The 72089-nt window shown below is 41.6% G+C and overlaps 1 protein-coding gene across 1 annotated transcript; it reads right to left on the bottom strand.

Annotated features, from left to right (window-relative positions):
* Window positions 1–18024: 18024 nt before the first annotated feature.
* Window positions 18025–47471, bottom strand: LOC309366172 (uncharacterized protein). Its single transcript, XM_081904687.1, has 6 exons — window positions 47442–47471; window positions 44521–44592; window positions 43522–43586; window positions 38163–38249; window positions 28256–28332; window positions 18025–18256 (listed from the first exon to the last, which is right to left on the bottom strand). The coding sequence occupies exons 2-6, from the start codon at window positions 44589–44591 to the stop codon at window positions 18200–18202; spliced, it is 357 nt and encodes a 118-aa protein (XP_081760813.1). The 5' UTR covers window position 44592; window positions 47442–47471; the 3' UTR covers window positions 18025–18199.
* Between the last annotated feature and the right edge of the window lie 24618 nt (window positions 47472–72089).

Here is a 72089-nt window from a genome sequence, read left to right as displayed (position 1 = left end):
TTAAAGCAGAGAAGGCCCCAGTTTCTTGAAGCTAGGTCTGGCCAGTGCCTGAATGTTTGACCACTGGGAAACCACAGGAACGCCATCTTGGGTTTGTTGATGAAAGAAAGCCAGGACATGATTGTATAAATGTAAGTAAATAAATTACGGTACTCTCCTTCAGCCCATTAAATATCAACTTAAGCAGATACTTTAAGCTTAAGGTCTATTTACATAATTTTGATCTTACACAGTAGAATAAAAAACTCCATAATGTTATACACTTCTTCTTCAGCTTTTTATGTTTCAGATCAGAGGTGGTGGGTGCTGCATACTGAGTACAGGTCTTTTCACAAAATCCTGAAGAAAGCCCTAACTCTCATTGAAGGAGCATATGATGCCAATAATTCTTATTTTGATCTCCTTGACCTATACTCAAAATGCATTTGGAATGCATGTTTCCCAGTAACAAGCTAATATATGGCGTCTTGCTACTTTGCAGTAAATTAATTTGAATTATTGTCAACATTACCTGCTTTCTCTAGATGCAAAGATAAGTCAATAGGCTTCAAGTACACACTTCAACTGTGTTGATTAAACCAGGCTTACACGGTGTGAGATGAACTTAATAATGAAGTCACATAGAATATTTCATTTCAATATGGGGAAAAGAATTTGACCATACAGCTGCTGTTGGTTGACACATAACCTATGCCCATTACGCAGAAGATAATTCAGGTATTTGGTAGGCTCAGAAACTTTTACTTTTCCCTTTGTTAAGCAAAAGCGCCATTTTGCTTACAGGTATTATTTACTCATGTAAATTCTTTAATATTAAGTACATTACATTATCAAGTCTACAGGGATCTTTAAGAGAATGAACACACCAAGCAATTTCTAGCAGTGCCATGGTAATATGTACATTCTGCACAATATTTTAAAATTTAATTTAGGTCTACTGGAGTTGTTCAAAATGTGTATTAATGGTCTCTGGAGAATTTTCTATTTGCAGCCCAAACAATGTAAGTTAAATGTTGAGTAGTCAAAGCAATCTGTAAACTTCATGCAGGGCATTTGTCAAGCAAATCCAGATATTTGAAATAACACACGCAAAGGCAATATTTGAGAAAGTCACATTATCAAGTAGGAGACTGTGGTGCTGTAGATCTGGCATTGTGCAGAGAGCTGGACCAGAGAACCCTTCTAGGGTACCTTCCACTCTATGGTTTGACTCTATGGCTCTATGTACTGGTATTTACTTCATCAGGGCAAATCATACACTGAAAATGTTTCTCCACTGACTTAGCTCTTGTGGACCCCTTTTCCAAGACTCACTATGGTTCACACAAAATGTGTTCCCCTGTTGCTAAATGTGGGAACAGGGATCTCTTGTCCAAAGATGGCAGACAGTTTTAACTAGTATCACACAATTAATTTGACAGGGTTGGAGATATTTTCAGTCAGCTTTTGTGCCTTCTGGTGGCAAAGTAACCTGTACTAGTTGACTTTTGGAATCTCCCATCATTTCCGTGCAAAATCTAATTCCATGACAGTTTTATGTGCTGTGGCTCCGCTTCATAGCAAGTGAAGGCCAAGTCCTATGCTAATTTGTGCTACTGTATTTGGTAGGTTCCACCATGGAATTTTGTGAGGGCCTGGCCCCCGCTTTCAATATTGTTTTGGGGAATGCTCCCCCCAGATGGCACCCCTGTCTCTCCCATATTGGTCTGCACCAATAGCAGGTGTTCTAACTCTCCAACAGTTTAACTTTAGCCCTGATAGCACACTCTTCTATTGTCTCTCAAGACAGATAGATGCCAAGAATAAGTAGAGATCACCATGAAACTCATTTAAGTCTGCAGTGTATGCTCTCGGTTAGTGCCAATTCCTACCTACACATTCCCACCCACTCCTGTTGGTAGAAATGGGAGTCCTGCTTACGAAGCAGAGAAGTATGCTGTGCAAATGAATTTGTATCACTGGAGAAGAAGGTGCTGTTGGAAACGGCATTTCTCTGACCAAAAGCTATCAAAACAATAGCCACAATCTCAAGACTGAGTGCTGGAAATCCAGCTTTTAAGACTGGGTGGTGAACTATCTATCAGGAATACAATGGTACCTCCGATTGTGAACGTGAAAATGTGAAAAGCTCACAACCTGAAGCGCAATATCTGCGCATGTGCGTGGTGTGATTTGGTGCTTGTGCACATGCGTGAAGTGCGATTTAATGCTACAGCACATGCGGCGAAACCCGGAAGTAACCCTTTCCAGTACTTCCGTGTCGCCGCGGGACGCAACCTGAAAAAATGTAACATGAAGCAGATGTAACATGAGGTATGACTGTAACTTTATCTGAAGTGAGGGGAAGCCAAGAACAACCAGGACTGTACAAGATCTAGTTCTTTAATTTTGACATTTACAGTGTTGTTGTTGTTGTTGTTGTTGTTTAAAAAATAATAGCAACAACAACAACAATGTACATTGAAGGACAGAAGACACATGGAGAGCACAAGGCAGAAATCCAACAGAAAAAACAAACTGCAATACTCTGCAGTCATTGTGCAGTTCAATTCTCTGGTTGTTAATTTTGTTACTTTGAAATATAGTGCTTTGGGGGAATAAGTGGGGAGGCTAAAAATGCTTTTAGGAGCTTTCACCATTCTCTCTAGAGCCTTCTTGATGTCTTCATGGTAATAAAATGACTGTTTCCTTGGCAAGTGAAGGTTCACACCACAGAACAAGCCTTCCGGCTATATCAGCTGTGGATAAATTCTTTGGTTGGAAAGAGAAATGCATCCAAGTGTAACTAGGATACAGAGAAATCCTGTCTTGAGAGATGCTTTCTTGATTATGGCTGTGCCTATAGCTCCAAAAGTAATTCCAATCTTAGGAAGTTTAAGTTAATTGAAAGTGGCTTGTTTTCAGAATTTCTGAAGGACTGTTTTGTGATCCAGTTAAGTGCAAAAAATTACTTTTGAAGAAAAGTAACTAAACTAACTTAAACTCTCTTCAACTTTTTAAAAGAGAAACTGAGTTTCTGCAGTAGGGTTACGCACAAGACCCATGATTCCTCTTATATTTCTATCAGTGTTGTTGGTTTCTTTTAGCAGTTCGAAAGCACGTCAAAGTGCAAGTAGATAAACAGGTACCACTCCGGCAGGAAGGTAAACAGCGTTTCCGTGCGCTGCTCTGGTTCGCCAGAAGCGGCTTAGTCATGCTGGCCACATGACCACTGAAGCACCCCGGCCAGTGGTCAGGCATGTTCGGTGCAGTAGTCCAACAAAATCTGGAAGGACAACGGTTCCCTACCTTCAGCCTAGTGCATTTCTGCAATGTTTCTGTTTGGTAGTTAGCTTTTCATTTTTGCTGATTTTTTAGTTACATATGTATATTGAAATGATGATATTGCAACGTTGATGTATATCTTCATGATACTCAAGGCCACAGAGCGTCCTAGCAAGAAATGGGGTGGTGGGACAGACATCCCAAAATAAAGCAATGAGATTTTTATTTTTATTTAAATGGCTTCTAGTCCTGAAAATATACATAAAATTGTAGTTTAATTCTTCAGCTCCTGTTGATAGTCACGTGCATTTAAAGCTATTAGTTATTACTGGTGTGGGGAATGTTCTTTTTTTTTCTTTTAACAGCCAGACATAAAGCAGGCTGGGGGACCAGTCTAATTGGGGGCAACAGGCAAGGTACGAAGGACTAATTTCAAAGGTGGAGTGGGCCAGAGGTCCCCATCTCCATTTAAAAGAGAAGTAATAAATGTACTTAACTATATGCCCTTCAAGTATGTCTTTTAAAAAGTCTCTTATCCGGTGGAATTTTATATCTAAAACTCAGGCTTTTGGCATTTCTGAGGATGGGCTTTCCTCTGTATTGATTCCACAATATAAAAGACTTTTTTGAAGCATATTAAGCAGTCGACTGATATCAGTTGGGATGTTGGCAGCGAGCGTGAAGAGTGATTATCATGTTAATTAAACAGAATGAGATTTGTTTATGTTTTGACTTGCCAAGTTAATGGAATGGGCTAAAGGTGATAGTGAGGAAACAGAGACTGAAGAGGAGAGGGCAGGGAGGGGAGAGAAACCAAAATAATTGCCCATCAGTTTGAATGGCAGTGGCCTGTATTTCCTTTTAAATGGGTACGGGATGGAAATTCACAAAAGCCTATTTATTTATTTAAAATAGTTAGCACCTGTCCTTCATCAATAGAGGTATCAGGGAAGGCTGCAGAACGTAAAATAAAAACAACTGATCGTATCATAAAATAACAACGGTGCATACTAAAATACAACATCAAACAAATAAAGCAGCAAAAAACAACACAACAGATTAAACGCTAATCAGCTTACCCAAGTTAAAATGCCTGGGCGAAGAAATAAATCTTCACTTGGCACCAGCGCCAGGGCTAATTGTACCTGTAAGGCAGCAAAACCAGACTTGGCCTTCCAGATTTTGTTGGACACCAGTTTTCAGAAACGCCAATGGTATGGGATAGTGGGAGCTAGGAACATAGGAAGCTGCCTTATACCAGATTAAACCAATGGCCCATTTAGCTCAGTTTTGTCCACATTGACTTGCAAAAGCTCTTCAAAGTTTTGCACAGAGGTCTCACCCAGCCCTACTGGAAATTGCTGGGGGTTAAATCTGGGGCATCCTGCATGCAAAGTAGCTGCTCTTCCACTTAGTTGCAACCTAATCCATAGGGCCACAGGTTAGTCATCCCTGCTGTACAAAAAGATGCCACTGCAGAGAAGTCTCTATCCCACATCAACACAATGCAAGCTTATCACTATGGTGGAATATGGGGAAAAGCCTTCTCTAAAGATCTCAGGATATGGGCAGGAAGTGTTGCTTTGGATGTGTGATGGTTTACTACTCTTGTGCTTTTTAAACAGTTGATATACGAAAATTTTGGGATTACCTACGCTTTAAGGCAAGATGGGCAAGCCGGTCCTTTTTCTGCCCAATGTGACACATCATGAAGGATCAATGCCTCTGCTCTACAGTTCTTCAGCAGAGGCGTATATTCTGGAGCATGTGGGAGCTGCTTTGGCTGAAAAGCTGTTCAGCAGGTGGCACTGTAGTCTAAACTACTGGGCCTCTTGGGCTTGCCAATTGGAGGGTCGGTGGTTCAAATCCCCATGACAGAGTGAGCTCCTGTTGCTCTGTCCCAGCTCCTGCCAACCTAGCAATTCGAAAGCACACTAGTGCAAGTAGATAAATAAGTACCGCTGTGGTGGGAAGGTAAACGGTGTTTCCATGCACTGATTTCTGTCACAATGTTCCATTGCGCCAGAAGTGGTTTAGTCATGCTGGCCACGTGACCCGGAAAGCTGTCTGTGGACAAACGCCGGCTCCCTCGGCCTGAAAGCGAGATGAGCACTTCAACCCCATAGTTGCCTTTGATTGGACTTAAACATCCAGGGGTCCTTTACCTTTACCTCAGCGGGAGGATCAGATCCTGCATGTAAGCAAAATCACTTGTGTAGGAGCAGCAGGCAGTCTTCAAGGAAAGGAACTGTGCAGAATCAGATCCCCCCTTTCTGCTTTCCACTCCATCTTCAGGGTCAACTTTCCTTGCATGCATGGAAGCCTCTCAGAAAGGAGAAGTGGCCTGCCAACCTCATGCAGCTGGATCTGCTGGCATGCAAGCCTCCTCAGTGCTGTGAACCCACAAAATGTCTACTTGGTTTTTAAAGTCTTAAACTCCACAAAAAAACAAAAACAAAAACCTTTACCCTTCCCTCTCCCTTGAATGGTTTTAGAGAAATATCTGGAGCAGGGTGGGCAGCCCCTGAGCAGCACAGACCAAAGTGACCTAATCTAGGGGCCACAGATTGGAATCACAGGGTTGATGTGGTGGGTCCTTGCACAGCCCTAGTGAGAAAACAAGAGGTGGCTATACCCTTTTGGCCTGTGGGCTGCATTTCTCTTGGGGCATCAATCCAAGGGTTGCTTGCCATTGGTAGGATTCACCACTCCATACACTTGCATGCACAGTAACACGGAGGACAGGCACACACAGAGATCAGCTGCAAAAGGAAATTATTTCCCCCTTGTCAGGATTCAGGGACTCCCCCCCCCCCCTGCTCGCTTTGGCCATAGATAAGCAGAACAAAGCGAAAGGGAGTGTCTTACCAGTTTGAAATTTTAATGATCACAGCAAGAGAACAAAGAATCCATTCCTCGGAATGAAGGCGCTCCCAATTAAGGGTTCCACCCACTTCCTCCCTGGTTTCCGTCCCCATCACTTCCACATCTTGCAACCTGATCTCGCAACCACTGTGCTCTTTCTGTGCTGCCACCTTATCTGCTCTCCTTGACCTTGGGCTAAGTGGCTAGATGCTTTCCAGAGACAGTGAGTCTGTTTAACTCTCTCCCCCCCCCCACTTCTCCTCCTCCTAGCTGTTCTCCACCCAGTACTTCCCAGCTTCTGCCTTCTGAACTATGTCCCTCTGCAAACCACTGTTCCAAGTCTATACTACTTCCCTTCTTCTGTGAAGATTCAGGATCCTGATCAGGAGCAGTTGGAAGGTTCCCACCATTCCTCCTCAGTGCAGCCCTCCTCAGCACGGTCCCTGACATCAAATGATAGATTTGATTGCTGAACCCTGTTTGCCACTGCTGCTAGTGGAGTCATGGTGGGCTACAAACACTGTCTTTTTCAGGGAGTTCAGATTAGACCCCATGCTGGGTTAGCTATCCCCAGTGTATAGGATAGGATTTCAGCCTTAGAAACATGTTCTCTTCTCCAAGGTATCTAGAAAACAACAGCAGCAGCAACAACAACAGTACAGTGGTACCTCAGGTTAAGTACTTAATTCGTTCTGGAGGTCTGTTCTTAACCTGAAACTGTTCTTAACCTGAAGCACCACTTTAACTAATGGGGCCTCCCGCCACCACCGTGCCGCCGGAGCATGATTTCTGTTCTCAACCTGAAGCAAAGTTCTTAACCTGAAGCATTATTTCTGGGTTAGCAGAGTCTGTAACCTGAAGTGTATGTAACCCGAGCTACCACTGTATTCATCTGATTTCAATTTCTGATTGATTTCAATCAGAAAAAGTTCCTGTTAATGTATATTAATGTGAAGTCTTTAGTGAAAATGCACATCATTTAAAAATAAATATGCTACAGGTACAACTTAAAATTCAGCTGTAACATTTTGCTGCAATGACTGCATCAAAGGCTTTGAACAGTAATAACGAAAGGTGAATTAATTCCTTGGTTTCTCACTCACATGGCCAAAGGAATAGATCCAGTTGTCTCATTACATGGTGAAGGTTGTCTCTTAAAGTAATTTCATTTAAACCTCTGGTCAGATTGCATTCTCTTCACAGAATCTTTCTCCTTTGAATTCTCAATTCCTTTGCATGAATTCATAACCATATGATCTGTTTGTTTGTTTTTAAAGTCTTGTTCAGATGTAAAAACGTTTAGTAGTTTCAAGATGGAAGATAACTTCTATGTATCTCTGCTTAATTAAAACTCAGAATATTTTTCTGTCAGGTGCTGACTTACCATTTAGAATTAATTATTGGCACTAAAATAGCAGAAAATGTTAAGTGTAGAAAATAGGCTCCCCATCAGGACTCAGTAGAAATCTCAATAATTATATCATGTATGTTGCCTTGTTTCATGATTATTTTTCTACCCTAAACAAAAACACCCCCCACAATCACTGGTGTCTGACTTTCCCCCCCTTTTATTTTCATAAATATTTATACATAATTGCATTTTCCTTGTAAACAGGATTTTTCCTGCCCAAAGGGAGGAAAAACAATTTGTGTGTTAATTTTTATCTCACTGGTTTTGTTCAGCTTCAGTAGCTTTGTATATAAAAGAAGAGATTAGATAAAAAAAAGGAATACATGGAACCTGAGTTTGCTAATATGGAGAATTTTAATTAGGAAATGTTAATTTTGCAGCAATCCAGGCCCATCACAATCTACCTACATGCAGGGAAGATACACAGTTCGGTGATTCCATTTCCCCCATATTGGACAACTTGCCTCTTTGTTTAGTTTAGCTTCTGCTGCCCCCTACAGATAGCTGAAAAAATGAAAACATGAGACTACTATTGTCCATTTCGTCTGTGATATTATCCAGGTCTATGAAAAGCATCACTTGTGCTCAAACTGGGGGGATCTTGAGCTATGCTTTTGACTGCCTGCAACTGACATCACTTGGATGAGCTGGGGAGTCTTAAAACTGTACACTCAGGGAAATTTATATGCTTCAAGTAGGGGAACTGCATGCATTTTTTTCAAAAAATGAAGGCACCATATTCAATTAAACCATTGAAATAGGAAATCTTCATGCAGAGCTGATGTTCTCTCCCAACAGATGGGCACCGAGATTGTCCCAAGGGAAGGAGCAAGCATGCACCGAGATTTCCTGAAGAAGCCTATCCTATGGCTGATGAGCATGGCAACCTCAGGAGCATCATCGTTGCCCACAAAGTGCTACCCATTCCCTGACTCACCTTGGCAAGCAAAAGAGCAGAGCACCAGAAGGCCAGTGCTCTATTCAGGCAATGAGAATGTGGCCTACCTAAAAGCCACAAGGAGAGTGTGCAGAACCACACTGCCTTAACTCATCATTTCCATCCCTTCACCCTCCACACAAGTGACTGCCGGTGGAGTTCCAGAACATGCAAAGATTTCACTGACTACAAGAAGCTTTTCTGCTGCACCAGCCAAGGACAAGGAAGCTGGGAATGGATGCTCATGAACCCTTCCCCTCTCTCACATCTTTTGAAAGGTATGTGATTACATTCTGACTGCCAGAATAGGGCTACTATAACTACTTATTTCTGTAGAATGCCTGGCTATTGTTCTGGGCCAGCAGGAAGCAAAAGAGGATCATGACCCCAATTTTAATTCCGGGAGGAAAACGAACTATGCCTAGTTTGGGAAATGCTGGCATAATCTGTAGTTAATAGCAAGGATCCATTTTAACAACGGAAAAATATGTCACCCCAGTCTCTGAGCAAAGAAAGATTCCAGAGGTTCCAGGCACTTATACAGGGTTGGTGTTTCCTTTCGGAAATAAGGCACAGCAGAGACTAGCGCAGGGGGGGGGGCAGCAGTGATGGGACCCCACCGGGATCACGCTGCCAGGGGCTCTGTGCTCCCCACACACTCCTCTTCCTTCGCCACTGCCTAAACTATAGCTAGATCAGATTTTCTCATTGTTTTCTCCGCAAATGTTGCCTCCCTATAAACCAGCCACAATCTAATAGTTTGTGTTGCTTTCTGAAGGAGACAGTGTGAAAGAAACGAAGACTAACAACCTGCCATTATCTTACAGAGCAATCTTTACACAAAAGTAAATTCCAGTATGCTTAATAGGATTTTCTCTGCAGGAAGTGTATTAAGGATTGAAGCTTTATCATCCCCCCCAACATATTTCCAGAAAAGAAACAAAAGATTGCTAGAGACAGAACAAAACATTCATGTACATATCACATGTCTCATTTTATTTTCTCCTTTTTAAAAACACTCAAGCCTTTATCTAAGAGCTGCCCACTCACTTAAATCACACATTTATCTCCGGTGCACAACAGCTGCATGCGTGTTCAGTACATCACAAAAAACAATAATTTAACATACAGCACACAGCTATTAAAGCTAAAAGCTTTGGGAATAAATCACAAGCCTGGCATTCTCCTACACAGTATTCACCTGTCTAGGGACAAAGGAGGATCTGAGCAAGAGAATTACATTGGTAAGGGAAATAAAATGTGTCAAACAAAGACATGCGCAGAGATCTCAGATTTAAATGTGAAAGTTGCAGAAATATCTGTCCTGCCCTTCCGAAACAGTGCCAAAGGACTGTTATTTTCTTCCTATTTGTGTATAAGATCATCTGACAATTGGTTAACCCAGGTGTGGAGATCCTTTTTGCCCTTCAGATGGTCATCTCTGCCCACTGACCATGCTTGCTGGACCTGATGGGAGTTTTAGTTCAAATGCATCTGGAGGGCCTAAGGCAGGCATCCCCAAACGTGGCCCTCCAGCTGTTTTGGGACTACAACTCTCATCATCCCTAGCTAACAGGCCCAGTGGTCAGGGGTGATGGGAATTGTAATCCCAAATCTGCTGGAGGGCCAAGTTTGGGGATGCCTGGCCTAAGGTTTCTCATACTAGAGTTCAATAAAGGAAGCATGTTGCAGGCTCCATTGTTCCTTAAATGGTATTGGGAGGATGTAGCAGCCTTGACCAATCCCAGTGGTGCCTGTACCCCAAAATTGTTGAGCGTTTTTAAGGAAACCCCAAAAGTTATTGAGCTCCCCCCACCCCCAATTTTTCAATTGACTTGCCTAAGATCCAGGTCAAAGCGCCGCCTTTCAGAAATTCCCTGCAGACGTGAATTCCAGTAATATCTGGGAAAATCTAGATCTATGGCAGCCCTAAGTTTTGTCTTCATTCTCCTCCCTCTTGAGTTCCACAAAGGTAACCCTAAGGCACGATCTACACTATACAGTGGTACCTCTGGTTCCGTACTTAATTCGTTCCGGAGGTCCGTTCTTAACCTGAAACTGTTCTTAACCTGAAGTACCACTTTAGCTAATGGGGCCTCCTGCTGCTGCCACGCCGCCGGAGCACAATTTCTGTTCTCATCCTGAAGCAAATTTCTTAACCTGAAGCACTATTTCTGGGTTAGCGGAGTCTGTAACCTGAAGTGTATGTAACCTGAAGCATATGTAACCCGAAATACCACTGTAAAGGGAATTGTATTCCACATCCAGGCACTGACGCATTCAGGTTGTACTGACCCATGAAGGATTCCCTTTTGAAATAAATCTCATCCTCCTCTTGGCATCACACCAATACTAAGAAGCAGGACATCCTTTTATAATAAGAATGTGATAAAAGGCCATAGACAAGTTTGTTGTTGATGTTGCATTCAGGTATAGTAATCAGCTAATTATGCACACGAAGTTGGCTGAACTCGTAAAGAGAGCTTCATTTGCCATTCAGTGTTACAGAAAGGGATATTTTAATCTTTCATAGCATTCGCATAAACGACATTACAGCATGCCAGTTTGACATACAGTAATGCATCTGTAATGAAAACGTTTTAGTGGTACCCTAAATATTGAAGCAGAGGGTTTGTTTTAATATCTCTTTGGTTGAAAACATTTCATACATGTGGTGGGGGACATGCTTCAAGGAGAAGTTTCTAAGCTGCAACAATAATCAATACAAAAAAGCTTCAGGGAATCACCATACGGGCAACAGGTAGGACAACTTACGATATAGTTAAATGTATTGTAGCACTAGGTTGTTGCCTCTAGCTTCTTGAATCTTTATTTCCTCTGTGAAAGTTGCTTCTAGTTTTCTGCCTCATTCTCAGGGCCCCTTTACTCAAAGGATTTCAGACAGTGTGTGTTTTTGGAGTTTGCCTTCCATTGTGAGCTGGCCAAGTTGCGTGTGTGCTTTTGGTTTCCAGTAAACATTTCTCCAGCACTCTGGAGCCTCCCTCGTTGCTTTAACTTCCTAATTTGAAGAAAAAGCCATGACTATTTAAAGTGGTATGGTACTGGTTTAAATGTACGGTGGTACCTTGGGTTACATACGCTTCAGGTTACATATGCTTCAGGTGCTCCGGCTGCGTGGCAGCAGCAGGAGGTCCCATTAGCTAAAGTGGTGCTTCAGGTTAAGAACAGTTTCAGGTTAAGTACGGACCTCCAGAACGAATTAAGTACTTAATCCGAGGTACCACTGTATTCCTTTCCCCCCTTTTTAGGACAAGATCTTTGTCTATGGGATCTCCACTTCCCTGGCTCTGTGAAGTTTCCTGTATTTCAGTATCCACAGTGTATCTTGTTTGCATTTCCTTTCCTTTGCTGCCTCATCATTCCTCTTCACTTTCAAGTGCAATGTCACCCCGAAATGCAAAACAAGAATGATTCCCTCTGATGTGAAACAAATGTGGCAAAACCATAGGCGTCTGTGCCTCTGAACTTAGAGCTATGTCATATAATATTGTACTGAAAAAAGAAAAGCCCTGTCTGGCTGAGACACTGCCAAATAAATCCTTTTACCTAAACAAACAAATAACCCAAAGGAAAGAAACAAAAGGGAAAAAGCATAAAGAATCAAACAGGTAAAAAGAAAAAATGTTTATTAACAATGGGCAGAGTTTCATATGACCATAGAGCTATGGAAAGAAGAAGCCTCTACATTGAAGCAAATATGCTCCAAGAAAGGGTAGAAGAGCAAATGAGATGGGTAAGGCTCTGCACTCAACTTCCAGTTAAGACCCAACTAATTGAAGCCCATATATTTCAGTGAAGCTCCTCTGAATATGACTTAGGTAAAGGTAAAGGGGAAAGGGACCCCTGACAGTTATGTCCAGTCACAGATGACTCTGGGGTTGCGGTGCTCATCTCGCTTTACTGGCCAAGGGAGCCGGAGTTTTGTCCACAGACAGCTTCCAGGTCATGTGGCCAGCATGTCTAAGCTGCTTCTGGTGAACCAGAGCAGCGCACGGAAATGCCGTTTACCTTCCCAACGGAGCGGTACCTATTTATCTACTTGCACTTTGACGTGCTTTCGAACTTCTAGGTTGGCAGGAGCAGGGACCGAGCAACAAGAGCTCATCCCATCGCGGGGATTCAAACTGCCAACCTTCTGATCGGCAAACCATAGGCTCTGCGGTTTAGACCACAGCGCCACCTGCGTCCCTCGAGTATGACTTAGTTGGATACAATTCACATAGGCCTAAGAGATAATGCCTCCATTATCTTCCCTGTCCTTGAGAGTACTTCAGCCATAATTTTGTCACCACCATTTTCAATGCTGGTACCATTTTATAACATTGAGCAGGTAAAGGATTTATTCTCAAAATGGCTGCAATATCTAGCACTCTCTTTAAGAAATGGACTGTGAGACATATGGGTTAGGAGATCTGGAAGACCTTTGCACCCTTGAGGAGATAAGAAATGGTGTGTGGCAATTGCCCTTTTTGATGTCCTCAGTGGTGTCCAGGCAGAAGCCTGGACTTAGCATTGGCCTGTTGTCATTATAATAGCATAAGCTTGCGCTTTGAAAGTGTTAATTATATTTTGCTAGACTTACTTATTATGGGAATGCATAGCAGACAAAACAGAAAGTTCATGAGCCCTGATTAACAGGTGTCTCCTAGACTCAAACTGGATGATGTCACATGCTGTGACTTTGAGAGGCACGGATGAGTCATCCCTTTGATCCTTATGGCAGGGACCTAGGACCCCTGGCATGTGATTCACATGGGCATGAGTAATGAACCAGTTATCTGACTCAGCAGGATATGGGCTACAAATGTGAGCTTTGGAGATGCTGTCTCCAGCTGTCTCTAGCATAGTCTAGGAGATCCTGAGAGAGCTCTATGAGTCTGTCAGCTGCCAGGGGGATCATTTGCTACTGTGTCTAAGCATTCTCCAGCAGCAGATGGAACATAAGATTGAAGCACTCTGGGATGGTGTGTGTTGGTAGTTTGCCTTGTCTAATCTAAGTAGGCTCTGTGTATGTGTACTGAGCATGTTAATGTCTAATGATTGTGGTGTAACCAATAAAACCCATAGCCTTCACTCATAAGTGTGCCCATTCCTCTCGAATCCAAATGAACAACTGACTTTGGCAGAACACTTAGGTGCCCTGTCCCATAGAAGTGAATGATAAGTAAAACCCTTGTTTCCTACACATCCTTCTATTTTCTTGGGCATTTAATTTGAGACCATACCCACCATAGTCCACCAGATATATGCAGCAGCTTACCCAGTGTCATAAACCCATTTGCTTTGCTGCCTTACTGGGAGACTGGCATGCTGCTGGCATACCACAATGCACACAACTGATGTCAGGCTATTGCCACCACCAATTCAATTTTACCACCCTTTTTAACATCAGCATTATCTTAATTGCCAACTGTCCCAGTTTGCCTGGGACAACTCCGGTTATATCACCAATGTAAGGAAATCCCATTTTGATGTTGTTGTTTTGCAGCTCCCTGTCAGTTGACGCCTGCGCAACAGAGGAGCATTAAAAGCATTTTGTGCTGTTTGTCTAACATGGTGGCAGCAACAACTGTCTGGTGTAGAGCAAAAAGAGCCCTGAGCTTTTTGCGGGTCAAGTGGAATTATCCTTGCCTAAAGGCATCTGAGTTATGTCTGTAGAAGATGGTAGTCAAGAGAGCAAATGAGGACAACAAAATAAGGCTTCATTCTGTCGTCTGATAGGCAGGCAGATATTTTAACTCCTTTAAATATATAAGAGGAGGATTTAATTGTGAAATTCCTGATGCTGAATATGTCCCAAACCTCTTGAGGCTGTTATTATTTTATTTACTTTTTGAGGTGATTGTTACTATTTTTTCCCAGTGTGCAGAAGAAAACACTTTATATAGAGAGTGTTCTAAAAAGCTACCAATTTGTGGAAGAAGCAGGAAGGAGAATTGTGTGTATGGGGGGGGGTTCCCTTGTCTTTCATTTCTGCCTACCTTGTGTGGCAGAGGTAGCAAACATGGCACCCCTCCCCCTTGTTGTTGGAACTCCCACCAGTCCCAGCTTGCATGGCCAGTGATCAAGAATGATAGAACTTGCAATCCAGAAACCGTTGGAGGGCACCATGTTGGCTATCCCTGATATATGACACAGAACTTAACAATGCATTCCTTTTCATGCCTACTCCAAAGTAATTCCAGCTGAGTTCCAGCTGAGTTCATCCACAAAAAGATACTTTTGATACGATCTGGTCTCCGTTTTTCTCTTTTATTGAGGAAGAACAGGGTATTTTAATGCCACCATCATCACAGAAGTGTCTGTGGAGGGGATATATTGATTGAAAATACATTGTATTGTAACTGTATTGTAACTTTTGAATAAATGGGTTTGTTTGTTTGTTTTTAAAGTAAATTGCAGCTTTAAAATGTAATCCTGTCCGTCTCTAATGCGTAAGTCTCACTGGGTTCAATGAAACTTACTCCCTTAAATAGTAACGCTGCACCCATTTACCTGGGTGTGAGGCCTATTGAGTTCAATTGGGCTTTCTCAGTGGCTCCTTCCAGTATTGAGAGAACCCTTCCTAGAGAAATTAGGCTGGTTTTCTCCTTGTTGTATTTCTATCAGGAGGTAGAAACTTTCCTGTTCCAAAAGGCTTTAGGGAACCGTTTTGTTTTTAAGGGCTGGTGCTATGATGCTTTCATTGTAATGGTCTATAAAACCGGACAGCAGGAACGGGGCAAAGAGGGCGGTCCCCGGGCGTGCCAGCCTTAAATGGGCTAGGCCACGCCTCCCCTGCCCGCCGATTGGCGGGTCGGGTTGCAGACACGCCCAGGGATTCCCTCTTCTTGCGGGGGCTAAAACCAGCCCCCACGTGTGTGGGGAGAGGGTGGTGGCCCACAACCCCCCTCCTCTCGAGCTCGGAAGTGACTTTATTGTAATGATCTATATTCTATATGTTTCAATAGGATATAGATATAGATATAAAATATTAATGTTTAATTGATTTTTTTAATTATTGCTTTGCCTCCTATGTTTTAGCTGTTTCTATTTGATCTATAAGGCACCTTGAGACTGTGTCAGGGGGAAAAGGTGAGATATATGGTAAATAATATAAATATAATCATAATTGAACTAAAATGCATATATAGAGGATTGCTGTATAAATCTACGATGACTTTTCTTAAGAGCCCCTCAAGTATTGAGAAACCCCAGTTTGCTTCCAACTGATAAGGGTGTTAACCATCTGAGTTCGCTAGTAGAGTAACTGATAATGATTTCCTATTTTCCCAAATGCTTTGCTTTATGTCTATGTGGGAGCATCACTCTTGGTAATTTCCATAATCGGGCACTTTTTCCATGAGTGCAGGTCTCTTCCTGCATATACAGCAGCTTCTTTGATTTGTGTCCATTAGCCTTGTGGCCCATTAGTTTTCATTGCTTTCCTACCCATCAGCAAACAAGTGTAGATTACCTCATTACTGTTCAGACTTTATCTATATCTGCAATTAATGTTCCTAAAAATAATTACGATTGTTGAGCTTAAGTTCTCATTAAAACAAATGGCAAAATCAGGGAATCAAAGAAGATGGCATAAAATTGTGATAGATTGCTGGTGACAGCTACATGTTATGTCTTCGTTAAGACTCGGTGTCTATAAGACTATATTTTAGTTGCATCAATGTGTTTACTGACAGAGCCTCATAATCTAACTGTGCACACCTCATTGTAGGGCTGGAGCTTCTGAATGTCTGGTTCGCCCTAATAAAGAAAATTGCAAAAAGATATTAAATTGGATGGAGGAGCAAAACCTAGCCAGAAGAGAAATACTTCAAAGAGACTGTGAGAGATTAGAAACACTGTCGGGGAATGCCCAAGAAATTCAACTTCAAAGAAATAAACTGGAATATGAAATGTATGAGGGAGGAAAGTGTTCGAAGTTGCCTGGGTAAGTGGTAAGATTGGTAGGAATGATTGAATAGCAAATTAGGGTTTGGTTTTTCAGAAATGCCTGGCACTTGCAGGCCTTATGACTTCTAGAAAAAGGCAATTAGACATCAGTTTCCTAAAGGTGCTCATGGCATGAAAGAAAGAACGTTTTTATGAGGTTCTCTCACAGCAGTCATGAATTCACTTAATGCACTGGAGTCTGTTTAGACTCAAGATTTAAAAAAAGGGAAACAGAAAGGTGCATGCAACGGTCTTTGAGGGCACACAAGTGTGTATACTGTATATGCAAAAACAACAGCAAACAAACAAAGCAATCACTGAGATAGGATGGTTCTTTTTAACTAAGCATTTTGGAAATGAACATATGGGACCAACAGAAATACTGAATGGCTGATAATCTGACACCTTGCAGCTCTTTGCTATCCTGAAGTTGTGCTAAACATGGAAAGGGGGCACAAATTAAAGGGTTATTGTTTGAAGTGGGAAAGATCTTAGACTCATGGAACCTCCCTGTGCATCGTAGAATCCTGAAAAAACCTTCTGAAGAGGGCTTCTGGCAGACATGAGTCATGTCTGCACAAGAGAGAACATGCATGCATAATACTGAATATTCCTTTTACGCTGCAGTACCACTGTATTATGCATTTATGGGTTTTTGATCAATGTACTGCCATGTCATGCTTCATTTTAAACAGCAGGAAAGAACTGTTTGCCAGGATACCACCCCAAATTTCATCACATGAGCGGCTGTGGCATGATCATGAAAACTGCTGGAAAATTATAATGCAAAGCTGCCATGATTTTCTAATAACAGGGATGCAAATGGATTTTTTTTTTTGAAACAACACAAAAATAAGTGCAAAACCTCTGCTAGATTGACTTAATTTCCAGAGGTAGCTTTTATTCCACATGAAATGTGGAATTGAATAGGTAAGGAAGTCTGAATAAAGTGCTGCCTGAATGCAGCTCATGTCACATGAGGAGATTTGTTCTTCTCTGAAACTACAAGCCCTAGTTTTACTGCACAAGTTCTCTCTCTCTCTCTCTCTCCCTGTGTGTGTGTGTGTGTGTGTTTCTCATCTCATAGAGAGCTGTCTAGTCTATAATAATAATAATAATAATTTATTATTTATACCCCGCCCATCTGGCTGAGTTTCCCCAGCCACTCTGGGCGGCTCCCAATCAGTGTTAAAAACAGTACAGCATTACATATTAAAAACTTCCCTGAACAGGGCTGCCTTAAGATGTTTTCTGAATGTCTAGGACCAATACAGTTCAGAATGTTGCTTATGTTCTTCTAACACTGCCTCTGAATGGAGCCAGTAAATCTTCCCAGATGACAGTGGAATGCAGCCATAGTGACATCACTAATAGTGACATCACTAATAGCCATAGTGACATCACTAATTTTAGAAATGGCATTTTCTGCTGAAATAAATAAAGGAAATTTTCTGATTTTTCTGGTTAGTTCTAATTTATTTTTTACTTTTATTGTATCATTTTAATAACACTGGTGCACTGCTTAGAGACAAAGGATAAAGCGGTCTCTAAATGGTTGAACAAAAAAAAAGCAAAAATAAATAATTCTAGCCATAATATCAACACTAAGTGAGCTGAAGAAAATCTAGCCATGATATTCAAGTGAAACTAGGGTTAATTGCTGATTATTTATAATTGTATTGCTGATCCCTCCCAAAGGGTAGCTGCTGTTTAGTTGTCAGTACAGTCCTTGGTCACTGGATGGTCAAGGAATGTATTGTTTGGTCAAGCTAATAGGATTCTGCACCCTTGAATTTCTTCTGCTGCATTGTCCTCATGCTGTATACCTAGGAGTAAGGAGAAGACAATGCACATAAGAGCATAAGAACAGCCTCTGCTGGATCAGACTAATGGCCCATCTAATCCAGCATCCTGTTCTCACAGAAACTAGCTAGATGTCCATGGAGAGCCTCAAACCATTTTAAAGTTAGTGTATGCCTAGCTGTCCTATTTGAAAATATGGTGCTTTCTAAAAGAAAGAAAGAAGAGATACCCCTTTCATCTCCTGAGTCATTTTTCCTTTCTAAGATGAATGGAACAGATGTCCTTAAAAGAAAACTCCTCCTAATTTCATATGGTGAATTTTCAGCAGACTTTAATAAGAAATTACATCCATGGAGTCAAATAAGGTTATTATTTTTAAACAGGAAAGAATTACATTTAGTATCTTCAGCAATGTAAGTTTTAAGAAATGATGTCTCTATAAATACATTTTAAATTAATCTCAGGGATAAAAATATATGGGTTTATATCTTGGCAAGATGAGTGTGCTTTTTAAAGGGATGTTATAATGCATGAAGAGCTTCTCTTCCTTGATGAAGGACAGATGTTTCCATATCATCGCATAGAACAATATTTCACTTCTGTTATCCAGGCTCCAGAAGACTTGATCGTTCTCCCTCCTTCCAAAGTGATTAGTGACGAACCCATATTTGCCATCTGCAAGGCACTAGTAATGAGTCTTCTTCATGTATAGGGGTAGTGCATGGAGAATAGAGCAGGGCTGTGCCTCTATAATGCAGTATCTCCATAATACTCTTTGAAAGAACCAAGTTATATTGTGTTAAACAAATATGTATTTCTGAGCTGCTACAATTCATTTTAATGAAGCTTTCTTCTTTGGTAATGAGCTTAGCATATCCTCTTCCATCTCTCCATGCCAAATTGTCTAAAGGCAACTTTAATTTCTGTAAATAGAAAAGCTTGTCTTCAGTAAAAAAAAGTATTTTCTTTGTTGTTTTCTTGCACAGAAAGTAATTCTCTGGAACCATGAATGCTTGAGGTGAAATTTTAATTCTTTTCTTCAAATGAGAGAGAGAAAGATGGGAACCATTGTAGCTATGGGGTAATCATTGCTAACACCAAAAGGAATGGGAAACAAACAGAGGAACAAAATGATCAAAATGATCGAAATGGAGCAAAGTCTACACAAAGCAAGAAAAACTTTGTACTGCGGTAAACTTAAAGCCCTCCAGTCTTCTGATCCACACCACATCTTTGAGAGTTGTTGGGGTTGTTGTTTTTTAAGTCACATTCTTTATTCTCTTCCACTCATCATTTAATTCTCCAGGGTATGCACAAACATTTAATTGGTTTTGAATCCCTTGGGAGGAGTATTTTGTCATTCAGTTTCCCTGGGCGCAAACCAGCTAACTATTTTGTGTTCTTTCAGATAATTTATCTTTGTTTTCATTGTGACTTAGACTTTCATGGATCATCCACTTTTGATAGCTCTGAACTTCCTATTTTCCTATCACTTGTCTTTGCATAGGAGATGTGTGGCAATGTAATTATAAATTATCAACAAAGTTCATTGGGTTGAAGCAATTTCTTGACCCTTAACAGTCATCGTTTGTGGGACTTGTACATTTTTGTCACAGGTCACATACCTTTTAAGATCTGAACATCTAGAAGAAAATCCACATTTCCTACCTGTATGAGATTTCGCCAGCATAGATAGAAGTGATGGGAATTGCTATACCTGATGATCTTGCACTTGTGAATGGTATAGAGCCTCTGTCAGCAGGCAAGATGGCAGTATTAGCCATCTTCCTGCCTAAATGCAGACTGTTGCATTTATCTTTGCTGAAAATCATATTGTTAGCTTTGGTCAATTCCCCATAATATCAAGGCAATCTTAAATCTTTTAAAAAAATATTCTAAAGTATTAGCTATCCTACCCATTTTGATGTCATCTGCACATTTGATGACCTTCATTGACATCATTTATAAAGATGTTGAACAACACCTGCCCTAGGACAAAAACCTGTGGCACCCTACTCTTGCTGATGGAGAGTCATCAACCAGCTACAAATCCACATCATAATCCCACCCACACTTCATTTGAAAGAAAGAAACTCACAGAAGAGATGAGGTGTACAATGTGCACGATTGCTCTATTCCTCCACATCCCTGAAAGCTTCAGCCCTCTCATTCCTGAATTGAATGGTCTGAAAGATGATTCTTTGCCTAAATGAACCTAGAACCTTCCCTGTGACCAAGAACCACATGCAATCAGGGTTTCTGATCACCTAGATGCTACTAAGCAGGTTCACCTGAATGCACAAGGAATTCCCCTTGCCTTTAAGCTGGGAAGGTCAGGGTGGGGGAAGTGAGGATGTGAGCTTTGGAGACAGGAGTGGACACTCACATCCTCCATATGTTACTTTGACCTGGTTAAAATAACATCTGAAGAGCTTCCATCTCTTCCAGATGCAAGGAAGAAACTTCAGGATAAAGTTATCACCTTCATGCCCTAGTTACAAACTGAAGTTTTGTTTTGTTTTTAAAGGCTGATTTTGTATTTCTTCCTGTCTTCTTTTTTGTAGCAGATCTCCAGCAGATAGAATCAGATTGGAGAAATGTAAGTAGCAAATAATCACACATTATGCTTCCCACATTTTATTGGAAATGGGAACTTGATATTGTTAACTTACAAGCTGTTGTGCCGACATCTGATTGCATATTTATAGGGCCATGAAACCAAACATGACAAGATTTACTTTTATTATTTGCTTTGCACATCCAAGCATTTAAACCTACCAAAGGGATCTAGTGCCATGCTGTTTACATTACCAACATGTGTTGCTAAATAAAAGATTATTGACACAGCCAATAGGTTTCCTTACTGATGCCATGTATCTTTCATTTATGATTGGAAGGCCTGCATCCCTGGCATGTGCTGAGCCTTATTTGTCTTCCTGGGATTAGTATACCAATAATAAAGGAAGATTTTATAGCCATAACAGCTGTTAACTTCTTCTTTTTAGTCTGTCACAAAAATTGTGTAAAGGATTTCTATAGGCACAATTTATTTAAATTTTTGATACTGAATGAAATGGAAGTTTGCCCTTTCTGACTTTCCAAGCTGCTTTATTTAAGCACTTTGGTTTTCCTCCTAGCTTTTGGGACTCGCTCGCCTATGGTGTGAAACGTTGTGCACTGAAAGCCATGGCACCTGGTGCTTTCAAAAAGCAGGATTGCACTATTCATGTCTCACCCATGCTGCCAATGGATTCTGGTAGGTCAAAAGTCAAGGTGCAGAGCCTGACAAGTCAGGAGGTAGAGCTAGATGCCTACCTCCTCCACCCATCCCTTATCTGTGATCCGTCAGAAGGTACAAGCACTGATAGATTTCATAGCAAAAACAAGGAGATAAGAAATATTACCATAGCAAAAACAAGGAGATATATACCATAGCAAAAACAAGGAGAAATATTACCATAGCAAAAACAAGGAGATAAGAAATATTACCAATATTACCATTTCTTACCATGCAACAGCCCATGTTGCATTCTGTCATGGAGGTAAAAATTGAGCTTGTCTGCACTATACATTTAAAGCAGTATCATAATACTTCAAACAGACATAGCTTTCTCTCAAGATTCCTGTTAGTTAAGGGTTCTGAGACTTGTTCTGAGACCCCCAGTTTTCTGTGAAGAGGGACTGAGGATTATGATGATGGTGATGATGATTGTTAAACCACTATGAAAATTGTAGCTCTTTGAGGGGAATAGGGGTCTCCTGACAACTCTCAGCATCCTTAACAAACTACAGCTCTCAGGATTCTTGGGGGGAAGCCCTTTCAGTGCCCTTTCAGAGGAGTCGTTGTGTGGACTATCAGCTCTTTGATCAGAGTGCTGCTTCTTTCTTCTATGGTGATCACTCGTAGCCAAGTAAGATTGTGTCTTCCATTAATGGGCTTAACAGTGAGTCCATAAGTGATTGTGGAGGCCAATTCTGAATCCACACATCCTTCCACAGTGGGGACATAGGTTTCCAGGTGGGAGTTGATCACGGTGAGGCTTTGCCAAACATGCCTTACTCTTAGCGCATTTCTCATTTTCTCCCTGAGTTTGTGCTACTTCAAAGTCCATGAAAACCTTCGTTAAAGTCTGTTCTCCAGTTGGAGTGCTCACAGGCTAGTGTTTCCCAGTTATCAGTGCTTACGCTACATTTTTTTTTTTTTTTTAGATTTGCCTTGAGAGGGTCTTTAAACTTCTTGTTGTCCACCGGTATATTGCTTTCCATTCTTGAGTTGGGAATAGAGTAATTGCTTTGGAAGACGATAATCAGGCATCCTAACAGCATGACGAGTCCCACAAAGTTGATGTTGAAGAATCATTGCTTCAACACTGGTGATCTTTGCTTCTTCCAGTACCCTGACATTAGTTTGTCTGTCTTCCCAAGTGATGTGTAAAATTTTCCGGAGACAGCATTGATGGAATCTTTTGAGGAGTTGGAGATGGTGTTTATAAGTGGTCCATAATTCACAAGCATACAGTAAAGTTGGTAGTACAAGAGCTTTGTAAACAAGCATTTTGGTTTCCCTGCAAATGATCCAGCAAGTGAGAGTGCTGCTACTACATGTTACAGTGGGAAAACTACCTGAAGATGTATAAAAAGGAAAAGGTGAAGAAACAAGCCTTTACCACTTTGCAGCAGAAGCTCCCAAACCCAGTCACCCCTAATATTGCAATTTTCCCCTTTCTCTGAAGCCAAAACTCTCTTTTTCTTGACCTCAGAATGGGGCCAGGGACATTTCTGACTCAGCACTAATTTTAGTATTTTGTGTAGGATTTCTTTTTGCTTTTTGTAAATGTAATTATAATGAACTTTGTCTATACAGTGAATTCATACAGGCTAAGCATCACTCACATTCTGTTCACTGCCTGTAATGTAGGAATGATAGTAACCTACGTCACACTTATTATTATGGAGGGGCAGACACAATGAGGAGTGGAAAGCACTGCAATGCAGATAGAAAATGTACCATATAAATGATCAATAGTAGTAGCCAAATAGTTTTCTAAATAGTATTAGCAACCCATAATGGTAAATAGCCTATGAGCACAGAAAATGGCTGAAAGTAATGTCTGCACAGTGATAAATCCTATTAAAACTAGCAAGACTAGATTTGAGTCTCCCAGAGAGAGAAATTTGTCATGCACAGTCTGAAACCAGTTCCTTTTGTTATGAGTCATTCATCATCTGCTAAGTCAATGATGTTTATTGGTCCTCATCAAGAGCTCTCAAAATACTGCAGAAGCTTCATTGGCTTATACAGAAATGAAGTGAAAAGTCCCTTATACAATGCTCACCACTGAAAGAAAAGAGAAGGGGAAAATGTGTTTTAAAAAATTGTATCTTAGGCTACAATTCTAAATACATTACCTGGAGTAAATTACCTGGAGTAAATTACCTAAATTATCTGGAGTAAATTTCACTGAATTTAGTGGGGTTGATTTCTGTATAGGATTACTACACCAAGGAGTTTTCAGAAAGAAATCTCAAATTTATTGTGGACTAAATCTATAGAAGAGCTAATAACTTGTATTGCTTAAGCACCGTCTCCCTTTTATTTTTGAAGAGCAAATAAAAATAGTTCAGGTTTGTGCCAAAGCTGAAAGTCAAGCTTCCCAGAGTTTGCTGGACTCTAATGATGACTAATTTAGCTAGTTATCTCACTAGTGCTCAAAGCAGCCATGTTTTATCAAGAAAGGGTCAACTTGAATTGGCAATTTTCAGTTTCATCTATCAATGTCATGTGTCCTAACCAGAGTTGAATGACATTTTAGCTGGGCTCATTCGTCTGTGCAGTAAAGTCAGGTGTGTGAACTCTGTTGCTATGTCTTCTATTAAAAATATAGGATAATTAAATAGAGGAATTGAATTCCACATTATAGTCCCCTGAAAGCATCTCTTTTTTCAATACAATCCCGTACCATTCTCTTGACGTAAATGTATTTTTGTGAAAGAATGTTTCTATCATGCTTGATCATAAAATAACAAGTGATCCACTGAATTAAAAGCAAACTATAGTCAGACCTGACTGAAAGTAGTTGACATACATCAGTTTCCAGATAACTATATTCTGCCTCTAGTATCCAGCTTGCTAGAGGGAACTGTTTTTTAACTGTTTTTTTTAAAAAAAAAATATACAACAAATAGTAGAATTCTGTGTAGAGTACAGTGGTACCTCGGGCTACATACGCTTCAGGTTACAGACTCCGCTAACCCAGAAATAATGCTTCAAATAACTTTGCTTCAGGATGAGAACAGAAATTGTGCTCCGGCGGCGCGGCAGCAGCAGAAGGCCCCATTAGCTAAAGTGGTCTTCAGGTTAAGAACAGTTTCAGGTTAAGTACGGACCTCCGGAACAAATTAAGTACTTAACCCGAGGTACCACTGTACAATCTTATTTTTGTACAAGCACAATAAAGAGTTACAGTTAAAACTTGCTGAAGTGTTTACTTGTATCCTCAAGCAACCATAACTTTAGCTTCCATTTTGTATCACACCCTTACAAAATTAAACATGGGAGAGTTGATGTCGTATCATCTGTCTGTTCCAAATTATCATATTCTGGGGAGGGCATCCAAACAGTCTCAAAGTACTTGTGCTACACAGTGACCCTATTGTGTTAAACATTGCAACAGAGCCATTTCCCAAAATAGATGCAGCCAGCCTCTTCTGTGGTCTTCCAATGGCAAGCTATTGCTATGGGAGTAGCTGCAAATTGAAGTATCACAAAGATCTCTGTGGACTATTTTTATATCTCCCATGCAGACAATATTTAAATAGACACAAGGTGATAATGGTCAGTAGAAGCCAAACAATACACTCTTGGAAGTTTGAAATGACAGCGGTGTTCGAGTCCAGCATTCTGGAGCCAACCTTGTAAGGTTTCATTTGTGTAACTGTCATTCCTGCTGTTATAATCGTGGTCAATAGTTCCTTTTTGCTTGCTTGCTTGCTTGCTTTGTAAATTTACTAGGTCTTCTGAGGACTAGCATTAGTGTAATTAGAGACTACGCTGCGGTAATCTTGATTGTATTAAAAATGTTATGAAGACGCATCCCCTCTGGTGGGAACAAGTTCTTACAGTTCTTTATGTAAGAAAATAAATGAACAACTCAGGAGAAATAGACAGGAAAGCAATGGTGCTCAATTTAAACAAAACCTTAAGTAACTTCTAGGAGATAACCATTGGTTCAATTAATGTACTTTTCAGGGTGTCCTACCCACTATCTATCTATCTATCTATCTATCTATCTATCTATCTATCTATCTATCTATTGGCAATTCATATAAAGCTGTGATCACATAGGTGGAGTTTGCGTAGGTTGTGGTCCCACTGTATGTCATACTGCATCTGTCTGGGTAAGAGGAATGATGATACCGAAGGAGATAATACACAACTTTTCGCCCTATATTCAATCTCTAAGATAATTTTGAAGTTACAGGAAAAACAAGGCATTGTTGTAGCGGGTGGTGTGTAAACTTGTTGAGCCCATGCACTACAATGAATATATGTTGGCTAATGAAATGTTATGATGATAGTATGGCAAATTTATGATCGTTTCAATTTAATTATAATTTTACATTAATATCTGTGTGGTGTATTTAGGCTCCCTTGAGTGTTTTGCGGCATTTTCTTTTTCTTAAGCAGCAATTCTATTATGCTAATGCCATCTAATCCAGATGAATAGGGCCTTGTCTGTGATTGGAAGCTAATTATATAACATTATATCACACTTAAGAAAATCAAATATATTTCCCCCTTAACAGTGCTTGGTATAAAACCATTAATAAAGTATTTTAAATCTCTTTTTTGAAGTAGAGAGTTTCATCGCATTTTTTTTTATTTAAAAAATTGGAGCCATGTAATTATGTTATGTAAATAACTTCTAATCCTGATTAATGAGTGTTTTATGTGCCACTTGAGGGCTAGCTTTGCCATAAAAACATGGTCCCTGATCCAGTTGATCAAGCAGAGGTAGCCAATATGGCACTGTCTAGATTTGTTGGGCAGGACTACAAGTCCCATCATTCTCTATCATTGACCATGCTGGCTGAAGCTGGTGGGAGTTGCAGTCCAAAACATCCAAAGCATCTCTGCTTGATTAGCTACCCATCAGCTATACATATGGGTGCTCTGTATAGAAACTGATGGCCCCGGATGTCAATATGCTGTGCATCCCTGTTCATACATATATACCACCAGCTTCATCAAAATTGGTACCAGGATATATACCACAGTAAAAGAAGCCAAGAATAAAAACGGCAGCTAAAAAAGCCAAAGCAACAGCACTAAAATGCCTTGGTGTACTGTGATTTAGTCCAAGAAACTCACTGTTCCAATCATATTAAGTATCTCTAGTCTCTTGATTCAAGAAATCTCCATGTTGCTCTGGAAAAATGTGCAAAGCAAAAATGTAAGCAAACAAAGCATAAAATGTTGTTGGTATTTGCTGTTCCATATGTATATTACAAAGGATGTGGGTGGCGCTGTGGGTTAAACCACAGAGCCTAGGACTTGCCGATCAGAAGGTCGGCGGTTCGAATCCCCGCAACAGGGTGAGCTCCTGTTGCTCGGTCCCTGCTCCTGCCAACCTAGCAGTTCGAAAGCATGTCAAAGTGCAAGTAGATAAATAGGTACCACTCCGGCAGGAAGGTAAACGGTGTTTCCGTGCACTGCTCTGGTTTGCCAGAAGTGGCTTAGTCAGGCTGGCCACATGACCCGGAAGCTGTACGCTGGCTTCCTTGGCCAATAAAGCGAGATGAGTGCCACAACCCCAGAGTCGGTCACAACTGGACCTAATGGTCAGGGGTCCCTTTACCTTTACTATGTATATTACATCAAACAGATGTTCTCTTATGGGCTTTTAGTGTTGCAGGTCCAGTCCTCTAGAATTAGTTAGCAACTTACATTCATGAAGACCCTAACATTTTCATAGTTAGGTGTCCATTAAAGACATTTTTAAGTAAGGAAGATCACACTTTCCTTGAAGTGTGATCTGGCCATTTTATGGAATAATTGTACGCACTGTATGCACTAGTTTTATTGTCTTAAGCTAACTGGGTTTCTATCCTTTTGTACTTTATATTTCATCTTACTTCATTGTCAACCTTTTGTTGTGAAGTAGTTTAGAAATCTTCACATAAAATAAAATGCCCCTCACTTTCTCCCTGACCTTCAAGCTAATTAACACATCCTAGCAGTTTGTAATCTGGCTACCTATCATGCTTCTTACCTAAAGGATGACAACATAGGCTATTATTTATGAGTAAGAGAAAGCTCTTTCTTTAGCCGAGTAACAGTAAAGGCTCAGCAGCAGGCTTAGCATTAGAGGTCAAGAATTCAGGAACCAAGCAAGAAGTTCAGAACTGGACAGAAGCAATGGAAATGCCCCAACAATTTCCATGCCCTTCCAGTCAAAGTTTTAAAGGTGAGGCACGGTAAACTTATTAGTGAGACTCTCTCACTTTGCATTTTTATTTGGTCATGTGGGTCTGTACCAATCTACAAAGGTGGTCCCTGGCCATCAGTGACAAGGCTGTGCCCTCCCCTGCTGTCTCCTACTCATCCTTGCCAGAAGCTGGTCAAGGTCCTTCCCAAACCCCAGTGAGGCTCTACACTCTATGAAAGAGGCAAGGGAGGAGAGCTGGTGCTCTTACTCCCCCTTCCATAATAACTGGAGTCAACCCCAGTTCCCACAATGCACACCCCTTCTCCTTCATCCTCCTCCTCTGTCTTAGCCTGCCAATTCATGTATGATCCCAAGAAGGCTGTGGAACACGTGACATTACCCATGATACCTGCAGAGGGAAGATGCACAACTAAAGCACTACCACCAGCAATGCACCCATTAGGACTGGGAAGAGAAGGCTCTTTTGTGGCTGACAGAGGACACTGATGTAATGTATCATCTTGTTCTTGTATGTTATCTGTAGGTCACTTCTGCTCCTGCCACCTCCCCATTCCTCAAAGCTCAGAAATGTACCTTGTGGCAGGGACAAACACTGATGACATGGATTCCCAGGATCCTAGTGGAGAATCTTTGTCTCAGAGGGTCTTCTCCTGGATGAAAACGATGCTTGTCATGTCAGTGTCTTGGGGGGAACTCTAGGTTTTGTAATCCTTGCCCCAGTCCCTGGTGAGAAAAGATGCTCTGACTGCACCCTTAACTAGGCCTCCTTTTCTCCTTGTTTACCTACATTTGCCCCAAGGTCAGTTTCTGAATCAAGGCACAAAGTAAGGTGGAAGTGGATGCAGCAGCTCACAGCATCGCAATACACTGTTTTCCAAAGCAGTTAACTCATATTCTTTCTTGCTTCTTTTTTATGAACCCATGATTAAGTTCAAGGTGTCTAGACAATTCAGAAGCCAATTTGTAAAGTTGTCACTCACACAGCAACAACTTTAGCCAAGAAGTAGTACCTCAGGTTTTTAACGTTATCCTATGAATGGTTTCAGTTTCAGTTGTAAAGCCATCCCTAGAGTAGTTTCATGTGGAAGCTTTCAGCAGGTGTGGGGTGGGGAATATAGAGAAACCTCCTATTGTTTTAAATGGTACACATAGCCTTTCAAAAATCCTGTTGCCTAACTGACAGTCAATTTTTGATTCAGTTGAATTCCACACCAATTCATAAGTCAATTACCCCTGCACAAAATGCAATCAAACATGTGAAATAACTTGCAGTTTTTTTATTTTTAGTTACCACCAAGGTTAGTGCTAACTATATGGGCAAGTAAAGGAAATCTAAGGTGAACACTTGCAAAGAATATCTATATATATGGGAAGATGTTAAACCATTAATGGTCTTCAAAGAATAAAATGTGTGGACTTTTATTTTGTTGTTATGCACATTTTATAGGCTGTTAAAGGAAGTGTAAAGCAGAACAAATAAAGGTGATAGCTTCTGCAATACAGAACTGATACAGAATTTGGCTGTTTTCTCGTTGAGCACATCTAGGGGATATTAACTCGAGATTTTGTTGTTATATATTCACATTAACCAAACATTTCTCTTTTTAAAATTTAAAACAGAGGATGATTCTAATAATAGTTATGTACAGATAATCTCACTGGCTTGTTTTGTTGTTTTGTTTTGTTGTTTTGTTGTCTAAAAGTCTAATAGCACACAATAGCAATATAATCTATGTGAATCGTTAACTTTTAGTTATTTGCAATATCTTCCTTTGGAACTGAGACATCTTAGTACAAACCTTGGCATCTAGATCTTCCTAAGGAACATAGTAAGAAGAAAAAGTATAAACACCTACATTTGACCTGTATTTTATTCCATGACTGCAGCACAATATTCTAGTGATAGCTCCATTGTCTCTGTACCTCAGACATGAGAGTTTGAGGCCCATTGAACAATATTGAGCTTTCCAATGTAACATAATTACAGGAGCACCTGGACTAAATAGTTTTGTCTTGATCCACTGTGAAAATGTGCGGTGTTCAACAGCCCTGAAAATTTCTCATTTCTTACCTGTGGAGAGGTGCTTTGGCGCTTGCATGTTGGGACACTGATACAAGACACATCTACAGATGGCTATTCTGTCAGTAGATTGGGTTGCATATTGGTGCTACAGCTATTTTTAATTTGACTCTGTTTGTGCTTTCTGGAACACAGCCAGCAAGTGGGTGGGGAGGTGGGTGTTCAGCGTTCAAAATTCAGAGCATAACAACAAGAACTCTGAATGCTTAAAACTGCTAAGGATGAGCTTCATACCCTCCAGCATTTCTCTGATGAAACCAGGGACGTCCCATTCCATAACGATAATTTTACTATTTATACCCCATACATCTTACTGGGTTGCCCCAGCCACTCTGGGCAGCTTCCAACATATTAAAAAAACAAAACACAATAAAACATTAAACATTTAAAAAACTTCCCTATACAGGATTGCTTTCAGATAGCTCGGGGGTCAGATAACTCCATACATGCCAACATTTCTCCAATGAAAATAGGGACATCCTAAGAAAAAATGGGACATTCCAGGATCAAATAAGAAATTGGGGTGTCTTCTCTAAATCAGGGACATCCCTGGAAAATAGGTACACTTGGAAGGTCTGCACAGACATGTATCACTATAGAACCCAGGGGAGATGTGGGCTGTGGCTTACTTATAGTTCCTGAGGAGGAGGAGGAGGAGGAGGAACAGAAGAAGAACTCTTATTATGTGAGCAGAAATCTGTCCTGATGGCATTGGATTTCACTCTAAAAGTCAAATAATTTGGTGGCAAGTTATTGTTACCTATTAGGCAAAAATGCTGCCTGAAGAAACCTGGCTATATGTGGATTCAAAGCTCATTCTGTCTCAGTTTTTATGCTGGAATCCAGAAAACAACCTCCTCAACCAAGTGGGGGTCTGTACCTTTCCCACAATCAATCCAGATTTTCCAGATCCATGAGTAATCTGATAATAGAAACCAACATAAAATTGCATGTTTCTCAACAATACAGTGGTACCTCAAGTTAAGTACTTAATTTGTTCCGGTACCTCGAGTTAAGTACTTAATTTGTTAACCTGAAACTGTTCTTAACCTGAAGCACCATTTTAGCTAATGGGGCCTCCTGCTGTCACCGCACCGCTGGAGAACGATTTCTGTTCTCATCCTGAAGCAAAGTTCTTAACCTGAGGTACTATTTCTGGGTTAGCGGAGTCTGTAACCTGAAGCGTATGTAACCTGAAGCGTATGTAACCCGAGGTACCACTGTACAACCAAAACACATTGATAAATCACATTTAGCTGAGGCTGTGGGCTGGAGAAGTTACATGGATGGTGGCATTTGCTGCCTGGTTTCTGTCTGATATTATATTCCTTTTTCCCCAGGCTTTTGGCTAATTAAACCATCTATAGTATTTTAAACTCTGTGTCTGGGGGTGTTGTTTTTGTTAGTTACTGTGTTATGTATATTTACATTGTAAACTGCCCTGTGATCCTCAGATGAAGGGTGAAATTTATTAAATAATACATAATAATAATACTAGTGTTATTTTAATAGTGATCACTTTTTGTAAGCTGCCTTGAGAACCTCTTGGGGCTATAAAGTGAGATATAAGAATTCTACATAAACAAATGGAAAGAGAATTATCCATCAAACTAATAATACCCAGAGAGGTGAGATTTGAAAGAGAGGTAGATGCACAATGCTACTATGAATTTTATTTGTAATTAATACCCCTTTTTAATAAAAAAAACCTCAAATCATACTAAATTCAAGTCATCTTGTGATGCCTGCTCCCCACTCCCATGCACTCGACTGTTAAATTTTAGCTTTAGACTGAGATATATATCCTCTTTTTGAGAACAGCTGAAATTATAGGATGATGGTTTAAAAATATGAGCAATCATTTAATTCCCATTTTCTCTGCATCCATTTGGAACATCAGGTGAAAAAAAATGAACATCAATTTTAAACCCCTGAGTAGCAAGCATCTTGACACGCTAGTCCAAATGGATGCAGAAAAAGCAAGTATGAGCCATCCAATTTGTCTTACTTTTTGCCTTTGAGAGATAAATGGAAATGTCAGCGGAAGCATCTTCCCAGATTTGTAACTTATTAACCCATCCTTTCATGTAAAGCCAGGCCAAATTTTAATAACAATATACTCTGTACTACCATATTTCTTTCCCAAAGGGAACAGATTCTAAATAACTGCCAGGATGCATATTAGTGTTCAAATTATCCTACTGTCCCTCTTCACAATTTTACAAGAACCAAGTTTGATTAATGTGCTTCACACACTTTTTATGTTCAAGTTGTCATTATTTTGTTGTTGTTGCTTAATAAACTATAAATAAATAAGTTAGCCGATCTCATTCATGGATGCAATAAAATGGTTATAATCAATGAGAACCAAAATCAGCTTTGTATGTTATGAATCTACCAGTGGATCAAATGCTTATGGTTTCAATATTGACCTTGCCAGAGCATCAGCCTCAGAAGCAGAAACGCTTAATACAGTGGTAGAACCGCCTCTGCATTCACAGCCCTGCCCCTCATGCTGTCCAGGGTGGAAGGAGTATGGTAGGATTTCTTTTCTATGCTAATGCCCAATTGGGAGAACAAACAGACCTACACTGGGACTCCCACTGCAAACACTTTGAAATATATGACCTTTTCAGCTATAGGACTTCAAATAAAGTCCCCTAATAGGCCTTTAAAAACTGTCCATTGTAAAGTAGGACATGTAATCCCATATCTGTCAGGGGCTGGACTGAGGAAGAATGGTGGGGGCTGCCTTCTCCTGAACCTTTCCGAGGACAGGACAGCATAGATTTAGAACAGTGGTTTGCAGAAGGTCATAGTTCAGGATGCAGAGGGGGAAAGCTGGGAAATATTGGAAGAGGAACAGCAGGAAGGAGAAACACCGGGGGAGAGACAGCTGACAGACTTGGTGTCTTTGGAAAGCATTCCTGACTCCTCTTCCCCCAAGACTTGGTGGGCGTGAAGGATAGTAGAACAGAAAGCTCAGATTAGCCGACGTAGGGGTGATGTAGAATAGTAGAGACTTTACTTGGAGCAACACAATTTCGAGAGAGAGACCGCATTCCTTTGTCTCTCGCTGTGATTACTGAATTGGTAATAATTCTTCTCTTTATCTGCTTCTTTGCTGCCACCAGGGGAGGGATCTGATTCCCCGAAGCCTGACAATATCTGATAATATTTTTTCTTACCAACTATGAAGATGCTTGTTTACAAGACCCATTATCCCCAGCAGGAAAAGATTCCCAAGGTATTGTTCATGTCCAGTAACCTGTCTCTTCTGATGAAAAATGTGCTCTGAGCATTGCAGCCCACTGGCAATATTGGACCCCATAATTCCTGGTGGGAAAAGATGCTCAGTATATCATTTCTCACCACTGCCGAACCCTTCCTTTTCTTGCTACACACTTCTCTTTCCCAAGGTGAGCATAAGGCTATCAGATATACTAACCATGACAGCTATGCAGTGCACCTACACCTGGAGGCAGCTTCCTAAATACCAGTTTCTGGAAACTTCAGGAGAGGGGAATGCTGTTAAAGCTCAGGCCCTGCTTGTAAGCTTCCCACAGGCATCTGATTAGCCACTGTGAAAACAGGATGTTGCACTGGGTGGACCACTGTCCTGATCCAGCAGGCTCTTCTTGTGTTCTTAAGTGAGCTCTTCCTTCCCTATCATGGACAAACTCAGGGATAGTATGTACAGAGCTGATATGTGCCCTGCAAGCACTGATTTTGAAAGCCCAGAAAACCAACTCAAAAGAACTTTAACTCTGAAGGGCAGCAAATAACTTGGGGTGTGTGTGAGAGAGAACATTTTGGTGCTTGCCCAACTCTACTAAGGAGGTCTTGCTGGCCATTAACCCTGTATACCCTGCCTTGTCCTCCTCCTTTGAATAAATGAAAACTAATAACCTGTGGTAGTTTTATATAAAGGGGCTTGTTTGTTGGTGTTGTTGCTCTTCTGGGGAACCAATTCAGTCATATTTGCTCCCACGTCCAGGCTGAAATGGTATGATGCTGCCCTCACAAATACTAGGCCTATCCCATGTGTCTTTTTCAAACTGTAGTACTAACTACAGAAAACACATTTTATAGTTGTGCTTAGGACTTAAAGTAATGCATTTATCACACAAGTTTTCTCAAGTTCCGAAAACTATGTGGCAAGAAAAACACACTGGTGGTATATATTAAGAAGTTCATTCTCCTTGACCAAACCCCAGATTGGTTGCTTCATGTAGAAGAATAGACTTATAGATGTTAAAGACAGGGTTTAATGACAAAATGTGTTAAATTATAGGGTTTCCTTTTATTTGCTAGTTTACAGGGAAAGCTGTATTATCCTACCCCACCCACACTATTGTGAGAGTTACTAGATTAAGTGTTTCCATGGCAGTAACTGATACAGCTTTGGTATGAAGTAAGGCTATGGAACTTTCTCACTTTCTCCTGCTTTTATTTTTTTATTTTAAGAAAAAACTTCAGAAGGGACTTTCGGGGAATGGCTGTCTGGGGCCATTGACACACAGTGAGCCCTCCAGCCCTCCAGCAGGCACACAAAGACAATAGCTGTCCCTTCCTGCTGTTCTAGTAGCTGGTAGCCATTGCTAGGTCTCTACCTCCACGAATGTGTGTAATCCTCTTTTAAAGCCATTCAGGTTGGTACACATCACTTGAGCTAACTCCTGCAAATATTTCCATCTCTAAATGTTTTAGAGACATTTGTGAAGCACACACGCATGCTATGTAGGGGTGGCTAACCTGTGACCCAGCCCCAGCCAATGTGGTCAATGGTCTGGAGTGATGGGAAGATCCCATCCAAGAACATTTGAAGGACCGCAAGTGAGCCATTCTTGCTTTAGGCTCTGGTTCCCAGCCAGATGGTGGGGGTATAAATTGTCATGATTATGATTTACACAAGCCTCAATTGAGCAAGAATTTGTGGGAGGCAACAACAGAGGCACAGAAAATGGTAACAGCGGTAGCCTTCCACCATCCCGATCAGATCTGAGCACAGATAATCCAAAACTACTTGTGGGGCAAGCCTTGTAAATATATGTAAAGAAACCATATATCATAAAGACACAACAATCTCCACTGTGCCTCGATTCCAAAGGAAACATGAAGCCTGAGAAGGCACCTGGACATCTGGAAACTCACACCTTTCAAAGATTGAGGTGGTATGTAACAATGCAGTATTTACCTTTTTGCCTGGATGGTAGCCGCCATCTCACCAATTCTCAACTGTTTGAAGACCGATGTGCTATATAAAGTGATGTGATAAACATAAACATTCTGATTGCACTGTTGGCACAGATTTACCCTTTCTGCAAGTTCCCCATTTATGCACCATATATTTACTGCCACGAGATCAGATGTGTTCATTGTATGCCTAACCACTAATGACTAGCTGCAAAAGAGCAGTTGTACTTTGTAGCAGAAAGAAACCTCCAATTTCTTTCATAGGCTGCTGCTTTTGAAAAGTATGTGGTGTAGTAAGCAAACTTCTTGGAGAAGAAACTAGTGCCATTTACACAAGATCTCCTCCTTAATTAAGAGCATTAACTGCCTTCTCCTGGCTCTATACCCACAGTCACACTTTACTCCATACTAACATGAAGTAAAGTTTGTAGTGAAAATAGTGCTACAGTGGTACCTCGGGTTACATACACTTCAGGTTACAGACCCAGAAATAGTACCTCAGGTTAAGAACTTTGCTTCAGGATGAGAACAGAAATCGTGTGACGGCAGCGTGGCAGCAGTAGGAGGCCCCATTAGCTAAAGTGGTGCTTCAGGTTAAGAACAGTTTCAGGTTAAGAACGAACCTCCGGAACAAATTAAGTATGTAACCAGAGGTACCACTGTATAATTTTTCAGCTTTTTTTTTAAAGCCACTTGAGTCTCACAATAGGAATGGTCTGGTTGTCCACCCTCCACAATATCTATATATATACTTTGCCACCCTGCTGCCGTAGGAGTGCAGAACCTTTTTGAAGGTGCACCATTATGTGGGGGAAATGTCACCCCTGTGAATCTGGATTATTTACTTAGAGGATTTATAGCCAATTTTTCTCAGAGAAAGAAAAAGTATCTTATAATAAATAGAGCAATTAGGGGGTTTATGAGGTTTCTTGGAATGTCTTCATGCCTTTCAACTGGTCGTTTGCGTGGACAGGCGGAGTCCCCAGATCCTGCGCGGTCCCCCCGTCATGTGGAATAACGACTCAAGACAACGTGCTATGGGATTAAATTGGCCACAACTTTATTAAATTTCAAATGTGGGTAGACCTTGGCTCAGGCATTGGGCGTTCTCCCTCCCCAGTCCCCAGCCGGGGACCTAGGGAGCATCAGGGTTATCCAGTGTGTGTGTGGGGGATGGGCCGGCTCTGGAGAACATATGTTCAAGCAGAGATAGCCGCCCCCGTAACGCCGCCGCCGCAGGGGAGAGCAATGACGACCTTCCGGCGTACGGTCAAAGCCTCCCTTCAGAAACCCCTTTAACGGGGAACCCTGGTATCGCCGCCGCAAAGAGGAAGATGGACAAAAGGATTCCGCCCAAGGCCTGATACTGCCAAAGTTGTGACGTTTTGCTACGGGAAAGGCGAAACCTGCCAATGCAGGGAAATTCCTTTCCGGCCCTTTAACAGCGACCTTAACGTAGCAGCGCCCGCATACCTGTGAAGAAAATTAACTTGCAAAACATGTGAGGAAAATTAACCTGCAACATAAGACATTGACTGAGGGTGGGTAGGGTGGGAGAAGCTCTGGAGCCAAGTGAGAATTCCCAGGTAAAATCCTCCCTCCTTTGTGTGGGCAGGTAATCCCTCCCCTACCTGGCCTGGTCTCCTTGGCAACCCTTTCCCCCAGGTGGGATTGGACAACTGACTGAGGTAGGCAGAGACCTCCAGGTATCCCACCTGAGGGATGGCATAGCCTAGCCTATGCTGTTGGAGCCGCTCCAGGTCTAGGGGCTGCACGCGTCCACGCAAAGGGTGCCCCCCGTTTTAAGCGGGGAGCGGTCATTATTGAATCTTTTTTATTTGTGTAACCCCACTAACCATTTAATTTGTTGGGTCTGCACCAGATTTGGCCAAATTGAAAACTGGACCAACTAATTTGGAGGTGATCTGGGCTTTGATTCCATTACTTATGGATGGCTCCAAGACAACTGCAGGAAATGGATGACATGCAGCTTCCCTCAAATACTACCTTCTTAAGTAGTCCACATAGCATTGAAAACGTTGTTCTAGTGGCTGGTTGAGATGCTAGGTAGTAACAGGGCAGCTCTGAAACAAGATAGACTTAGCTTCCTGTTATTGTCAATGGGGGCATAATGAGGAGGCAGTGGGACAATCCCCATGTTTCAAGACCTTCTGATATTCTAACTGCTGTTACTCATCAACAGCTGCACAGCAGAATCCACTCCCCCATTAACCCCAAATGTGCAACCAAACACAAGCTCAGCAGCAATAGATGGGGAATTAATGTACTAATAGCACACTTCTTTCCATATGATTCTCCTGTCCTGTACCTTCCTGTGTTACAATACTGTACTTGCAGGGGAGTAGCAACTAAGCCGCTTCTATAATATCATGCTTCCTGTGCAATTGCCTAGGGCAAAGCAGTTGTTTTCTGCTCTGTGGTTTCTCCAACATTGCTTCTAGAAACATCAATAAGTTCTGCTCCCATGACTGGGCTCCCTTGGATGTTTACATAACACATAAGCTATGGGATTCCCAAAGGGCTGGAAAAGAGCCTAGTAATCAATCCTGATTGAGAACATGACAAGGTGACTGAAGTCTGTTAATGAGTAAATAAATGAGTAACTAATTGGTGTCAAGGAGAACTTTAAGGATTTACCATCAGGTGGCCCAGCACCTTTGATTGACGTTATGTGTGAAATGTTAAAAAACAGGGAAACATCCCCCCTCCACTTGGCAATGACACAAGAGTTCTGAGCTATGAAATGTATTTGTCACTGCACTGGAAATTATTCCTTTTGTGTACTCAATTGCAAAATGCATCGTAAAATGTTGAGTCTGAGGCAGTGGAAGGTGAGAGCATGGACACAACAGGATTGTAGCACCTGCAGTTCCCAACTCTAAAGTGTCCATAGCTCAGGGCATTTTTACTTCCATGCCATTTTTCCAATGGCTTGGGAAAAAATTAGAAGAACTTTTGACTGAATATTCCCTAATATCTACAATCAGTTGGCCTCTGAGAAGCAGATACAGCCATTCATTTGAACAGAGTTTGTTTGTTTGTTTGTTTGTTTGTTTGTTTACTTCTTATTGATAAGCTATATTTTTTAAAAATGCAATTATTCATCAACACATCAATAATGGACATAAAGGGAAAGTGGAGAGAAAGGAGTAAATACAATGTACCGGTACATCAAATTCTTACCCACTGAGTTCACAGAATTATCATCTCCCAAGGATGCAACCTCCTTTCTGGCTTTTCTTTTAGCCCTCTTGATGTACAAGTGCCAATCTCCATGGTGACAGTTTGAGTGAAACAGGTGACAATCAGTATTTGGATACAGATCAAAATTACAAAGGCATGTGATGATCTATTTTTGGTCTGGAGTGCTTTATTAAGGGCCTGGAACTGACTGCTGTTCTAAAAATACTTTTCCAAGAGGAAGTAATTGAGGGCAGACTGCAAGGAGAAACTGGGATGTTATTTGAGGACATAAACACTACCATCTTGTGCATCTCTTTGGGGAATGAATCCATAAACATGCCATACGAATTGTGCTAAGCATGTTTATACTTGGAAGAAAGTCCCATTGAAATGAATGAAATTTGTTTCTGAGTTCAAACTGAAGTGCAAACTGAAGTGTTATGCATTCATATTTAGGAGTGAGTGCTATGGAACTCGGTTAACTAGGCAGCCATAGGACTGAGCTGAAAATGCTGGTTTTTTAAAAAAATAAATCATGCAAGAATATCTATTTGCTTTAACCGCTTTAAAATTAATGTGTTTAATGTAGCATGCAACCCAGGAAACAGCCCAATTTAATTCAAATCATAGCACCTAGACCTGTGACAATTTAATTTAAATTTCATGGAGTGAAATTTCTCTGTTCCTATGAACAAATGCAGCCTCAAAGATGTTATCAGCATCTGCTGATAAGAAATATATAGCAAATATTTTTTTATTCCTCTTTGATATCTATTCCAAAAAAAAAAAAAAAGGTTTTAACATGCTTGGCAGGGGGTTGGACTCGATAGCCCTTGTGGTCTCTTCCAACTCTATGATTCTATGATTCTATGATTCTAACATGACTAAGTTGGATTGGTAGGATGTCATTGCCTAGACAGGGAGAATTTAACCTCACACCACCCATACTTCAAATGCAAACATCTCTCTTCCAAAAGCAACCATAGGTTCAAGGCAAAGAGAATGTCTGATGATTGTCAGTTGCTAACACGTACTTGCCGAAGGGAAGGTGAAAGAGCGGCAGCATTACATCTGCTTAAATTGATGAGAGAGGAAAATAGTCCTTTTTAAATTAGGGATCCTAATTGCTTAATGTACTGAAAAACCAAGGCTTTTTAGCTTTTTGCACTCAGGTTTAATAGTATCATGCGCGTTTGTTTCTATTTTCGTGTGTTGTTACTAAGTAGATCTAAAATATCTTTCCCTCTCTAAGTATTATCATTCATGCTAAAAGGCATACTTGGGAGGGAAGTAACTTCATTTTTTACACTATATACTTGCTCAAACATACTTCATTAAAAAAAAACCTAGGTTGCAGTCTTCAAACTGAGTCTTAGTTTGGCCTTTGGATAAATTTGAAAAATGATACCTTACAGTTTTTGAACTGTAAGTCAGGTAACTATCTCCTGGAAAGGATAAGGAGCAACAATATGCAATGATACTGGAGTGCTCCTCCCACATGTTTTTGTTTGCTTTGCCCCACCACTGAACCACTTCTGATAGTGCTGTATTAATGGAAAATATCACCATATTGAACAATAAAGTGTTCTATACTGGGGCGGCTAAGAACTTCTGCCTCAAAAGTCAACTGTTGGCCAACTCTCTTGGAACCACATGCCAGTAGTGGGTGTGGCCAACCCACAGGGACAAACACCCCCACCTTCTCCACATATCTGTGTAGATCCACTGAGGAAGTGGGGGATCAATCTAATGACTGGGAAAGGGGATATTTGCATTTCTTCAGGGCACTTGGCAGGACAGAGTGTCCTTTCTACCTACTCCAGTTGTTGTTGCTGCTGCTACAAATTTATTTATCTATCTATACCCGCACCTTTTTCCCTGACAGGGACTCAAGGTGGTTTTCCAGATAAAAATAAGAACAGCTAAAACATAGCTGGGGTCTTTAAAAAGCAGTTCAACATTGATAGAATTAAAACTATCATTCCATCTGTATGTTTATAAACTGCATGGCACCAGCCCTTTCATTAAATGCAGTCTGTTCTCAAAAGCCTGATGGAACAGAAGGACAACAAGGAGGGAGCCAGTGTAATTTCTCTAGAAAGGGATTAAAGCCACAGAGAGGACCCTGTCTTTAAACCTTACCGAGCATGCTTGTGGGGGTGGCAGGACTGAGAGAACGACCTCCCCCAAATATACCAAAACCTGGGCAGGCTTGTTCAGATAGCTTGGACCTCAGCCATGTGGGCTTTCTAGGTCATAACCAACATTTTGAATTGTGCCCAGGTAATTGTATGCTCTATGCCTGCTTTATGTTTTTCCTTTTGCAGTCACCAGCATCAGAGGGAGCAGAAAAAAATTACTTGAGAGGGGCCAGATCAGGTCGCCAGACATGTATTACCTCTCCCTGAACTATATATTAATGATAAAGAGCTATCTCTCTTATCCTGCCTCACCCGTCTAGAAGAGGTCACCTGCCTGCCTGCACATCCTTCCAATCCGCATCAGTTCAAGTTAGCCAAGAGCTTGCCTCTATGAAGCTGAGAGGCAAGCAGGCAGGTCCCTTCCCACCTCTTTCCTAAATCCTTCTCTTTTTCACTGCCCTGCCCCACCCCAGTTGTTAAGTATAATTGGCTTAATTAACACTGAAATGGTGAATGTCTAAATGTATATTACTGAAGGCTTTAACATGGGGATTTTCCATGGGGCTATATTTAAGCCAAGAAAGGGACACTGAGCTTTAACTGAGTTGATAATTATTGTTGTTTTCTGCTAGCTAACACATGAGTGTTTAACCTTAGACCACATGGGAGGCTATTGAATTTCAAATCACCATTTTGAAGGGAGTTGCCTTTGTTCCCAAGCTCTGCAGAGTAAGGAGGTATAAATGGCTGTCCAGGAGTATACATCCTTAGGGCTGGAGCGTAGGCAAAATGGAACCTGAGAGAGACAGAGACAGAGACAGAGACAGAGACAGACAGAGACAGAGACAGAGACAGAGAGTAAAAGCACTATTTTGCAAGCTCTGATTGTAAGTTATTTTATTTCTAAGATGATGCTAAGCCTATGCTTGGAGAAGCCTATGTTTTATGAAACTGTTTAGATGTATCATTTGATGTTTTAATTCTGTTATGAAGAAAGTTCTGCAAGTAAAGTTTTTGAATAATATCTAATCCGTCTGGACAATGCTTCCTTTCAAAGGGAGTCAGTTTTCATGCATCCAGTCACTTCAAACTGTGCAATATTAATATCTCCAATACCAGTTCCTTATTTATATCTTTAATTTAAAGCTCTCACAGAGGATCTCTGAAAAGCATATTTAAAATATATAAGAGATTTGTGGTTTTGCTGTTCCTAGGAAAACCTAGATAATTGCATGTTTTAAAATGACATTTAAAGGACCGTTACTGAGGTTGTTAAGTCAACAACTTGAAAGTTTTTTGAAAAGGCTAATACATTGGCAGTTGCCTTTGCAACCTTAATTCACCCTTTTTGTGATTTTTGGTATAAGGTGTTATTATTTTTCGAGTACATAGTTGTGTTTCTCATATGTGCTTTACACTTTGGATATGCTAGCACATCTTACTAAGATTTCCTTGGCATATCAAAATTTAGCATTTCATACATTTAACTCTGTTGTGTGAAGTTTTTGTGGTTTTGTCTTATATTTATTTGATAGTACAGTTGAATGATGCTGTTGACTAGGGGGAAAATAAACACCAGGGCATTTAGAAAATTACAGCCTGGAGATGGAATAAACAATATTTTTAAGTGTGAAGGTGGAGGAAGGATTTTTCTGCATTTAATGCTTTAAATAAACCTCAGTATGTTTATGAACCATGTTTGGCTCAGATAATAAGCTCTTATTTGAAACTATGAACAGACACAAAGGTAATGACACTTGGACATCACCATCATTGCACAGTGTGGAAACATCTTTGTCGTTTTTCCTTCCATGGTTTATGGCTTTGTTTTGCGATATTTTTCCTCTGATACATCCTCCAATATCACACAAGTGCAAACATCTTCTGGGGTTGGAAAGCTGATTTGAGAAGGTTACAGATAAATAAACCTCATCTGTGAGTGTCAAGCAACAGATATGTTTCTCTGCTTTGAAATGAGTGGATACAGGGAGAATACATGATATACTAAAGACCACAATGAGCTGCAGGTATTATAAGACATGTTTTGTATAATGGATGATAAGCAAAAACATAAAGGCAAAGGTAAAGGTACCCCTGCCCGTACGGGCCAGTCTTGCCAGACTCTGGGGTTGTGCGCCCATCTCACTTAAGAGGCCAGGGGCCAGCGCTGTCCGAAGACACTTCCGGGTCACGTGGCCAGCGTGACATCGCTGCTCTGGCGAGCCAGAGCCGCACACGGAAACGCCGTTTACCTTCCCGCTGGTAAGCGGTCCCTATTTATCTACTTGCACCCGGGGATGCTTTCGAACTGCTAGGTTGGCAGGCGCTGGGACCGAGCAGCGGGAGCGCACCCCGCCGCGGGGATTCGAACCGCTGACCTTTCAATCGGCAAGCCCTAGGCGCTGAGGCTTTAACCCACAGCACCACCCGCGTATTATAAGACATGTTTTGTATAATGGATGATAAGCAAAAACATACTTGCTATAAAACTGGGATCAGTCCTAGACTATCCGATTGTCTTAGGGATTCCACTCCAGATTTTTTTAGAGTTTACTCCTTAGCCTTTTCTTTCCCCAAAGATATCCCACAAGGCAGCAGAGGTTTAGGATCAGAGTCTTATTCTCCTAGATGGGCTACCTTCCCAGGTTGATAAGCACGATCTGCCCCTCATTTCCCTCTACAGTATGTTCAGAAACCTCCATAAACCAGGTGAGAGTAGCCGATGGGTCTCAAATGCTGGGTGAGTTAGGGAGTTCCTCTGCATGTGAAGACAGGTCCTGGCAGATTTAGCAGATGAGACCAATAGTGGGTTCAATGGACTGGATATACTAGTGAAAATATAAAAATATAAAATATAAAAAACGTGTATAATAGACAAAGTTGCATCTCAAACAGTTGTGGAGAATTGAACTTAAGATGAGAAAAACAAGAAACCAAAATTGGCATATTCATTCATCTGTACTGCAGATGTTTTTGAAGTACACATGACTAGTAAAACAATATTAAATACTGTACCAACAAGAATAAAAGCAACATCTGAGGCAAAATTATTATTATCCATAAAATTATCATTATGTAATGATCCATATATTGGACACATAAAGAATAATCTGATTGTAGCAATTACATCCTCGTTAAATTGTATCTATTTAAAAAAATGTGATCCTCACAGTGACAGCAGGTGCTAATGTTAATGAATCTGTCAAATCATTGGTCACCTCTATAGAGTGATTTCTCCCAAGGTCTTGCTGTGTTGGTTTTCTGATTGATGGCATGTTTAGCCCTGTTATGGCAGGGAGAGGAAGTATGGGGAAATAGTGTTATAAACTTTAAAGATGAATTCTTTGTCTTAAACAAAATGCCTTGGACTGTCAGAAATGATTATTTAATGCTCATGTTGTTCACACTTTCTTTTATGAGACAAGTTGACAACCGTGGTTATCCTTTTATGCACCCTTTCTGCTTTGGGGGTATTAGGGATCACTGATGCTGCACTGTCGTGATCAGCCCTGTTGGACCGTTTTATATAGAGGATATCTCAATTGTATCAAATAGTGTCTATTCACCAAGGACTAGGAACTTGAAAAGGATAAAAGGTCTGAGCAGCAGAGTTTGCAAAGCTAATGGACGAAAGTGAAAACAGCTTTGGAATGGTCAAAGGCTTGGTGTCCTTGCTAAACAAAGACATCCACTATAGATTTAAAATGGTGGCAACTTTGTGAACATGGTAATGGGTAACAACCGAAAATGGGTTATGATACTCAGTGAGGAAGTGGCGGTGGGCATTGTGGAAAAACTCAGAGTATCACCAGGTAGACTTAGTGCTGGGGCAGTGAGTCTGTGAGCTTCCTTCCCCAATCAAAACCTCATATTTTAGAACCCCACAATTGGAACCCATGGAGCAGGCTCTGGCAGCAGATATGGGACTGGATTCACACTTTGCTTCAAACAACAGTAGCATTGCCGGAGCGGAGTTTCATTAAGGGATGCTTCCACTGGGCGGAAAGAGAGGGAAGGTGACCTTTGCCAGTTTCCCCCTCCCTTTGTAACCTTCAATGGGACTCTTTAGAACAGAATGGGAGGTGGCATTAAGGGGGAGGAATCATCAAAAGATTCCCCCCACTAATATTGGGATTCCTCTACTGGATCAAAACTCGGGATCAAAAAGACACTGCTGATATGGGCTGCCATATGTCCAGATTTTCCCAGACATTTACCTGATTTCCGCCTGGACACTGCTGCCAACTGTTGTGATTGTTTTCATCACATGTCTGTGTTGACATTCCATACTGTTGGAGTCATGAGAACGGAAGTTCAGTTACACTGTTCCGTTATGTTGTACTTTTGTTTTTCTGCTCTCTCGGAGATGAAGGAGAGAGGAGCCATGTTTTCTTTTGTTCTGTTTTGTACATAATAAAGTAGCTTAGAAACCCACACCTCCAATGCCTAGCTTCTGCTTGGACTCTGCTAACGTGTTGTGTGCATATGTCTTCAGATATATGTCGCAGAAGCGCATTGGGAAAGAAGAGCTATGAATCATCCCGAGGGTAGCTTGTGGGGAAGAATGCAACTGCCTGGTATTTTCCAGCTGGTACAAGAAGCCCAGCGAGGTCCAGCTCCATGTACCCAGGCACCAACACCGACTACAGTATTCCAAATATGTCAGGGAAATTCTGGGTGTATGGCAACCCTAACATACGGTAGCTCTTCCCCATGGAAACCAAGGCATATATTTAGTTCTTCATAACTCCAGATGATAGATAGATGGTAGGTAGGTAGGTAGGTAGGTAGATAGATAGATAGATAGATAGATAGATAGATAGATAGATGATAGATAGATAGATAGATAGATAGATAGATAGATAGATGATAGATGATAGATAGATAGATGATAGATAGATAGATGATGATAGATAGATGATAGATGATAGATAGATAGATAGATAGATAGATAGATAGATAGATAGATGATAGATAGATAGATAGATAGATAGATGATAGATTAGATGATGGTAGATGATAGATAGATAGATAGATAGATAGATAGATAGATAGATAGATAGATAGATAGATAGATAGATAGATAGATAGATGATAGATAGATAGATATAGATATAGATAGATATCCTGTTTGGGAGGGGGGAGATAAAAAGATCTTGGTAATCCTTGCAGAAGAATGGAAATAAGGCCAACGCACAGATGAACTGCAAGTCCCAACTTACAAATATTTAAAGTCATAAATTTTAAAATGCAATTGCATTTATCAGTGGCAGAATGCATAAATTACTTTTGGTATATTTGTGAGGAACACAAGTCTGCGGAGAAATTTGCCCACTGCTTTAATCTGCTTGTGATAGAACTTCTAGGGAGAAAAAAAGCTTCCGTTTGAACAACCTGTACAACATCAAAGCCCTTTCCCCTCCTTGCTGAAAGGCAGGTGGTCAGATGGAGACTGAAAAAGCAGTATGAAATCTAGCTCTGGGCTATATCCAGCCCTCTGTATCTGGGGTGCCTCACTCCAGCATTAAATCGAAAATTATAATAATTATAAATCTTTGACTTTCCACCTATATTTTTCTATGTTTGTGCCCTATAGATAATTGGGAGATTCTTCCTTAGGAGGCATTTTTAATGGAAATACAGAGAAATGAGTACTCTTAGACATTTCTAACTCAGTTGGTCCATATGTTACATGGGATCTTAGCTCAATTGGGAAAATAGTTATTCTCTTCTAGTCACATTTCCCCTCAGCTTTGTTTAGCTAAACAGTAGTCTTATAACAGGTGAAAATCGGCTGAAGTACTATTTATTATTTTCAAGGTACTGACCAGACATTTTTACCTGGTCTTTTGTTTTATTCTGGGCATATTAGTGCTTGTGAACAAAAGAGCAAACAAGGATGGCTGCGGAGCAATCTCAAGTCCACCAAAAGCAAATAGAAACGTATATTTTCAGAGGCATTGACAGCTTTATATTGCTGTTTCCTAGAAGATGCATAGCAGAGGAAGAGCGGAAAGACATTCCTGTGAAACTCCATGACTCACAGAAATTGATCTGATTCAACAGTTAATGCAGCACAAAGATTGACCATGAACCAACATGCCCATAATTTAAAGGCTGTATACAGGGACACAGGATCCGCCCCCCCCCCTTTAAAAGAACATTGTCCTCCTGCCTCTCCAGCCATTAATAAAACAATACTTTAAACAAGCATGTTTTGCAAGTTTGAAGTAGGTGCCTGTCACGTGTCATGCTGCCACTTTTATATCCCCCCACGATCACCCCACACAAAAGTGACTGGCCGAGAAGCCGGGGTGATCGTGGTGCCACCCTGGCATGACGGCATTACTCCGCTCACGCCAGGAGGGTGAGGAACCGGCTGGGAGCCTGCCCGCAACCAGGACCATCCTTAAAGATGATCCCACTTATTGATTAAAATTTGGTGTGATGTGATCCAATCTTCATTCTGAAAGTGTGGCTAGAGGAAAAATGTTTGAGAACTACTGTCCTAAAGAAATTAAATGAGTTTGTCCTGCCTGATAAACCCCTAAGCACCCAGCTACATCCTAAGCCAAGTTCTATCTGGCAGTTGAATTCTCACATTCTACCTTTTTACTCCCCATTTCCTCCTGGTTGGTTGTTTCTCCACCTTGCCATGATTGACTGCAGGGTCTCCAGGAGGATGATCCAACATCTATCCATCACAGGAGCACTCTCTGTGTCTTGTATTTCCCCTTTCCCTTTCTTTTCCTTTCATCCTTTCCCTTCCCTTCCTTCTTACTGACAGCCATGACCATGTCCTTTCATAACAAAAAAAAAATCCTTCCAGTAGCACCTTAAAGACCAACTAAGTTAGTTCTTGGTATGAGCTTAGTATGTCCTTTCATGTCATTGTGAAAATCCAGACAACTGATTCAATTTGCTCCTTATCTCTAAAGACAGGTAGCCATTGTATGTCATTGCGTGGACAGGTGGAGATCCCCCCCAATCCAAGACCAGCTCCCACGTGGCGAGCCCCCCCCCGGTCTGCCCAGCCCCCCAGAATCGCGGGAAGTAGCCGAAAGGCCCCTGCCACTGCCCCCACCCCCAAGGGGCCAAAATGGGGGGGGGGCTAATGAGGGTTGGGCCCCAGTCTCACCTCTCCAGATGTAGGATGAATTCCAGTGATGTCCACTCACGAAACTCTGGAGCCGACTGTGATCCCACAATTAAGTTCCACCGTCTATTGTGTGGGTGGGGCAGAAACCTGCAGTTATCCAGCCGGGGGGGGGGGGGAGGGCGATGCCAGGAAAAACTGCTAGGAGCCGTGTACGATCAGGGGTGCTGCACGCGTCCATACAAAATACGCCTCCCATTTGATATGGGGAGCGGTCATTCCTCCCACTTCTTGTTACACTCACCTACAGCAATGGTGAGATCTGAAACTTTGCTGTTTGCATGTGATATTTCCCCCAATTAAAACAACAACATTCATGATGGGTTTTTTTCAATCAGTGCTGTGTACTTTAATATGAGAGGGATGGCCCACTAGGAAAACAGAATGAATGGCTTCCGCTTGTTGTTGTTAGACTGAGTGGTCTTTGATCTCTCCGTCTACTCTATAAATGGAACAACCTGGTTATTTATATGTGAATGAAAGCACTATTCTTTTCAGAACCCTGAGTTGCATAGAACTGTTAACATCTACCGACACACCAAATAACATGCTGCTTATACAATAATTACTGTATTTAATAAAATGGAAACAAAGCACTCTGCTGGTAATTTTGTTCCGTGGCCTCTGAACATATGAAAACAAGCCTTTATATTTGAGCACCAAAATTATGGACCATCTCCACAGAGTGGCATACACCTATTATGACGTTGTTGCATCTAACACCCAGTGTCTTCTTTTATACATATCAGCGTACTTTGTAATCCTTATAATGGAAACTTGCATATGTTTAGTGAAATTTTTCAATTAAAACAACTAAAAAGGAATAAATTGAGAATTAAACGATGGAAAAACAGAAACGTTGAATATGCTTTTAGCTTTATGGTTGGAATTCAATGTCACACCATGATGCACATTTTGTCAGTGCAGACGTTTCAACCTGCCAGATGGAACAATCTCCCTCTCCTCTCCCTTTGCGCTATTCTGAGCGTTCTCCTGAGCCCCTGAGCCAATTTGCAGGTCTCTGAGGGCAATGAGAGGGAAAGCCCCATTGCACAAACAGAAGCCCTTGTGCAGGGCTTGTGCTGATGGGACTCATTTGGTGACCTACTGTATGGCAGCTCAAGTGAGGTAGAATTCAAAGCAAAATGTGGCCAAGCGGTTTAACAAATTAACAAACATTTCTGTTTCCTGCTTTAGTGTGGATGGAAAGCAATTATGGTCCTCTTCCAGTCTTTCACCTCTGATACATTTAGACATTTTAGGTAAACCATAAAGCACTACATTGTGTTCTTGCATTTCTTTGCGTTTCTGCCTCCTTTTTGTATTATATGCCCCGTAGGAATATAACAAGATTATAATGAATAATAGCAAGGGGAAGCTGCAACCAAATGTGGAGTTACCTTGTTTAGGGATCCAGTCATGCACTTTTTTCAGGGTACTGTGTTCCATCACCCCTCCAACAGAGAAAAGCATGACAACATCCAACATTTTGTAACCACTGAGCATACTTGGTCACTACCGGACAATTTTTTCATGGAGGCAGTTAGTATTCTGCATGCCCTGGGCATGTCCCCGCTTGTCTCTCTCCAGCGTTGTTTTGGTCACAATCCTGACACCACTTGCTGGTTGAATTTATTATTGTAATGAGTGATGGATGGTGTTATGATATCATACTTGTTCTTTTCATTTTTGTCTTGTTCACAGTCACATCTAAGGAGTCCTGCTGCTTTAGCATTCGAATAATGTTTCAGGTTCTGCACTGGTATAAATAAAGGCAGAGTTAAGTTTGCAGTTCAGATTGGGTTTGACTAGGACTTGAACTGAAAAGCAGATCAAGCCTCTCTCTCTCTTTCTCACTCTCTCTCGCTCTCCCCGCCCCCCAAATTGGTCTTACTAGCTAGTCAAAACATTGAACATAGCTTTTCAGTTATATTTTTACTACTAAAGTGGTACCTCGGGTTACATACGCTTCAGGTTATATACACTTCAGGTTACAGACTCCGCTACCCAGAAATAGTACCTCGAGTTAAGAACTTTGCTTCAAGATGAGAACAGAAATCGTGCTCCTGCGGTGCAGCAGCAGCAGGAGGCCCCATTAGCTAAAGTGGTGCTTCAGATTAAGAACAGTTTCAGGTTAAGAACGGTACTCTGGAATGAATTAAGTACTTAACCCGAGGTACCACTGTAATGTAAACTGAATTAGACTATAGATACATTTTGAATATTCCTTTCTCAGTCTACACATAGAATTTGATATTTTGAATACATGGCATAAGGACAGTGCAGAAGTAGCCTCCAGACATTGTAGATGGCAACTCCTGTCATCCCTGCCCAATGGTCATGTTGGCTGCAGCTGATGGGGGCTATTGTCCATAACTTATGGAAAACATCACTGTGGGCTACTTCTAGAGTAGATGTTTGAGAAGGAGACACTCATGGACTTTAAAAGATGTGAGAGTATATCCTCACCTGGTTATAGCCAGTGCCCCTCTTGGCTGCTGCCTCTCGCAAACTTCACACAGTCACAGAAACAAAGCACGAAAGTGATTTTTTTCAAGATCAGATGGAAAGACTGGTAAAGTCACAATAGTTACCACAACTCTCAGCTTCAACTACTTAGTCAGCCCCTCTCAGATGTTTCTATCATGGGGATGAGAGGTAATAAGAAACAGCCTGCCACTTTGCTCTCTCCTGGTATAACGCTTCCTTCATGAAGAGGCCACAATGAGTCTTAACTGTGAACATTGAGGTGAAGGTGGTTGTCCTTTGGTCTTTGATCTTCTCCCTCTGACATGCTTTTCATCTATTTGATTGTGCTTTTTGACAACTCTCTCTGTTTGAAATTGGAAGATTTAGCAAGGCTCATGCTATTATAGCAGTTGACCCCAGAGCAAAAGTAACAAAAGCCCTCACAGTGACCAGCATTTTAAACATGGGAAACTCTCTGACTGTATGGTTGGTACAATCCCATTTCTAACTGCCGGTAGCCTGAGATTACAATGTGGGATGCATATAAATGTCACACTTTTTTAATACAGCGAGAGGAAAGGAGGTTGGCATCATATTTCAGAAGTCTATCCATCACAAGTATCCATTTTGTCTTAGCATCAGTACAAAAACATCATGATTCATGACAATGTTATGTTAATATAGATGAACAGATGGAGTAAATAATCTACTGGGGCACTTTCAGCTGCTTGCCATTTTGAGAAATGAGAATTGGGCAATTCAGATTAAAAGAGGATCATCATTTTGTTCATACTGTTGCACAATAGGAGATTGTCTTCCCCTTTAGAGCAACGCTCAAAACATTGTTTCCACGTGGACAATGGGACGGATTAGGCTGGTTATCTAAACATCTTTTGTAATAAAAGTTCTAGTACACATTGCTGCAGACCACCCCAATCTAAGAGTGGTGCAAGATTCCAGGCTAATGTTATAAGTTGGGTTGGGGGTAGGATGTATGTCTGAGCCCCCCTTCTAATTCCTGGATCCAGCATGGATTCAATTCCTGGAATAGCAAGACCAGTCTGGGAACAAAGAGGTCGGCTCTGTGCCAGAGGGCAAATGGGTGGTTCTCCCTCCCTCAACTGTCTGTTACTTAGAAAAACAAAAGGCTAGAGTTGAGTGATGAGTTAGGTGATCTAGAAGCGGCATGCAAAATCTGCAGGATGGAAAAGCAGAGAAGAGAGAGAGTGAGCCAGGCTGAAATCCAGGACTTTGGCCATAGGAAAAGCAGAACTTCCTTTCGGTGTCAAGTCTGCAAACCCCTCCATTGTAGACTCAGGTTGTATATATGTGTAAACAAACCATATATCATAAAGACAGCCCAATGTCTCATGTGGTGCAAAATACCAATGGGTTCCAGGTACTTATACAGGGTTAAATGTTTCCTTTTGGAAATGAGGCACAGCTGACAATTCATTTAAAGTAGAGAAGCGTTCCCTTAGCACCTATTTTCTTGTCTTGGGCTGCAGCTCCCTCCTTATATTGTTTTTTCTGTTATCACCAGGTTGAGCACTGTGTTCCTTTTGAGTGAAATCAGAGTAAATAATAAGAAACCATCCATATTTTACAACAACCATTCAGTGCACATTGGCATTTCTGTTAACAATCCTTTGTGTGTTTTTCCCCAAAGTGACAAAACTATTTTGGGACCACTTCGCTGTTTTAAAAGCAACAAAAATGACTGAGCAGTTGGTGCAGCTGGTACTTGGGCTAGAAAAACAGAGATATTATTATTATTCCAAATCATAATTCAGTGTATGCTTTTCAGACCCTTCAAGGCAGAAGGGGAACACCAATCCTATTTTATTTTTATTTTATAAATTTAAGAACTAAGCGCTTATAACTACACACTACCTCTTTCCTGCCAGCTAATCCACTTAGAGGCATTTCCTGTGAAAGTACTCGAGGAAACAAAATACCTGTATGTAAGTTCTCCCACTGCTAACACTAATGTGGTTTTTTATTATTCTCAACCTACAACATCAAAGCTTCTTAAATAAATGGATTCCCTGCTATCTAAATCCTTTTTGTGCAAATAGCTCTATTAATCTAGATTTATTTTAATGAATACAAGCAAGAGAATGCATATGCAGGAACACTGAAGCACTTCTGTTATTAATTCTTAAAAACAATAGTAAAATCTTTCCTACAATATATGCTTTTCAAACACCCCACTTTTCCTTGTTAGAAGTACCCTGTAGCATTGTAGTGGCATATTATTATTATTATTATTATTCCTGCCCTCTCTCTCAAAGGAGCCCAGGGTGGCAATTTTTCCATTGTTGTCAAGAGATCGTTAATGATATAGGATGCAGTATTAGTTTGCCATGAAAAAAGTTTCTGTTTCTGTAGATTTAGGAATAGTCATAGAGCTGAGACATTTGAGCGTGTCTATTCCTTTCCTTTGGATCACCTTTAAAATCAGATCTGTTGAGAAGTAGTAAATGCAAGTGCTTCTTGACAGCTCATGCCATAGCAACTTCCCTGCAAACTTGTCCGCTTCAGATATTTTTTACTATAGTTCCCATCAGCCTCACCCAGCATGACAAATGGTCACCAGTGATGAAGCCTAGAATATCTGGAAGGAGCTAGGTTAGGAAAGCCTACCTTATAGCTATACCTGATTTTATTTTATCTTGAGGCCCTGGCATCTTTGGTGTTTTATTTACTATTTAAATTTTAGTATATTTTCCAAATATAACACAAGGAAAGAAACAATCCTTCAGTTCTCTTCCACTTCCACTTCCCACAACAAATGCATCTTTCCAAATGCAGCTAGGTAATATAAGGTTAGCCAAAGCACTGATAGTTTCCATCATCTCCATTGAGGGGCCCATCCGCTGTCCTTTCCAGGCATGGTCCACGCATTAGAACTTTCTTTCCATTTTTGCTCCAGAGCTTTCCACGCCAAAACCCAGTTTTTAAAGTTGAACAGGAGAATCCAACCAATTTGCTGTTCATTGCACTACAGCTTTAAATAGGAAAAAAATGCTTGGGACATTGAGCTTTAAAATATGGACCTGTGCCTGGAAAGAGGGCGCAAAGGGTAAGTGTGGATAAGCTCTGACTGAATAATTGGTTATATAATAGAGAAAGAAAATAAACAAAAACGTTCCCTGTAGTGAGAAATTAAAATGAGGCTTCTCTTTTCTTTCTTCTTTTGAAGGCTGGGTTGCATTCCTGTCTTAACTAGAAAGTGCTGGGTTCTTAGGTAGTGAAGTAATTCTGTTTAACGTGGAAAGGGTAATCCTAGACAATTAAACTAGCATTTGCTGGACAGAAGAAAATATTGAGAATCCTATGATTTGTCAACTGCCATTGTCAGCTGTGTGTTCCCCCTATAATCCTATTTCTCAGAGCATGCAAGGACCTTTTGCCCTTGGCCCATCTTTTGCTGAAGGGAAGAAGTCTTTGTAACAGAAGAAATTTGTGGGAAATGTGGGTAGGAAAGCAAAAGTAGAGGCTAGAACTGAAGACACTGTAGTGGGCAATAGTCATGGGGCTGTGAAGCTGTGAAGAGCAGTTGGAGAGATTGTACCTGGTCACTGCCCCTTCATTGTTGTTGTTTAGTGGTTTAGTCATGTCTGACTCTTCGTGACCCCATGGACCGGAGCACGCCAGGCACTCCTAACTTCCACTGCCTCCCGCAGTTTGGTCAAACTCATGTTAGTGGCTTCAAGAACACTGCCCAACCATCTCGTCCTCTGTCGTCCCCTTCTCCTTGTGTCTCAATCTTTCCCAACATCAGGGTCTTCTCCAGGCAGTCTTCATGAAAAAAAACTAAGATCATGGCCACTGGGCCCATCACCTCCTGGCAAATAGAAGGGGAATAAATGGAGGCAGTAAAAGATTTTACTTTCTTGGGCTCAATGAGCACTGCAGATTGTGACAGCAGTCACGAAATTAAAAGATGCCTGCTTCTTGGGAGAAAAGCAATGGCAAACCCCTTCATTACAGTGCACAAAATACTGAAGATGCCCATGTAAATGCAAGAGGCCATAAAGAACAACTCTCATTACTGATAAAAAGAAAGAAAGAGGAAAGAAACATTTTTGGAAGGAAAAAAATCAGGCTTACCTAACAGCCATTTACAGTTTCCATATAAACTTTTGTAGTCATATCCTGTAACAATTGGCATTTGTTTTTTAACTCACTGGCACTGATACAAATTTGCAGAATGGAAAGGTTGTGAAAGCTATTCCGTAACCCTAACAGAGAAATAGAAAGGTATTGAATGAAGTGAGCCAACAAAATTACATAAAACAACACCTCACCCAAAGCAAAACACCAATGTTGGGATACACTGTGTAATTAAATCTACCCACAAGGACAAAATCAATGCAGTCAGTCAGAAATACACCACATGTGACTTTTATTTATTCTGCTTTATCAAGCTTAATTGATGTGTGTTGGGGAAGGATTCTCAGTAGCAGGAACAAAAAGTCTTATGGTGGCAGTCTCTCAAGGTTTTCCCAATGTCTGTTTATGATAACTAAGAATAATTCATTGTTGAGTGCCTTTCATGTAGTGGCAGAATAACTCTAATTCGCAGCTTCCACATGGTTGGTCATTAATCGCACATTGTCATCCTTCTATTGGGAGAGGAACTGGGCAAAAATCCATCCAGCTGGCACTTTCTTGACTAGATGTGTCAGTTCTGTTTTCAGCTAGGAGTCAACATGCCATCACTAACTGGCTAACATAAATGACACCTCTTGGCATTTTCCAAATAGGATTTCTCCTAATTCAAATGTAGACATAAAAATGAGGCATTGATGTGTTCTGAAGTCAGAGGATAATATCTGCATGAGAATACCAAAAGAGAAGTGTGTTACACTGGTACAGAAACAGTGTACCAGCACGTTCTTAGGTCCACTTCAAGGTTCTGGCTAACCTATAAAGCCCAGATCAGTCTGGGTACTGGATATTCATAGACGCCTGTTTCCAAATGAATCTCTCTGCAGTTCATGTTCTGCTGAGGCAGCCCTGCTTTTGCTTTCATGCTACTCCAAGGCTTCCAGGAGAAGCAGGGCTTTCTGGAGTGCTATTCTGGAGCTATAGAACCATGCTTTCCCATGTGCTATGTAAAATGATGGGTTTGGAGAAACACATGGTAGAGAAGTGAGAGTAGTGCTTTGTGTCCCAGTGTTAAGGCTTCAAAAGAACTTTAATCTGATTGGGTTTCAGTAACAATGGTTCCCTTGGTGCATATATTGTTGGCTTTGGAACTGAGTTAGAAATGTGAGACTAGGAATGCATAGCCTCCAACATTTCTCCAATGAAAATAGGGTTATAATCATCATCATTATTTCTTCTTCTTCTTCTCTGCCCAACATACATAAAAACATAATAAAACATAAAACATAGAAAAATCTTCCCTTTAGATATCTTCTATACTATACCCTCTCTATACCTTCCAACATTTCTCCTATGCCAATGGGGATGTCCTAAGGAAAAGTGGGACATTCCAAGATGAAATCAGAAGCTGGAATGGCTTCTGTAAATCTAGGACTGTCACTGGAAAATTCCGGACTGTCACTTGGAGGGTCTGGGAATGTGAAGCTTCATGGGGTGGGGTGGTAATGGGCTTTTCAGAATGGGGGTATGGGATAGAATTGTGATTCTGTAAATGAAATGTGGCTCTTGAATTCAGAACTACCATTAATGGTTGGATGCTTTGAGACATAAGGTCACTGATGTTGTGGAAGTGTGGTAAAATCCTCTTCATTATTCGTAGAGTTAGATACAACCCACTACACAAAGGAAGTATGTGCACATCATGGTATGTTGATAATTGGTAAATGGGTTACCTGTATTAATCAACAAAGTGTTCAGATTTGTGCTAACTTGTGCTCATAGAACAGCTCTCAAGATGTCTGGTATTACAGGATGTCTGGTATGCTACAGCATAGAACACATTCAAGTTCCTAAAGAAAACCCTTACATGTAAAGGTGCAGACTGTTTAAGACCGTTCCATTCACTCCCCTGTTATTTCTTTTTTTAATTCCATCCAATTAGAAGCTAATCTCTACCTCGCTGCAGGCTGGTAAATGTTGCATTTCAGTGCAAACTAGCTGGGCACTTTCATTTCTTGTAATTACAAGACATAATTACTTTGGTGCTTTCTTAGACTTGGTCTTATTAAATATTTTTGTTGTTGAATTTCATAGTTTTTATGTTTTCACTCTTTTTATGCTAAAATAAAAGATAACTCCCAGGAGCATAAGAATTAGATTCTTAAACCCTTTGGAGCATTTATATGTATATAATATATAATACATCCTGATAAAATGAAGCAGACAGCAGCACATATGAGAATGTAGTGTGTATAAGTAAAAGACAAGAGTTAAAATTATTGATCTGACACGTATATAGTTTTCTCCCTTCTAGCCACTATAGAGGCAAAATCAAATCTGGGAAGTGGGAAATACAAACTCCATTTTAATTAAGGCCTAGAAAATGCATACATACTGAGGAGCGTCATTTCCTTATGGGGAGAATGGAGTTGTAGTCGTCTTTGCCTTCTGAACTGAGCTAGTAAGCAGAGAAAGCTATCTGTTAAACATTTTAAATAGCCATGTGAGTGGAAAAGCCCTTAGAAAGGAAGATGGCAGTACTGCATGGCTCAGAAGCTGCATATACTGTAGCAGGCAGTACTTTGTCCGGAGATGGCTAACCCAGGCAGTACTTTGTCCGGAGATGGAAAAAGAAGATAATAAAATAAAGAACATGTTATTAACTCACCCATGAACAAAAGATGCAATGAAAACCCAAGAGCAGCTTCAACATTTCAAGTACCAAATCCAATTCTACAGTGTGATCTATATTCAGGCTGAGTTGCAGGGCAACCATTGAAGCCCAGCTTTTACCTGTGATTATTTCTGAATTTCTCTACTCTAGAGCTAAAGCAAAATTGTTCCAAAGCATTCTTAAAACAATGACCACCAGCAGCACAAAAATGAATAGGACATCAGGATTAGAATTAGAATTATCAGAAATATAGAATAGGGCTTGTGACCTAGGGTCTAAGGCTATTTTAATCAAGTACATACCATGACCATGTGTGTGTGTGTGTGATGTGATAAGCATGGGAAAACCACTACACATGGAAATTACCACATGACCAGTCACACAGTGATCCCAATAACTTTTATTTGGGAGTAAAGTTTCCATGGATCTTAAACAGAACAATGTGATGATAAGGAGCATCAGCAGATGCTGAGTCATTGTTCATCCAATACGTTCTCTGTGTCCTAGCAGTATACAGATAAAATAATAAATAACACATGGCTACAATTCATAAAAAACAGTTTAAAATAAGATGGATGGAACTACCTGCTTAGCACCATATTAAATACAACCCAAGCTATCAAAAAAAAATTTAAGCAAATATAAATAATTTTTCCTGAGTATCTTGGGGTTACTCAAATCTGTTGTTATCTGCCTCATTTGTAAGTACTGTATGTAGATATTGTCTGGGTCGCAGAAGCCACCACTGATCAGAGGACTGACCAATATTAGAATATCAGGTTCATTTGTAGAAAAAAAAAATGGAGTTAAATGCAGTTGTGTGAGAATTGTCGGGACCATTAAGCTTTGGTGGGGGGGGGGGATGTTTCAGGTGAATCAGTCCTTAGAATTAGCAGAATTTGTGGCAATTAATACTCCAGTCCAGTAGCTGAAACTAGCAAGATTCTCACTAAGTACTTGGAAAAGCTTCAGGCTTTTTCTCTTATGTGCAATAGCTGCTCCATGGTTATATATGCAGTCTGTGAATCCAAGCGACAACTCTGAACAGGTAAATTAGAAGTGATAAATGTACCTTCTTTGTGTGTTTCTATAAAACTGAGGGAAACAATTGGGTAATAGACACTTAAAGGTTTTTTTTAAAAAAAATAAAGCACAACCTTCAACACATACTTGCTCTGAAGTGAGAAGAAACAGAGAAAATGAGGGAGAAGAAACTATCAAGATATGAGACTCTGCGTTGAAAAAGAGCATGCTAATGTTCCACATTTGCATAAGACATTTGCAGGGAAATAAATGCAGAGGGGTGAAACAAGGATTTATAATGCCTCACATTTTTTTTCATTCATTCTGGCACTATGGGGAACTGATCATAAATGAAATATTTCTTTTCTCTTCCCCCATGCCCTCTCTTCTTTTGGGAAAAAAAATCTAGGAAAATGTTACTGCACATTTTATGCATGAAAAAGCTAAGTGTTTTTGAAATTGATAAAGGTGGTGCAGTTCTGTCTATTTGCAAAACAAGACTCCAGTGACTATAGTTTCATGCAAATCTTATCAGCCAAGTGTCAATATCACATGCTTGTGGTATTTGACACACCTGCTGTGCACTCACTAGAAAACCGTGGCAAGCTTTTCTCCAAAAACTGTCATGCTGGGGGATGGGGAGGGATAAAAGAAATGGAGGGCAAATAGTATTTTGTACTGTACCATTCCAACTAAGCATATTTGCTCCCTGGGATGTGCTTGGTTTAAATAACCCTGGCTCTGGAGATGCACACTGTCAGGAAAGCAGCTTGTAAAAAATAGTGCTCCCATAAGACATAAGTTTACAGGCCTGTGTATGTTTTCTCAAAAGTCCCAAAGTATTGAAGCTGTCCCCTCTGCCCCCAACGCCCCCTCAGCAGCCCTGGCATCAGGGCCAGGCCTGAAAGGAAAGGGAGGGGATGGCTGGGTTTCACATTTTATTCCATCTTTAAAGAGATCCTTCCCTGCAACTTTCTCAGCAATCTGACATTCTGGTTTGAATCTGCCTAATTCAGGCATAGGGATATTGTAGATGTTGTGGAACTCCACTTCCATTCATCCCTGACCATTAGAATAAGGCTAAAGAAGTCCATCAAAGAAAGAGAGAAAGTATTTTTAGTAAAGTGTGTTCTGTAAGTAACTTCACCAAGAGGGCTATTTTGCAAGTATAATCACAACTTGTAAATATTTAATATTTTCCTACAATTGAAATCAGGTATGGATACAGCTGAGACTATGCAGCTAGAAGGAGAATAAGATAAAGAAAACCACACACATAAGGCAGACAGATGACAGAGTACTGTCTGCCCAGTGTGTCCTGGGCAGAAAATGGAGGATTCATGAAAATGGGAGCAGAAATTGCCAATATTTGCTTATTTCTTCCACATCTGGAATGGAATCAATCCAATGCTGCTGTTGTTCTTGGTCTTTAAATGATACGTAATTGATTACGTCCCCACTCCCAATTTGCATTGCATCTGTTTTTCATCTCAATGACTGTATTTTGCATTGAAATGAATGGTGTGGAATCACATAATGATGATGTAATTAATTACATAATTCTTTTTGGTAAAGTTCCACCACAGCAGCCCGAAGGATGAATAAATGTAGTTGCTGACAGAAGCTGAACTGCAGCCGAACAGAAACAGGGCTGCATGTGATGAATGTGGGTCAGAAGAGAAATTGATGCCTTCTCGCAATTCTAGTTTTCATTCCCAGTTTGATATTTCTATAGGGCTTGGACAGAACAGCAAACACAAAAGTGGCAGTGCTCAGGAGGTAAGCTTATTCAGTTTCTAATTTTAGTTTTATCTGAGTTTTGTAATAGTGTGGGGATTTCCATGCTGTGTGGCAAGATGAAGCTGATACATTTAAATAGCCAGTAGTGAGCAGCTGGTATCTAAAGTAAGGTCTTTATGGATCCTTGGCCTTGGGAATCCTACTATGCTATTGGAGAAAATTGGGGTAGAAGTCACTGTAGTGCTGAATAAATAATTATTCCAGTTTTGACAGCAATGATCACTTATTGGAAGGCATTGAGAATCAGAATCTATGTTCTCCCTGAAATCATCCTTGTTGATATGGAAAAGAGATTTATTTTCCCACTCCCAAAGCAGTTGACTGACACTGGCAACACTTGCAAACCTTAAGCAGTTTTCTGGCGTGCTTCCATACCCAGACCACATTTCTTTTCCTGACCTAAAATGTAGTTTCAGCAATGTATATGTTTATTTAAATGTATGCTTTCATCAATACATAAAGTGATAAAGTAGGTTCTTACATTATCAGTGTAGGACGGGTGAACAGGAAATCAATTTTATTCTCTTTTATACCAGTGTAATTAAACTGATGGAAAGGATTAAGAAACTGCTTTGTTAAATTAAAGTGCTCTTATTGCATTGCTTGATTATTCTTCCAAAACAAGAGAAAATAAGGATGAGTTTACATGCATTTTCAAATAAAACTGGAGAACATTTGCCATTAGTAAATCTTCCATATTGCATGTAATTGGCTACTTAAATGAAAATGAAGACTTTAAATTAACTTTCTCAAGCTGATGGGGTTTTTGGTAGAAGAACTTATCAGCTAATTAAGAGGGGAAACAAAAATAGGACCAGACTAGCATTTTATGCTTTAAAAAACTTGGATTTAATAATTTGCTTTGTTTCTATGCCAGCAAAAATGAAACTTTTTGACATGATAAGTTGTCATTCAATTATGCTTCAATAAGCTTGAAGGCTACAGTTTAATGCTTCTTGTTGATTATTTCTTGTCATTTCAAAACATAATAAATTGGATAAATCACTGTTATAAAAGTAGTAAGTGGATGTAACTTGCAATACACATACATTTGATTGCAAAACATGTAAATGACCATGTTTTTGATTAACACTAAAACTCAAAACAGCATTTTGACTTAACATTGCCATCCTCTTAATTATATCATTTATGTATTATACTGTTATGAAATGAACATTAAGTCTATTGAAGTGATAAAAACCATACAAGGCATATTCCATTAAAAGACAAGCATACCTAGGCCTATTCTGTACTGTATTGTACAGTGTCACACAACTTTAATCAGTTGTGGCTTCTCTCAAAGGATGCTAGGAACTGTAGGGTGGTGAAAGTTGTTAGGAGACCCCCTTTCCTGCACAAAGTTACAATTCCCAGAGCTCCCTAGGAAGGAAGATTGACTATTGAACTCCTGAGATGGGGCCCTAGAGGCCAAAACAGACATGAGAACTATCTGAGGTCACATCTCTAAGCTTTTTTTAAGCTTTAATGCAGCTGTTAGAGGATGGACATATACATTTCTCAAACACATATACATATCATTTTACCTTTGTAATATGACCTAAAGTTGCACCATAGCCCTAATGGAGAAAAGAAAAACGGGTGACCCGGAAACTACAGCTAATCCAGAATGTGGCAACTAGACTGGTGACTGGGAGTGACTGCAGACACTATATAACATCAGTCCTGAAATACCTGCATCGGCTCCCAGTACATTTTTGAGGATAATTCAAAGTGTTGGTGGTGGCCTTTAAAGCCCTAAACAGCCTTGGCCCAGTATACCTGAAGGAGTGTCTCCACCCCAATTGTTCACCATAACACTGAGTGAGATCCAGCACCAAGGGTCTTCTGCAAGCTTCACTGCGAGAAGTGAAGCTACTGGGAACCAAGCAGAGGGCCTTCTTGAAAGTGAAACGCCCTCCCATCAGATGTCAAGGAGATGAGTGACTATATAATCTTTCAAAGACATTTGAAGGCAGCCCTGTATAGGGAAGCTTTTTAATCTGTGATGTTTTATTATGCTTTTATATGTGTTGGAACTTACCAGAGTGGCTGGGGCAACCCATTCATAAGTGTGGGATACTATCTCTGTCTGTCTGTCTGTCTGTCTGTCTGTCTATCTATCAATCATCTATCTACCTATTTTTATTCTGAGCATGCAACCTGCTAGCATTGCCAACCTCTTGTTCATTCAGTAACCCGGTACTTCAATAACCTGGTATATTGTGCAATCTCTTTGGCAATCAAAGAAACTACTCTATTCCGAAATTTAAAATGGAAAACGTAATGCTGGTGGTCAACAAAAGAGGTTTAAAGACTGTTTCAGGGCAAATTTTTAAAAATGTAGCATAAACACCAACAACTGGGAAACACTTGTCTGTGAGCGCTCCAATTAGAGAACAGCCTTTACCAAAGGTTCCTTGGGCTTTGAAGACACTCAAACTCAGGACGCAAGGGAGAAGTGTGTTAAGAGGAAGGCACGCTTGGCAAATCCACACTGTGATCAACTCCCACCTGGAAACCAATGTCCCCACTGTGGAAGGATGTGTGGATCCAGAATTGGCCTCCACAGTCACTTACAGACTCATTGTTAAAACCGTGTTTATGGAAGACAATCTTACATTGCTCCAGCCCCAAAAAATCCTATGTAAAAATAATAAAACCCTCCTTTTAAGATCGTATATGCATTTATGGCCAAGACATTTAAGAAATGATTCCAAAATCAATCTGAAAGATCCTAAGATATTTTTAGTAACTGTTTTTCTGCATTTCAGAAAGCTCTGAATGTTGCCACATAAACTGCAAAGTATTTTAGGTCATTGCTCATTTGTGCATTTTCAGGTCTGTCATTAATTCTCTTCTGTGAAAGTGAAGTTGTTTGCATGACTTCAAGTTTCCCAGGGGCCTGAAAATCCTGATAATATAAACCATTTTGCTATAATTTGCAGGGGTAGAGGGATATTTTCTGGACAGCAGCATAAATCAAATATCTAGGCAGAAAGCCCAGATTGCTACTTACTCATGAAGTGAACCATTAGGCAAATGCTGTTTTGCTTGATAAGTAAAAATTGTCACTGTTTCTTATTATTCAGTATACATTCTCTGTGATGGGACGATGAGCTGCTTGTGCGTAAAATGCAAGTCCCTCAGAGTTTGATCAGGCTTTCAAACCTCTGCCTGTGACGGAGCCCCTCCAGCATGGCTGCGTCAATCACTAGTAGAATCCGAAAGTGGCTGCTTTCGGAAACGTTTCCAACATAAAAGCTCCTTAACGGAAACACGTCGTCTGGCCTCTCGGCGTGACAGTTTCCGTCGAGGTGTGGGTGTCCCTATAGGAGGTCCTGAGACCTCCCCACTGGTTTCGCTTGAAGCGTCTCTGAGCCATCCCTCCGACTCACTTTCCCTTGGAGTTCTTGCTCGCCCTCTACTGGTTCCCTCTTCCGCTGCTACTGCTCTCTCACCCTCAGTGAGCCTTTGCGCCTCCGGCGCTTTAGATGTCAGTTCCCTGACATCCACCTCCCCTCCAGGGCCCCCTTCACCCCCTCCCGTCTCCTCTCCTACTGGCGGTGAGGAGGTAAAACCCTTGAAAGAACCTCCCTCATCTTCCGACGTCGCGAACACTTCCTTCCACTTGTTGCTGTTCCTACTCTCTAGGTACTCTTCGTCATCAGAGTCCACTCCCTCTTCCAACTCCGACTCCGCGAACCCTTCCATTTCCTCTTCCTCATCGGTGGTGCCGAAATACTCCCTCCTAAACCTTGCTATCGGCTGAGGTTTCCTCGGGAACCTTTGATGGAACGTTTCTGTTAAAACCTCGTCATTGACTTCCTGCGCACTTACCCAGGTGTTTTCTGACTCCGGTTCCCCTTCCCACGCCACTAAATACTCCACCTGATTTCCCTTCCACCTGGAATCGAGGATTTCCGCTACATGGTTGCGGCGTTCCCTCTCTTCCAAGGCTGGTCCCCTGACGTGCTCCCCTTCACCTCCTCCCCTGTATGGTGACAGTAACGACCTGTGGAACACTGGGTGCAATTTCATGTGATTGGGTAATCGGAGTTTGAAAGCTACCGGGTTGACCTGCTGAATCACCTCAAAGGGTCCCAATCTTCTGGGCCTCAGTTTCTTACAACCCCCTTTGAACGGCAACCCTTGGGTTGACAACCACACTTGATCCCCCACCCTTATGGTTTCACCTTCCCTTCTGTTCTTGTCTGCCTGCTTCTTATATTGTGCCTTAGCCCTTTCTAAGTTGAGCTGGAGCTGCTGATGGATGGCTTCCATCTCTTCTACAAAATGTTCAGCCGCTGGGACGCTCCATCTCTCCCCTCCTTCCCCTGGAAATGCCCTGGGGTGACACCCGTAATTAGCCAAAAAGGGACTCATCCCTGTGGACACATTCTCCGCATTATTGTAGGCAAATTCTGCCAACGCCAACTTTTCGACCCAATCGTTCTCTCTGTCATTGACATAACACCTAAGATATTGTTGAAGAATGCCATTTGCCCTTTCCGCCTGCCCGTTGGTTTCAGGGTGCCGGGCAGTTGAAAAATTGACTTCCACGTGTAACAAGCTCATGAGCTTCCTCCAGAACCTGGAAGTAAATTGTTTGCCTCGATCTGAGATCACCCTCGAGGGAGCCCCGTGCAACCTAAAGATATGTTCCACAAACAACTTCGCCGTTTCTTCCGCTGTGACTGCATGTGAGCATGCTACAAAGTGGCACATCTTAGTTAACAGGTCTACTACTACCATGATGGCTGTTTTCCCCTTGGACCTTGGCAGATCCGTCATAAAATCTATTGATATCGCTTCCCAAGGCCGTTCTGGTGTGGGTAAAGGTTCTAATAACCCTGCCGGCGCCCTTCTTTCCCCTTTGGCTCGCTGACATTGGTCACACCCTCTTACATACTCCCTTACATCTTCCCTCACCTTAGGCCACCAAAATTCCCTGGTAACCAACCACATGGTCTTGTGTTGCCCAAAATGTCCCGCCGTGGGGCTATCATGCAACTGCTTGAGTACTCTCCCCCTCAATTCACCTTCGGGTATATACAGTGCCCCTTTGTAATACAATGCCCCATTTCTTTCCTCAAAACCTCCGGGGCTCTCGCCCTCCCCCCTGAGACCTCTGAGCTTATCCTGGGCATATTCATCATTTTCCGTTTCCTCCACCAGTTCTCGTTGCCCCACCATCGCCGCCCCACACACCCAGCGGTCCTCCGGGATGACATGTCTCTCTTCGATCACCCCCTCCCCTTCCCAATATTCTGGTTTGCGTGAGAGCGCGTCCGCCCTGACGTTTTCTGGGCCTGGCACATAACAAATCTCAAAGTTAAATTTGGAGAATTCCTGTGCCCATCTCACTTGTCGTTGGTTGAGCACTCGAGCTGTTCTCCAATACTCTAAATTTTTGTGGTCGGTGCACACTTGCACCTTGTGTTGTGCCCCAATTAATAAATGTCTCCACCTCCGGAATGCTTCGTGAATGGCAAGTAGTTCCCTGTCATACACCGTGTAATTCCTCTCGGACTTATTCAGCTTCCGCGAGAAGAAGGCACACGGTCTCCACTCCGACGCACTCCTCCCCGGTTGAAGAAGGACCGCCCCTACCGCCCGGTCGGATGCATCTGTTTCCACTCTCATGGGTTTTCGTAAATCCACATGCAGAAGTTGTTCTTCCGAGGCGAAAGCCCTTTTCAGTTCTTCAAAGGCTCGATCCGCCTCTGCCGTCCAAACAAATTTCTTCTTGCTGCTGAGACAGTCGGTGATGGGCGCCGTCAAGTGGGCAAAGTTCTTGATGAACTTCCGATAAAAGTTCCCAAATCCCAAGAATCTTTGCACGTCCTTCTTGGTCTTCGGTGTCTTCCATTCCAGTACCGCTTGGACCTTGCCTGGATCCATGGCCAATCCCTTGTCTGACAAGCGGTACCCCAGGAATTCCACCTCCTTGGTATGAAACTGGCACTTCTCCAGTTTCACCCACAGCTGGTTGGCTTGCAGCCTGCCCAACACTTCTCGAACGTCCCTCACATGCTGTTCCTCATTTTCCGAATACACCAACACGTCGTCTAAAAAGGCCACACAATTCTTGTAGAGCAAAGGTCCCAGAACGTGGTTTATAAAAGCTTGAAAACACGCGGAGCCCCCTTGTAGACCGAAGGGCATAACGAGGTATTCAAAGGCTCCCAACGGGGTAAACATGGTGGTCTTCCATTCATCTCCCTTCCTTATGCGTATCAGATTGTACGCCCCCCGCAGGTCCAGTTTTGTAAAAATCTTTCCCTTCCTTACTCTGGTCAAAATGTCATCAATTCGGGGCATAGGGAAAGCCAGGGGCTCCGACACTGCATTGAGGGCCCTGAAGTCACACACCAGTCTCGGTTTGTCTGTGTTCTTTTTGTCCACAAAGAACACTGGGCTGCCCCCCACCGCTCGGGACTCTCTGATGAAACCTCGCTTCAAGTTTTTGTCAATGAACTCCCTCAGCTCCTGCATCTCCCTGTCTGACATGGCGTACAGCTTGCCTACTGGGAGTTGGGCCCCTGGGAGTAGGTTGATTTGACAGTCAAAGGGTCTATGCGGTGGCAGTTTGTCTGCTTCCCTTTCGCTGAATACGTTGCTCAGATCTGCGTATTGCGGGGGCACCTTCCCTTTGTCCATCACTTCCATCCCCGCTAGGGTGACTCTGTCTCCTCCCGAAACCTTCCCCTCCTTGCAGTGTTCTAGGCAATGCGCTGACCCAAAGGAGACCACCCTCTGATGCCAGCCCACTAGCGGATCGTGTAGCGCCAGCCAGCTCATCCCCAAAATGATGGGCGCTCCTCCCAGGATGGCCACATTAAACGCTATCTGTTCGGTGTGCCTTGCCACTCTCATTATCATCGGGACAGTCTGTTGGCTAACTTCTCCCCCCAACAGCTCTCTGCCGTCAATCGTAGTCACCTGCAAGGGGTTACTTAAAGGGATAGTCTGTATCTGGTGCTCAGCTGCAAACTCCTTACTCATGAAATTACAGGAGCTGCCTGAATCCAAAAGCGCCTTGACCTTTAGTGGGTGTCCGTTTGGCAGTTCTAGTAACACCTCTATCACTAAAGCGGGTCTGGGGGGTTCTGGCATGGGCACTTTCATTGCTCTTTGGCCTGGCTGCTGTGCCCCAACGGTGGCAGCCAGGCGTTGGCTTTTACTTGCTCCTTGCCTTCCTCTTCCTTTCCCCCAACAGCTCCTGCCATCCCTTGCCATTCCTTTCTTTGTGGGCAAACTCTGGCAAAGTGCCCTGGCTGTTGGCAGAGATAACATCTCTTGGCGCTCTTTCCCTCCTTTTTCCGCCCTTCACTGGGATTTGAAACTGCGCGCGCCCGCGCTGTTCCAACTTCCATCGGCTCTGCCGGCGGGAAAGGTGGCTCTGGAATGTCTGGAATGCGGAACTCCCTCCAACGGTCTCCTTTCCCTTCCCGCTTTTCCATAGCCCTCGCCTCCTGGCGCGCTCCTATGGCCAGCGCAGATTTGGTTAACTGGTCCATAGACTCCGCCCTGGGGCCCCGGGAAAGCTCATCTTTGACGGTTGAAGAAAGCCCCTCTTCGAAAAGCATTTGGATGGGCTCCGCCGATAGGTCCCACCCCAATTTGTGAATCAACATGGTAAATTCAGTCCAGTACTCACAGACAGATCTGCTTCCTTGCTGGCAAGCCATTAACTGCCTTCGCACCACCCCCTGCTCAATATCGCTGGAAAACATCAGGTCCATGGCACGAAAAAACTTCCTCGTGTCCTTTAAGATCTCATTATTCGCTGCCATCAGGGGTCTAACCCAATCTTTCGCCCCGGATTCGAGATGGCCAATCACATACGCCACTCGCGATTCCTCATCGGGGAAGTCATCAAACTGCAAGTTTAGAGCGTATTGCATCTCTGTTCTAAAGGCATGATAGTTCCTGGGATCCCCCCCGAATTTCTGCACCAATCCTGGCACCTTTCTGGCGAGCGGGGTGGTTTTCTCCTTTCCCTTTTCTGCATCCTGAGCCCTCCTCTCCTCAAGCCTCGCCGTTTGCAGCGCCAACTGGATCTCCAACGCCCTGTACCTTTCTTCCAGGCTTGGACCTCCTCCAGCTGCTCCTGCTTCCCCGGTTCCGGCTGGATTGCTCATGATGCTTCTCCCTGCACAAGCTGGCTTTCGGAGACTTTCGGATTGCTGTGATGGGACGATGAGCTGCTTGTGCGTAAAATGCAAGTCCCTCAGAGTTTGATCAGGCTTTCAAACCTCTGCCTGTGACGGAGCCCCTCCAGCATGGCTGCGTCAATCACTAGTAGAATCCGAAAGTGGCTGCTTTCGGAAACGTTTCCAACATAAAAGCTCCTTAACGGAAACACGTCGTCTGGCCTCTCGGCGTGACAGTTTCCGTCGAGGTGTGGGTGTCCCTATAGGAGGTCCTGAGACCTCCCCACTGGTTTCGCTTGAAGCGTCTCTGAGCCATCCCTCCGACTCACTTTCCCTTGGAGTTCTTGCTCGCCCTCTACTGGTTCCCTCTTCCGCTGCTACTGCTCTCTCACCCTCAGTGAGCCTTTGCGCCTCCGGCGCTTTAGATGTCAGTTCCCTGACATTCTCATACAATATTATACCATTCTGAGCCCTATCCAGGTGGGGAATTGCTGGGTTTAATGATAAACCTGGAGTTCTTACTTCCTATGTGATATTTCTCCTGTGGGAGGGAGGTTAGCGTACACCGCCATCATGTGTGAAGATTGAACGCCTATTTCACCACATTTCTGGAGATGTCCTGGTTTGAAAACAAGTAGAAAAATTAGGGAAAGCAAAACTTACAAGCCCATATAGCACTTACAGTGTGATGTCTAATGTTCAGCCACTCAGCCACTGTTACTCATTCTCCAGTATGGTAGTATGATGACTTCAAGAAAAGATGGGACCAACTGAATAAGTTAGAATTTACAAATAATGTGTTTCAGTGCTTTTAAACTATGTTTTGTAACATTACAGTATTCTACTGTATTTTAACACTTCATAAATATTATGGATGAACAAAATGTCCCCTTTCCAATGTCATTTCCACATTCAAGGGAGGTGGAATCAGGAAGAGTTTAAGTTTATTTGGAGTGATAAATTGGGGGGGGGGGAGTAATCTCACTACTGCCCTCACACTTCCCCCTACACCTGTTCCTAGAGGCTTTGAGGTTTCTTACGGATATCCTTCATTTCCCTCAGCACCACATGAAGCTGAAGCCTAGGATCATAACTGCCAGCTTTTCAGCCAATGTAGCCAGACTTGGCTGGACATTATCACAAATCCATAATATAGCATGTTGAGGAGGAGATTTCAAGGAAGCTGATCGGAAGGTTTGAGAACTATGAAACATTACTGACAGGGCAGCAGTTTCAGAGCTCTCCCCGCCCCACTCAGTGCTTGTGCTGATACAAAAATGGGCAGTCTTCTTGTAAGTTTTGATGATGTAAGCTAAATATTATAGTGAGAGATAAAAGTGCTTGGAATCAAATACGTAGTATTCTACATCAAATTTCATCTTTTGTTCTTTGAAGTGTGGTCACCTCATATTATACTGGACTTCGGATAGGATATTATATGTTGTTATATACATAGCGACTATATAGATCATGAGCTGCCAGGATAAAGAAGAGCTAGGATTGGGGAGAAATTTCTGATAGCCATTCTAAACCCATGGGACAAAGTGGGGGACAAATCTACATAGGTTCACCATAATCTCAATCTTTATTTGCTTCTGCAACCCAATAGAAAGACACTATATTATGCAGGCCTGTCCTTCATCTTTCATTCGAGCTTCTACTACTCAAAACTCTCTTTTTCTTCCTAGAACCAAGCATTTAAGCCAGCAAATCCTTGAATTCCAAACCCAACCTTTTGTCTTCCTTCATTTCTTGCCCATCCAACCTTGTGGGCACTTGTTGCTTTGTTTTATCTTCAAAGCTAAAACTATTTCTTTGAATGTACTCACAAAATAAGCCCAGCACTGAGCCTCTTGGACTAACCTTTGTGACATGTGGAGAAATTGTACCTTGACAGCTGTGTGATCCAATGCGGTACGATGTAGCCAGCCATTATTTTTCCCCAAACAGATTGTTGTCCTCACTTAATTTTGCAATAGCCTCCGGACTGAGCCACTCTCATGAATTACAAACTAACACAGGCAGCCCATAAGCCTCCATGCTCACTTGGTGACACTCTGGAAATACCTTAAATTAGCTGGGGCCCTGCATGGATGCCGGATTTTCGTGCCCCCATTCTCCTCCAGCTTATGTCTCATTATTTGTAATTGGCTTTGGCTTGTTATAGGATAAAGGCACAGAGTCTGCTGTAAACTATATCTACACTACAAAACATTCCTACGCAAGGTACAGTTAATGATGCCCTTGGAGATCTGGTCAAAGAGTTCATGTCAGGGAATGTGTAGCGGCTGATACAGGAAGCGGAGAAAACAGGTCTCAGGCTAAGATTTGTTCTCTTTCATTTTTTTTTCTTTTAGAAAAGTCTTCAATCAAAGTAATGAAATGACTACCAAACGGCATCCTTGTATTTCTTTGGGCAATAGAAATGAAACAGGAAGGCACCAAATCTATGGAACTTCTTTTTTTAAAAAAAATGCAGCAGAGTAGCACAGTACCACTATTCAAATAACAGCAAACCGAGGAATGATAGATAACTATGTGCCTACCTGTTCACCAGCATAGTATTTTTTTCCAAATTGCTTACACTGGGGGTAAATTGTTACATTACAGGTCCAGTTTCAATTGACATGGTAGAACTGAGGCTGAGCCCAGTCTTATTTCAGTTTTTAATGATTCAGTGCAGGGCACTTAGCCTCCCACCCTTCCATTCACGTGCTTTCACAAACTCTGCATGTTATGTTGGGGTGAGTGGCGATAACAACTGAGTCTTGGGCTGATCTAAATGGCATCCCTGGCATGTCTAGCACCAGCCCAATATAGGCATGAAGTCCTCCACTGACAAAGCCAATGCCTCATAAGTCAATGACCTTGAAGAGCAGACAGAGTCCCCTGAAACCACTGTTGAAGATCTCTTTCAGGGGTCCTCCAGGTTGGGATGAGCTGGAGAGCCCCTGGAGCTGTCAGAGGAGGAAGTGGAACCACCACCCAACCTTCAAGAACGTTGGCACAAAAAGGTCAAGGTTCAAGCTGAAGAGTGGCAGCACAATATGCACCTATGCATTCAGAGTATTCTCACTACTTGTGAGTAAGCAGTCACTGAAACTTCTTTAGTAGCAACAGTTGTGGTCAGGGTGAGGTTCAGGACACCAGAGTTTCTTTCTTCAGCTCCCAAGTTACTGGAAACAACCCCAAGTTCTGGCTTCTTATTCCTGATTTTAGTTTTTCTGTCTTGCTGTACTCTCTCTGAAATTGACCTTGGCCTGATTCTTGCCCTTGCTTTTGGATCAAAGATATATACCATGAAAATAAGAAGAGCCTGCTGGATGAGGCCAGTAGCCCATCTAGTCCAGTATCCTGTTCTCACAGTGGCTGAACAATTGCCTGTGGGAAACCAGAAAGCAGCATTTGAGCACAAGAGCACTCACTCTTCCTGTGGTTTCCAGCAACTGGTATTCAGAAGTATTGTTGCTTCCGAATGTGGAGACAGAGCCATTCAATTTGGTAGCCATCACTGCCTTCTGGGGGAGAAAGTTCTATAGTTTAGCTATATGTTTCATGAAGAAGTAATTTTCCTGAATCTTCCAACACTCAGCTTTATTGGATATCTGAAACTACTCATGCTCTGAAACTACTTTTCAGTATGCATGCTATAGAGTCTACAGGGCAATATTCAGACTGAGAATGCAGGTGCTCTCAAAGAAGAACAGGAATCATGGGTTGGAGAAATCAGAAGCATCTGTGTTATGAAAGTGTTTGTGGTATGTATTAAGCCATTCAGATTTTGAGGAGGGTGGCTCTTCTGCCTTCTATGGCAAACTGGTACCTTATTGCAATCTGCAATTGGTCTGCTTTTTATTGCCATCCACAGTGTATCGAACCAATAACGATGCAGTAAGAAACTGTAATGCTATTTCAGAAGCAGTCATCAGACAAAATTATTACATCTGCAGAAGTCATTTGGTAAGGTAGAAATACAATCATTGCAGTGAGCCATTGCAACATGATTACTGGGTGTGTGTTTTAGTGCAAATACCTTCGTATTATGTGAGATCAGAATTCATTTCCTTTTCTCCGGTTGATGTACTCCACAGTTTTAATAAATTGTGTGTTTTCTTAACTTCTTGTTTGCGACACTCAGATTTTGAAACACGCATTTCAAATAAACCTACAGAATTGAAAATAATATTGTTGACATGGTTATGCCATCAGTTATTCTCTGGGTTGTGGTGGAATCCTAAAAATAATTCCTTCTTATTAAACAATATATGCTCATTTTCTAAATGAAAAGGCAGAGCAGCATACTGATCAGGAAGGTGATGAGGGAATAGCAGATGGGGAAATCATTCTTAAAGCCTCAAATCAAACATTCATCTATTGCAACAGGGAGGGAAA

The sequence above is a fragment of the Podarcis melisellensis genome, assembly GCF_964234715.1.
Source record: "Podarcis melisellensis genome assembly, chromosome: 3".
Lineage (NCBI taxonomy): Eukaryota > Metazoa > Chordata > Lepidosauria > Squamata > Lacertidae > Podarcis > Podarcis melisellensis.
The sequence above is the reverse complement of the archived record's forward strand: the minus strand, read 5'-3'. Positions and strand labels throughout refer to the sequence as shown.

Excerpts from the sequence above, each read along its gene's own strand:
- LOC309366172 (XM_081904687.1), bottom strand. The coding sequence starts at position 44,591 with ATGGAATGTCAACACAGACATGTGATGAAAACAATCACAACAGTTGGC. Across the intron at positions 28,333-38,162 it reads TAATTCTGTGAACTCAGTGG|GAGAAGACCCTCTGAGACAA; the intron begins GTAAGAATTTGA and ends GTTTTCATCCAG. Across the intron at positions 18,257-28,255 it reads GTGTTTGTCCCTGCCACAAG|GTATACAGCATGAGGACAAT; the intron begins GTACATTTCTGA and ends CCTTACTCCTAG.